This window comes from Tachypleus tridentatus, chromosome 13 (assembly GCF_004210375.1).
Source record: "Tachypleus tridentatus isolate NWPU-2018 chromosome 13, ASM421037v1, whole genome shotgun sequence".
In the NCBI taxonomy this organism is placed as follows: Eukaryota; Metazoa; Arthropoda; class Merostomata; order Xiphosura; family Limulidae; genus Tachypleus; species Tachypleus tridentatus.
Window position 1 is genome coordinate 62,033,834 of NC_134837.1, and position 72,089 is coordinate 62,105,922.

The 72,089-nt window shown below is 33.4% G+C and overlaps 2 protein-coding genes across 2 annotated transcripts; both read left to right on the forward strand.

Annotated features, from left to right (window-relative positions):
* The first annotated feature begins 2,260 nt into the window (after window positions 1-2,260).
* CSN3 (COP9 signalosome subunit 3) lies at window positions 2,261-31,038 on the forward strand. Its single transcript, XM_076475128.1, has 15 exons — window positions 2,261-2,417; window positions 5,411-5,540; window positions 6,071-6,183; window positions 6,527-6,576; window positions 7,022-7,114; window positions 8,931-9,005; window positions 11,037-11,141; window positions 12,222-12,311; window positions 13,958-14,008; window positions 14,962-15,063; window positions 17,397-17,468; window positions 17,808-17,894; window positions 19,194-19,307; window positions 21,088-21,168; window positions 30,520-31,038. The coding sequence occupies exons 1-15, from the start codon at window positions 2,363-2,365 to the stop codon at window positions 30,598-30,600; spliced, it is 1,299 nt and encodes a 432-aa protein (XP_076331243.1). The 5' UTR covers window positions 2,261-2,362; the 3' UTR covers window positions 30,601-31,038.
* Window positions 31,039-44,443: 13,405 nt separating this feature from the next.
* Window positions 44,444-55,139, forward strand: LOC143239195 (uncharacterized). The gene is made up of 4 exons (XM_076480079.1): window positions 44,444-45,176; window positions 46,648-46,785; window positions 50,051-50,127; window positions 51,802-55,139. Exons 1-4 carry the CDS (start codon window positions 45,155-45,157, stop codon window positions 52,981-52,983), a joined length of 1,419 nt encoding a protein of 472 aa, XP_076336194.1. The 5' UTR covers window positions 44,444-45,154; the 3' UTR covers window positions 52,984-55,139.
* The last annotated feature ends 16,950 nt before the right edge of the window (window positions 55,140-72,089 follow it).

The window sequence follows — 72,089 nt, forward strand, 5'->3', positions numbered from 1 at the left end:
GGGCCTTATATATTAAGTAGTAAAGCTTGTAGTTTAGAGAAACGTATATTTAAAATAATTAACTGTTACCTGTACTAAACAAAAAGTTACAGAATGAAATAACATATAGGATACAAAATAAAATAATTAAAATTATAGGCGCTATCCTCTGTCCCTATACATACGTGGTCGTAGTTTTTTGATGAGAGAAACTTCTTTGAATTTTCTGTCAGTGTACTCGGTGGCTTTGGTGGAGACTTGTACAGAAAATTGTGGTTTCAAATTAGTTGTTACTTGTTCACTATTGGTTAAAAATTATCTGCAACTGTGTTTCTTTCATGGTGTCGTTTATAAAGAGCTTTATTATGCTCTCCTATTCTTGTATGTAAGGTTTTTCTTGTTTCCTCTGTGTATATATATTAAACAATATGGAAATCAAGACACTCATCTTTAGATTGCAAACAAGTTCTGTAAGACAGTCGCGCTGAGATTTTGAAATTTGGCTTTTTAAAGTTGATCCGGGTTGTTCTATAACTTTAACTAACAGTTCAATTTACTGATTATAGTTTTTATTTTCTTGGAGATAGCATCGTCAGGTTAAAGGTATTATAAAAGTAACATTTTTATGTTATCTTTGTTTTTCCCTCCTTCTTTATCTATATTTTATCACGTTGTAAATTTGATGCTGATATTTGCACGCCATATTCCTTGAAGTGGATATTTCAGGGCTCAGACGAAGTGATTTTCGTTCAGAGCCTGAATTGTTGTTTGTTTGTTTTTCACTACAGATACTAATTCTCCTTTTACCAGGACTTTCTTTGTAAGCTTTGGAACGATGAAAGTTGAAGTTAAAAAAGAGAGGTTTTCTAACTGGTCGTAGGTTGTATAACATTGTCATTGTCGATCATTCAGGTAACGTCAACAAAATCTGTATTCCTCTTGTCATCTGAATGATTTATGGTAAATTGGATGCTGGAGTCTGGAGAATTTTAAAAAACTAAAACATTGATTAAAGAAGGAAAACCATGGTTCCACAGCCTAAAAACATTATTGATGTATCTAAGCCAGAGATCAGGGACAGTGTTTGTATCTTAATGCCATTTGTCAAGTGCCATTGTTTTAAAAACGTGCATAAATATTACAGAATAAATAACAGCGACTCTATTACCCATTCAGACACCACCGAACTGGAGATATAGTTTGTTATTCAAACGAAGATATCCATAATAAAGGATGAAAGATAAAATTCCTGTGACAGTGTTTATGTTTAATCCGCACATCTCCAAATTGTTTATTTAGTTCAACATGAATTCGCACACTGCACTGACGCCATTTCTTGACTTTATAGATGAACATAGAGCTACAACTTCCAACGTAAATAATATTGTTGTGTTAGTCACTGTGTGAGGTTTATCCTTGATCTGAGATAGCAGTTGTTGTGTATTTTTAAGTGGACTGGAACGTAACTTAGTAACGGCTTCAAAATTGTATTCATAAGCCAAAACAGAGTTTTAGTAGCTCTGCCACATACTGAGACTTCGTGTCTTAGTAACATATTCGGTTGATGTTTCTTTGATAAACTGTATAATTCTAGGATGCGGCTTTTAGAAAACTTAAATTCACCCAATAGTTTTTTATGGAGGTTACTCGTTTTATAGTTCACAGATAATCTCTGTAACTTTCTTTTCAAATGTTTTGGTGAAGTTACTGTTAAATATTTGGAGTTTATTATAATCTTTAAAGCGATCTTCTACACATCGATATGCACTACAGAAATTAAATGTTGAGTTTTGTACTTTTGTGTTAAATGTCTTTATACACACTTCAGTGTTCTCCTTTGTCAAAATATTATTCTTCGCTGACATGGAATCTTATAGTGCTGCTCTTGCGAAGTGCAGTGAAAAGAGTCCTGGTGTAAATTGTTATTACAATAGAAGAAACTGTTTTTAGTATCCGACCTGCAGAGCAAAATCAAATAATATATGCATTATAAGAACAATATTGAATAATTTCAAAATGACAGACTCAAAGCTTTTCATGGACTAATTTAAATTTAAATATTATCTGCGATTAAGTAAGCGATATAATTCTTTGATGACATTTTTATCCGCAGAATAAAGTCTCTTAAATGAAGGGTTTTATTTGTTATTATTTTATATAGGTTGTCGAATTACAAGTAAAGCTGTTTGAATTTGAACAATGTTTTAACAGTTATATTATTTTTGCTGTTTTAGGAGACTAATTAACAAGATACGAAAGAAATAACGGTAAAAATATTTATTTATACCTGTTTATTATTGAATACTAATGAATTGAAAGCTCATCGTATAGATATCGCATATCAAAGCTTATAATCCACTTAGATGTCGTTCCAACTTCAAAAATGGCGACTCCTTTGGAACAATTTGTAGTAAATGTAAGAAACCTTTCTTCTCAAGGTAGGTATATTTCATTCCCAATTTTATTCACATCGTATATGCATATATATAATATAATTGTATACAAAACATGTGGGCAGTTTTACTTTTCCAGTTTAGTGTAATCGATTTTAGTATGATTTAAACATCGTATTCACGATAGAAATGGTCGTTTTAGTATTGGGTTTCACAAATTAATCATACAAACAAATTTGTTTTGTTTTCAGTCATGCTTGTATGCTTAGTGTTTTCATGTTCTGAGTTATGCTCACTACTACATTTACGTCTTTTATCTATTTGTTTTGGCCATTCCAAAACCAGACTAAATGATTTTACTGCCGCATCACATTTAAAGTTTAATCGATTGTTGATGGTTGTTTCATCCTAATGCACGAAGTTACTTTATGTTTGATCTCGCACATAAGTAAATTAATATTTTTATTTCATATGTAAATTATCCTACCAGTGAAAGCCTATATTTCTAACAAATTTATGTATCTTTATATACTCTATAATTAATTTTAATTGTATCATTTATTTCTTAAAGTACTATTATTATTTTATATTTTTGTCTTGTAACATATTATGAAGAAGTACAATGTTAATCATTTCGGTTTGTTTCATTACACATTCAACTTCTTAATGTGTTAAAGCCCAGAATAAATTTGTAAAGTAAATCTCTAACCATCTTCCAGCATTGTTTAAAAAGAAATCACTTGTGAATTAAGGTATCTTACAACTCTATGTTTACAATGATGTATTTACTGCATTGTAATTTAAATTATATACAGTGATTAGTGTACAGCAACTTATTTTCTTCTGTTATATTCTCCAGTGTAATTAATACATTTATTTCAGATAACTGTATCAAAATACAAGTTAGGGTTTTATAAATTGTTCTAATGACAAGTTTTTCTAGGTTGTTGTTTCTGTGTAACATGTTCTACTCATGCTTGTGCATTACATTATTGTCAAGTAACATATACTTCTTAAAGTACAAGAAGTAAATCCTGCTTTGGAGTTATACAATTATATAATTATTCAGAGTATAAGAGGTATTCTGCTAGATATCAGTCTGTCACTCTTTGCCCAACTTTGGTCTTTCTTTAATTTGTGATGGGCAGTTTCTCACTTTCTTTGTTCAAGGCAGGGAATTACATGGCAATTCATATGAAGTAATCGTTCTTTGGTGCAGAGAAGTGAATATCTATGTGAAACTGATCTTCAGATAAGGAAAATGTTAACTTTATGGGAGCATGAGATCATCTAATTAAATGAACTGAGGGACAGTTGTATGATAGAAGGCAGAAGGTTGTTATAAATGAAATGAAATCACAATGGATTAATGTTACAAATGGCAAAGTTTCATATAGAACTTTGGATTGTTTAGTGACTAGGGCTAATATTTTGGAAGCTGTTTCTGAATAAGTATATGGATGTGCATGTTTATGATTGTAACATTGATTATTTATATAGTCCTGCAGGTGAAGTTGATGAGGAAAATAATCTGAGTATACTTATTACAAAGTTTGTAAAGCTAGAAGTAAGACAAACAGGATTTTAGGGTGTATACGTAGAAACATTGATCATAAGTAAAAAAACATCTTATCTGTTCACTGTGTGTGATGCAGGTTGTGTTCAGTTTTAGTCTGGAGAGGATTCAGAGAAGAGCTACAAGGAATGTTCTTGTTTTGGAAGGGCTGATCATATCAGCTGTATTGAAAGTGTTTTATTTTTTTACTGGAGGGTGAAAACAGTATAGTTGAGGTTTAACATTGTAAGTAATGTAGAATATATGAATCAAGATTATGTTTCGAAATAAAGTTATAAGCACCAAGATTAGTGTAATGTGTGATAAAATTTACACATGATTTCAGTTAAGACAGTCTTACTTTCTTAATAGAATAGTTAGTTTTGAGGTGTGATAGAAGCTAGAACATTGACATATAAAAGGTGACGAAATGAGTCTTTTAGAAGTCCGGAATGAATACAAATAATAGCTAATTGTTTAAACTGCATTTTGTTAGACTATTGTATCCTAATGTATGGGTTTCTAATGGACATAGAACAGCTTCCTTGTATATTAGCATTTCATTATAATGTTGGAAGGCATTCATATTCTGTGGGTAACATATTACTCTTAAGTAAAATCTATCAAAACAAAATGAACTAATAAATGTACTTTAGACCATGTGTGTATGTGGTATGTAGATTTCATATTTCTCATTGTCCTGTTGATATATATTTTGTATCTATAATCTTTTAAAGATTTTTCTAAAGTTTTAGTTTGGAGTATGTTAAATCTGGTCAAGGTTGTGTGCTAACTGAAACATGGGTAATAGAGTCCATAGTGGGATTTTGATAAAGGAAGCTAGCTATAGTTTCTTGAGGTAGTTGTATCATACATTACTTTGTATATGTGGGTCTACCTTATAGCTACAGAAAGTATTTGGATTGTGAGAACAGTCTTAGCATTTTCAATGAACTTTGAAACAGTTAATTTTTGCTGTTGAAGCCTTTTCCATCCTTCTGTTGTTTAACTTATGTTTAGATTACTCTAAGTTTACATTTTAACCTCATTAACATTCATTTGCTCTAAATGCAGTCTATTCATTTAATTTCAACCCATAGCAACATAGACAGTCAGCTTATTTTTCTCACCCTTCTGCATCTTAATTCTGAATTATTTCTCTTGTTTTTCCATGTACTAAATTTGTGAACCTCTCATTAAAGGGATCAGGTAATTGCAGATGTAAATATCACAGCTACAGTATACCCATTGTTTACTGAAATACCTAATTGTTCACAGTTAGTATAATACTTTAGTATTGTTGGTATTATAATAAGCTACATGTCAGTAAAATTTAGTCCATAGTTTAATTAGTTTTTAATAATTATTAGGTGTTTTCATCTAAGCACATATTACACTCAGAGTTTTCATGTCACTTTTAACTTTTGTTGTAGGTATAACTTTAATTCAGTTTCATTGGTATGTTTTGATTTTTTTTAACTAGGAAACTTTGAGCAGCTGTGTGATTTTATTAGTAAAAGTACAGATGTACTGTTAAAAAATGGTGCTCATTTAGATGACGTGTTAGCCACTCTGGACCTACAAGAACATTCTTTGGGAATACTTGCTATTTTGTAAGTTAATGTGAATATTATTAAAAAGTTCCTGTCTGTAATTATTCATTTTGTATAAACATAACTTTAGTACATAACATATATAATGAGTAAAGCAAAATGTTAATATTAGACATGATTGGTACGAAGATACAAATTATATGTCTTTGTACTACATTCTATTATTGTATAAATAATATTGGCTTCATGTAAAGAGGATTTTTAAAAAGTAAATCCTCTTTTAAGTTCAAACTGTAACTTATCTGCTTTATTTAATATTCAGATTCTTCTCATTTCTGAGTTTATTCCTTCCAAAAATATGTACATAAATATATATATATATATATATTTTAAATTTTCAACTAATTTTCTTTTATCTTTTTAAAAACTTAAATGTATTTGTCTTTTATTAATTGTAAAATTCTATAAAATAGAATAAGTCTTTCACACTTTAGTTTGACTTATTTTACTATTACTTGTATGCAACAGTGCATAAGTTCTACAATGTTAACTTTCTGTCATCTTCAAATAAAACATTTTTTCTTTTGTAGATGTGTGAAACTTAACCTCCCAACTGTCCCTGAGTTTGAAGTTTTGTTTGCTCAGGTACAAGAGTTCTTGACTAGTTGCCATGGTGAACAAGTGCGTTATGCCCCAAATACTTGTAAGTATACGTTTTATTATACTTGGGTATAAATGAAGTAAGATACTAAATCCGTCTACTTATTATTTTAACGTTTACAAGTAGACCAATTTAAAAGTAAATACAACCAATCTTGTATGTTTTAGTATTGTTTGAAAGTAGTATTGATAGAAATGCTTTTGGGATTTTTGTAAACAGTATTGCAGATAAAGTATCAATAATTTATTTCAATTCTGTTTTTAGTCAGACATGGTAAAGGTAAAACACATGTACATAAGCATCAGATCATTACAATGAAATAAGCATCTCGTGTTTTTTGTGGTATTTCTGTTTCATCACAAGTTGTTTTTTGTTGATCTTATAGTTGCTGATTTATGCCACCTGTTTACTCAGAGTTTAGTTGAAAGACAACAAGTGAGTCACATCTTTAGTTCTAAGGAAAGAATGTTTTCATTGTTCTTTTTGTTTTTAATGGACCTATATTTATGCTAAAACTCATTTACAGTTACAAAGGAAATAAACTTAATCTCAGTAAAGTAAGTAGTATTTCCTACACATCAGATCAGTTTACACTTTCCAAATACATAAAATGATTGGCAAGACTGTTTACTGCTTTGTATTTGTAATTACAGTAAACTAAACATGTGTAGAATGTGAATGGTTACATGCATGATAGTCTTACTTACATGAAACATGGTTACTCTGTAGTTCAAAAGGCTAAAGAATTGTAGTTATGTGATAACATTGCTCTTTTCTTATGCAGATATGGTAAATTATTGTTTTTGAAGTTGGTTTGTTGTGTAAACTAATTGTTTCATTGTAGAAAACGTAAGTTTATTGTGTAATTCTAATTGTCTAGCCAATGAGAGGTATTGATTTGCTGTGTCGAGCAATCAGTAAAATCCAGCTGTTTCCATCTCAGTTGACATCAATACATGCAGATTTATGCCAGGTAAAGTTAATCATTTTTCATTTCAAAATATGATTGCTCTTCAGGCCAAATATTTTATTTTCACTGTTAAATTAAAGTAATTTGGAGGGTGAAGTATCATTAGGACTGTAGCTTTTTCATGTTCTTATTTTTCTTGTGACATAAACCAAAGTGTTAGATACTAGATAATGTTTAAAGAAAAGTCAGAACTTCAATGATAGGTTTTTTTTCCCAAACCAGTAATGGTTATTTTTACTATTAGACTTAGTTAACTCTCTTACTACAGGCTCAGTTCCAGGGACCTAACTTGTAACCATTTTGTGCTTGTTATAGTTTTCGTACTATAACTTGTAATACATTGTGTGTGTCTCTTCACAAAATGTTGTAGATTATCAGTAAATATTACAAGGTTATAGAACACAAAATAGCAGATTTTTAAATCAAGTTTCACATGCTTTAAGTAATAATTTGATTGTACATTTTTCTTGTCAAATGTTGACAATCCAAAAGTGATTTTGATTTTAAGGTAAAAAATACTATTGGACATCAGAAAATTGTCAAATTTAACTTTCAAAATCTTTATAATCTCATAATTATGAAATGTTTTTTAAGTAAAAAAAGCTTTTCTTTTTTATGTTTTATATTTTAATGTTGTTTCTTTATATCGATTTCATGAATTTGAGCAACCTAGTAACCAACGTAAAAGATTAAGAAATAGATGTGTTACATTTTGTATTCCAGACTGACTACAAATCATAACAATAAATTACAAATGTTTAGTCTAAATATGTTAAATCTCATAAAATTGACATTTATAGATATTTTTTTATATGACAGAAACTGCAATGATGGGGTGCATGTCCACTCATTACTGTATCCAGTAATATAAAACTGACCTTTACAAAGTGACCTGTCTAGAATACAGTCACATTTCACTTATGTTACATAGGTGTGTGTGTGTGTGTGTGTGTATATATATATAATATATCTTATTGCTATTTGTAGATAGGTTCTTAAGTTTCAGTTATTTTTTTAAAACATAGAATAGGAAATATAGAAAATAATGATTTTTTGCTACTTATAAACTTTGTCCTTATTTGCCCAAATTTTGCACATGGATGTAAAATAAAATATTTTTTAAACTTTTATATATGAATTTTGAAATAGCCAATTAATTATGCTCAATATTGCAGAATTTCACTGTAATTTATTAGACTTAGTAACTGAACTGTAATTGGGTCTAAACATTTTTGTATGGACAATATTTTCACTTAATGAGTTTGATTCCAGGAAGAAAAAAATTCATAAATCATGAATTCAACATGGAAATTGGCTAACAACACAAGTGTTTTTAATAGTTTGTTTTTAAAACCAATCTGTAAAACTCTTATTTGTGCAGTAGTGAAATGTAAATTTAATTTTAAAATTCTTACAGACTGTTGTAATTGAGAGTTATTTTCAGAACTATTTTAATTTCAGCCCCCCAAAAAACTGAAAATAATTGAGTCAATTATGGGGCTTGGTCAATCAAGTGAAAAGTACTTAGCAAGTTGGTTTTGATGTAAAAGTTCAAAAACAAACGAGGATGTAAATTTAGTTTTTATGTATTATGAAAACAAACTCTTAACTGGAAGATGTGAAAATGTAAAGAAAGGAACTGTTCATGAACTTTGTTTATTTACACAATATTTGACCGATCAGCAACTGAAATACCATACTAAGTATTCTATTCTCTTACTGTAAGTACTTTTAAAAAACATTTGATTAGCAAGTAGACGAATATCACCACTTTTTCAGTCTTGAAACCACTTAATATATAATTATAGTTATTTTCTAGCTTTGTCTGGTTGGCAGATGTTTCAAGCCAGCACTACAGTTTTTGGATACAGATATTACTGATATTAGTAAGGAGGTAAGGAAATATTGTTTCATTTATTTGTGTCTGGGTAATTTAAAATAGCACTAGGAGATATCAGAGTTTTATAGTGTGATTTTGGCTTAAGAAAATGCATTATGCCAGTTGTAATGTTTGATTGTAATTTAATTAGGAATACAAATTAATAGATATTTGAGATGAATATTTTTTAATAATTATTATTAAAAATGTGCTACATAATTTATGAAAAATAGAATATGGTACCATTAGAAAAAAAAAAGCTAACAGCCATAGCTGTATAAAGAATATGCAGTTATTTATTGTGTAAATTTCCATGGAATATTTGTCTAATAGAAATTGTGTAAACTGATTCCTTGGTTTGAATCTATTGGTGGGGCCTGGCATGGTCTTGTTGCTAAGGTATTCAATTCACCATCTGAGTGCCGAAGGTTGAAACCTAATCATATTGAAAGTAATTGCCATTTCAGTTGGATGCCTGTGGGATATTGTGAAAGTCAATTCCATTTTTCATTGGTAAAAAGTTAGCAGTAGGTGGCGTCTTCCCTCTGGTCTATCACTGGTAAATTAGGTGGATGGTTTGTGCAGATAGCTCTTGTGTAGCTTTGTAGAAATTCAAAACAAATCAAACCTATTGATGCCTGAAGGGCAGTAACACCTTACATTGATATGAAAATGGTCTCTAACCTGTAAAGAAATATTCAAAGATAGAGGAAGTCATTAATACATAACAAAGGGACATAAATTTTGATATCTTCCATGTTATGGAGTTTAATCCACTCTTAACTTAAAAATGTTTTGTGGAATTACTTATTTGGCATTATTGCAGACCAAGTATTGCAGTGACTGATTAATGCAAAAATGTAATAAACATCACTGCTTTTTGCTAGCTATGTTTAGAGGGATAGAATTCTTTAAACAATAATTGGATAAAAGAGGTTTCATTATACTGAGGGAACTGAATCAAATACTTAGTGAATTCAGATGATCTTCAGCTTGTGGTTAGAGTGCTGAATCCACAGTCTTAATGTTGGAGTTTTAATCCCTATCACACTGAATGTGATTGCCCTTTCAGCCGTGCATGAGGGGAATATGTGATGTTCAACAGAGCACTTGTTTTTTAGTCCTCACTTCTATATTTTATCAAAATAATGTGTGACGAGCTGAGTGAGGGCATGTTAAAATACAAGCTGATCAATAATAAATTGATATAATAAAATGTTAAATATGCATAACACTGAAGTTTTATAACAAGTCTCAGTAATATGTATAATTTTAGTATATATATGTTATAAGCACATGTGTGATAAGCTTATAAAGATCCAGGAATATTTTATATTGTGGGAAATGTCAACAAACCATTTGAGTTATAGCTTTGGTTCAGATGCATGGGTTGATGATTGTTTTGTTTTATACATAGGGTTTATTAATGTACACATTTACCACTTACAAAATTTGGTATTTTTTGTTTACACAAAGTGCATTGAATGATATCATGCATAGAAACAGTTTTCTGTTTATCAAAACTTGGGGTAAACTACATGAATCACTGAATTATTAAACTTCAAATATTTCCTGTTGGTTTGAAAAAAAACCTGTGCACTTAATTTATATTTTGATGTTAACTTGAAAATAATCTAGTGAATATATTTGAGGGCTGTTATTAATGGGAAGACATTTAACAGTAAATAAAAAAGTTATGTCATAAACTCTGGGTTGTAAAATATTTTTTGTCATGGTCAGTTTAATAACTCTATATGTTTGGTAGTAAGCAATGAAAGTAATCCATAATGAATTAATTAAGAATAATGAAAGAAAAACACCTTCAGTCTGGTGTGAATTTAATACCATACCTACTGGGCTTAATTTTTCTTAAGTTTATTAAACTTAAAACATGGTATATTTGCACAGTGCATCCAGTTACCTAATAGAATTCAAGTCCAAATGTAGAAAGTTTGAAAGTCATTCTTAGCTTCGTTGTTCATGAATCTACACCTGTCTTTAAACATTTTTAAAACAAAACTTGCATGTCTTTGTATCCTTGTTTAGGGTGGTTATTATGATGCTAAGTATTTTCTGCTGTATTTTTACTATGGAGGAATGATCTATGCTGCTGTTAAGAATTACGAAAGAGCTTTATATTTTTTTGAAATTGTAAGTATTGTTCATTCATTTCTTTTTGACACAGTAACTATGGTTACAAGTAGAGTAATGGTTTTGTATAGAATTTTATGTTTATCTAGAAGTTATGTATTTAATTCATGTTTATAGATGTGGAACTTACAAGTATAAAAACTACTTTTGTGGTAACTGACCTAAAGTTATTATTGTGTTACTTCCTTGTTCATAAGTTGTTTTCCAACACTGTTTCAAGTAAATATTTTGTTCATTTTTTTACTTAATTAATTATATTACCTGAATAAAGTTCATATAAGGTCATTTGGAGATAATTTCATTACAGGTATGGATAAAGAGACATAATTCTACATTCCAGTGTATCAGGTTATTGAGTTTATGAAACATTGGTGAAAGTTTGTGTAAACAAGTAATTTAAATTTATAGTTCTGCAGATATATGCACATAACTTTGTATATTTTAATAAATGTACATATTTAGATTTGTAAATAAAAACTGACAGAAAGCTCTTAACTCTTCATGTTATATATCACAGTTTAACCACTCATTGTTGCTACTTTTAGGTTACAATATTTTAGAATTATTGCATCAGAAAGAAAGTGTTGATTAAGACTGAATATTAGCCTACCTGATATAATAGTTCAGTCACCTGGAACTACTTTCTAACGTATTTGAAATAAAGTTTTTGGTGCTTACTGATTATTCAAAATATGTTTGATGTAGTTACAAGTAGTAAATTAATCTATAAAAAATTCCACTCAGTATTTCAAATGCACCTACTAGATCTGTTGTGTTGGTATGTTAATGTACACTCATCTTACATTTCTGTTTTGTTTATAATTATTATAATTGCATTTGTTACAAGAGAATGCTGTGAACAGTAAACACCTCTCACCTTACTCATTCACTGTTGTACACATTGCTTGAATACAAATCTTTATTGCATTTTGCTTTCATTAAGTTTATATTTCTTCATTTAAGATTTTAAACTGGTTGCCAAGAGATGAGGATTTCACAACAGTGCTTGAACTGATTTGTTGAAGTTTCTAAGTGAAATGGAAAGTATTTTATTATTTATTACTTTGGTCTATTTTTAAGGCTGTCACAACACCAAGCATGGCTGTCAGTCACATCATGTTGGAAGCATACAAAAAGTACATTCTCGTTGCTCTGATTCTTCAAGGAAAGGTAAAGTTGTGGAATAATTAACATACAGGAATTACAAAATGATTTATAAACAGTTGTAGCATAATCAGTTTCATCCTTTAACAGTCAGCAATAAATGTATGTGTTCAAATATTTAAAAATATTAAGTATTCAAATATATGAAATATTTCTAAAATATTTTTGTAAACTATATTTTCGATGCTTTAATTTAGTTATTACATATATTTAGTTACTCAGTCAATTAGCCATAAAACTGCACAGCTTGTAAATAAGTTTATTTGTACACTTGTCATATCACCATTAGTGTGCAAGTTTTTGTTAAAAGTGAAGATGGTATTTGTGAACTAGGACCTACAACTGTCTGCAAGTAATTGTATCCTGTAGTGGATATTAAGGAAGAAATAAACTAACTTGTTTACATTACATGGAATTAACTTCATGTTATTTTCACCAAATAACTTAAAAGGATTTACTTGATGAAAAAACACAAAAATACATTCAGTGAAGAGTAAGGTGTGATTAACATTCAATAAATAAAAACTGTTTACATTTTTTTTATAGATTTACTTTTTATGTAAATTAAAATTGTAATTTCAGCATTACATTTTTTGTTTCTTGATAATATTGACCAATTTTTGTCCTTTATTATCTAAATTATTGTCTGTTTTACTTTATTTTTGCTGCTTGTCTACGAATAATGTTTCTAAATTGTATTGGCTCCGAGAAAAAAATTGAAAAGCTTAATAATGAGAGTTATATCTTGTATTTTTCCTGGAAGTGAAAACTTCATTGTATTGCATTTCACTACTAGAAATTCAACTTCCAAGTCTTTAACAAGAGCAGTCTGCCAAAATTAAGCACCATATAGTGAATTTGATAATTTTGACGTTTCATCCTTAATATTTATATGATTCACTTTTAACACAACAAACATTAGTTAATTTACAAATCTTAATAGTTTCATACAAACAAATGTAGTTTATTTTTGACATGTGAAATATTAGCTAAAATAAGAATCTTAACTTGGTAGTTTCATCCTTAACAACTGTAGTTTGTTTATGCCATGTCAAATATTAGTTAAGGTATGAATTTTGCTTTAATAGTTTCTTTTTACAGATGTTTTCTATCTATATGTCAAATATTAAAGTATGAACCTTTACTTAATTTTATAGTTAAAAATGTAGTTTACCTATGATATGTCAAAAACTAGTTAAAATACAATTCTTAACCTAATAGTTTCACCTTAACATATGTTATGTTTACCTTTGCCACATTTTTGACACCAGTGATAAGTCTGAAGACTTGTAATGCTGAAATCTGGGTTTTGATACTGGTGTTGCATAGCTTTGTGCAAGCTTCAAAACAAACCTTTGCCATTTGGAATAGCTGTTAAAATATGTATTTTTAATTAATAGTTTCTTCCTTAACAATATAGGATTCAGTTTGGCCATATTCAACTTTCTGCAATAGTAAAGTATTCTAATGATCATGGTGTTTTTTTTTCTAATTGATTAGTTGGTGTACAAAAAAAGCAATTGTTTTAAAGACCTAGTTAATAGCAAGAGTATTATTTCTATAACTCTAATATTTATTTTTAAATTTTATTATTATTATTGGCATTATTCTAAAAACTAATGGATTACATATCTTGTTTCCATACATTGTAGGTTGCAAATTTACCTAAGTATGCATCTCAGGTTGTAGGGAGATTTATTAAGGTGAGCTTTTTATATTTTGTAACTGATAGAAATAAAACTGGACAACTCATAAACAAAAAGCTTGATCCTTATCAGATTCAAATAGGTGCAGTATATCTTGTTTCAATGATAATGTGTTCAAAATCAGTTGTTGTGATGTTGGTCTATCTGTCTAGGCTGTATCAGACTAGAGTTTGTAGGTGAGTGATGTTTGTGCTAAGTCTTTACCTGATATGTCAGTGTTCTGAATATGTTTTAATATATGGTGTTAATTGTGGAATAAAATATTTCATGAAACTAGCCTTAACTACTACAAAGCATTACCTCCCAGAAATGGAGAAAATGTCCACACTTCCTAAATTTCATTACTTACCAAAGGGAGAGTTAAAACACATTTTTAGGAGGTTATTTGTCTGGATAATATCATCTGCATGTATGTGTGATAAATTTTTTTTTTGTGTGGTTTATGAACTTAGTTTGGTCATCAACGATAGGATAAATTTCAGCATGTGTCATATTATATACATCACTGAGACTCGGTTACATGCTTCACAAAGCTGGTCTGAAATAATTGAATTTTTAAAAATCATCCAGATCATCTCATATAACTGAAACTAAGGGTTGAATTGTAAGGATGTTCATCACCATCTTTAACTAAGACTTGAATTCTAAGGTATCTCATCATTATCTAAAGGTTTGAATTCTAGGGTTACTCATCACCGTCATTAGCTAAGGTTTGAATTCTAGGGTTACCCATCACCATCGTTAACTGAGGTTGGAATTCTAGGGTTACTCATCAACTTCATTAACTGAGATTCAAATTCTAGGGTTACTCATCACCGTCATTGACTAAAGTTTGAATTCTAAGGACACTGATCACCATCTTTAACTAAGATTTGAAATTTGTGGTCACTTATCACCATTTGTAACTGAGGTTTCAACTGTAGGATAATAAACTTTTGTATGATTTCTAGCCACTGAGTCAAGCTTATCATGACCTTGCTACTGCATATACGACAAACAACCCAGATGAAATTAGAACTGTGATCAACAAGCATACTGACACATTTACAAGGGTAAGGTCTCTGCTGTACCTGTTTTTTTCTACCTCATGTTAGAAGTAAGTGAAAGCTATATTGTTGTAATTTTTTTGTAGATCAAAAACTAACTTATTCTTCAACAAAACTTTCATGTTATGGTAATATTGACTGTAAGGATGTTTAAAAAACAAAATAGTGAACACAAACATTGAACTGCCAACTTCATGTGATTGTTTAAGTCGTAAAAACCTTTTATCTTTGACGAAAAAAATAACTTCAAGTTTACACTAAATGTAAATTAATGTAGCAATTGCAAAAGTGTGGATACCTCAATTGAAGTATCTTTTTGGGAGAGGACAAACATTTAGGATAGAATCAACAGAGTAATAATGCAATATGAAAATTTAATATAGTTTTCATCAATGAATATAATAAATAATTACTACAACACACAGCTTTTAATGTGCATCTGTGTATTTTATTTTGTCACTCTGACTCATTTAAAAAAGAAATGAGGTATGCATGAACCATATTTATTTAAAGGTGGTGATGGTGGGTGACAAAAAGTTAGGACATGGTGAATTAATGAAAGTAGTCGATGTATTTCATTTCATTCTTCTTTTGAGAATTTTGAAAATGTGACAAGAATAAACAACTTCACTGAATCTGAAATAATGACACTCTTTAGTAGTTTAGTGTAAAAGTGAAATAATTTATATACATCCCTAAAGCTTGTGACTTTTGTGTGTTAAATGAATTATCCTTCCTTCAATAGTTATTGGATAAACTTACTATTACCTATGGGGTTTTGAGTCCTTTTAACAAATATATATGGTTTGTTATTTTTATTAATAGCATCAAAGTACTCATGTTCACAGTGGGGAATTAACAGTCCTTTATGATTCATAGAGGCCTCAGTATACCAAACAAACTTCTCCATTATTACCAGATCCTTTAATAGCTAACTGTTTATAAGATACCTGAAAACATGTGCCACTTTTGGTTTTGCTAACTTATGAGTGAGGGTACAAACACAGTTTCACACATAGGTCTCCACTGATTGTTAGAGAACAAGGAACACAGAAACTAATTTCACATTCATATTCAATATCAATAAAAATCTGTTTTTAGACCCACCATCATGTCTGAGTTTCAACCCTTATTTTTATTCCTGTGGTAAGGGAATTATGTCATATATATATATATATATATATAAAAGGATTCCCTAGTCCGCCTGCTGTGTTTGGTCCTGCTAGCTCCAAAACTGTAGGATGAATTTATAGACAAGCTTCTTTGCCGGTCATCTCTAAATACGTCGTGTTTAGAATGAGATGTTATCCACAAAAAGCTGTAATTTTTAGTTTAGGATATACTGGAAGTTTTATCTGAAACTTAATTATGAAATATATTTGCATAAAATATCCCATATCTTCATTGTTGCATAATATTAATAATGTATTAAAAATGGTTTTAATAACTAAGAATAACTTAGTTATCTTGTCACATAGTCACTTTTCAAACAGTTCTGTGTATTCAGTCTGTTAATTATTTCTTTATTTATAAGTGTCCTTTCCATGATTACCTTCTCTTTGCACCAGTGTTTGTAGGACTATAACATTTCACTAGTTGCACTTGCTGGTGATGCTTGAATTTTTTATTAAGCCCTTAATAATCTCATAAGGCCATAGATATTCTTACTAAATCCTTCATAATATTACCAAACCCTGTTAAGTTTAATTAAACCTGGATAGTCTTACTAAATCCTTGATAACTTTACTAAACTCTGGTAAATTTAATTAAACCTGCATAGTCTCACTAGATTCTTGTTAATCTCTCTTAACTTTGGTAAATTTAGTTAAACCTGCATAGTCTCACTAAATCCTTAATGATTTTACTGAACTCTGGTAAATTTTATTAAACCTGCATAGTCTCAATAAATCCTTGATAACTTTATTAGACTGTGATTAATATCAAAAAACCTGTAAAACCTCTGGGTGATTTCAGTTAATGTTAATATGTTTCTAAATTATGGGTAATTTTACTTGTAATAAATTTTACTTCAGCCTCGATAATCTTATTAAATTGTAGTTAAAGATTTATCTACATAATCAAATCTCATTAATTTCTGAGCTGTGATTGGCTGTATGTTTGCAGAATTATTGGTAAGTTTCAGTTATTTAATTACAAAAATAGTATTTTCTATTTTATTATATGTACATAATGTAACTTTGTTGGACTAGTAAAAGGTATGAATCTTCAATTAACGATTTTGTAGCACTGCATTATTGTGTAAAGTTTAAAGAATGTAGATCAAGCATAAGTTTGACTAATATATAATATATACAAATAAACTTGTGTGTTTTTATCAGGACAGTAACATGGGCTTGGTTAAGCAGTGTTTATCCTCCCTTTATAAAAAGAACATTCAACGTCTTACAAAGGTGAGTTTAAAATACATTAAAACCTGCTGTTAAAGTTAAATTTGTATCTTTCTTTTACTGGCAATTTCTTTTTGTATGAGTTTAAAAATTCATTTTATTATCATAGTAAAATTAAATTGCTTTGCCATTAATTGTTGCAGAAATTGCAATGCAAACCAGGTATTTTTTAGTTTGACTGTAATAAGAAGGCATATATTGACATAAGGATCTTCTTACTTTTTTAATTATTATTAGTTTTTGATAATATCCTCAATTAATAAGACATTATTGAATATTACTAATATCAAGATAAAGAGACCATGAAGAGTAAATGTTTAATCTATTTTCTTTTTATCACAGACTTTTCTGACACTTTCCTTAACAGACATGGCAAATAGAGTGCAGCTCTCAGGACCTAAAGAAGCAGAAAAATACATTTTACACATGGTAATAACAGTTAGTATAATTCTATGTATACAATCAGTAAACTCTTGAATATAAGGTATGTAATATATAATAATTAAACTATTAATAAACAGGAGTAGGATTATGTTTAATATATAAACAGGAGTAGGATTATGTTTAATATATAAACAGGAGTAGGATTATGTTTAATATATAAACAGGAGTAGGATTATGTTTAATATATAAACAGGAGTAGGATTATGTTTAATATATAAACAGGAGTAGGATTATGTTTAATATATCAACAGGAGTAGGATTATGTTTAATATACCAACAGGAGTAGGATTATGTTTAATATACACTATGTCAATATGCTATTTCTAAATGCCTACTACATTTTTCCAATTCAGTGGTAGAAGAAGACATTTGTTACCTGATATTAACTTGTTCAATACTGAAATGTATTTCATTACATACCATCTATAAATTTCTTCTTACATTACACCAAAAGTTAAAATTTTGATGTGTTGAAGATAATATTGGCATTTTGTTATTTAAACCTACTTTCTTTTTTAGAAGTTTGTATCCTTAAAGAACACAAGTTGTAACCATTTTATTCTTTACAAGCTTACACATGCCACTACTCTACTCAGAAATCTTTGTTTTATTCACACAGTTCTCACTTTCTTAATATTATTTTATTTTTGGCAAATATATTTGTTGTTTTACATTTGTCTTTTTCTTATAATTTTTTGTATGCCATAACTAGTGACCTATTTTGGTAATTTCAGGCTACACTTCTATATAAGTTGTATACTTTGGAAATAAATACTGCTTTTTAATATGAGCATGGAAAGTTTTTATTGGTAAAAAGGAAAATGTTAAGATTTCCCAATTACAAAGGTATTTTTTAATTCTAAGAACTTGTAAGAGAAAGCAGAGAAGATTATATAATAATGTTTCACTATGTCAACTGTCTCTATCTTTTGTATCAAATGTTGACAAGGTCTTTTAATTGGTTGGGCCATGACAAAAATAGTAGTGCTCAAGGTACATTAAGTGAAATATAACATAGACCTAAAATTCACCTACTTGGATTAGGGGAAGTTTATTCCTAATGCTGGAGAGAACTCAAAACTTTCCATGAATGTGAATGTATTGCACATTACAGTACAGTGTTTATTTGACTTGTCACGCTTATCTCAAGCATACACTTTTTTCCTTTGTAAACTGAAAACAAAACTAAAAACATATTATGACACATAATCATATTTAATAGTGCATATCATAATACTTCTTTCTTGAATTATTTACAACATGGAATAATTCTTTTCTTCTCAGATCGAAGATGGAGAAATCTTTGCTTCAATTAATCAGAAGGATGGAATGGTTGTGTTTCTGGACAGCCCTGAGAAGTACAACAGCCCGAGTATGTTTAAACGACTGGAAGAAGAGGTAAAAGACAGCACTAAAATTGTTTTATTAAAGTGCTATATACATTGTAAATAAATATTTAATGTCTGTTTTGTGTAACAGAAAGTATGTTCAGCAAGTTTGTGAGATATGTTAACCCTTTTTAGACCACCTTCCTAGTTATTAAAACAAAGCTTGCATATGTTAAATGTTAGGCTTCACTAAATAAAAGCTAACAAATGAGAAGTTCTTGCAGATTAAAAGTTCATTGTGTTCTTATAAAAATCTTTACAGGAAATACATTTAGGAAAGGAACAGGATTTTTTTATTTATTAACTGAATGTATTGCTTGAACATTTATCAGGGATTTTTTTTATATCGTACGAGTTATGTAGTAAATAGTCTTGACTAACAGATTTAAGATTCCTAGCCTTGACGTTTTTGTTTTTTACACTGTAATCATCTTCTGTTAAATAATCATTTAATGTGTTTCATGGAAGACCAGTTTCCAAACCACAACAAATTTCTAAGTGATATTGTTGATAGAAAATTATATAGAATTTATAGTATACATAAAGTACTTATAGTTTTAAAAGTTAGCATATAATACATTATAAAATCATTTTATATTTTTGCAAATTTTTAAAAATTATTTATAAATTCACCTCAACTCATTAGTTTTATTATATTTAATACATTTTAGAAGTATATAAATGCATGACATTATGCATTATAATACAAGACATGGAAAAGGTCTAAAATTAGAATAATTTGTGTTTTACTGAACCAATCTCAAATATGTGATGAAAATACCAATTACATTTTTATATTTTCTTAAAGAGAGATTGTATTTTTAACAAGAATAATGCAGGATTTTTTTTCTTTCAAAATAGTATATGACTGTTATTATAGTAAATGCTTAAAAGATATTTTTTTACAATCATATCAAAATGAATTGATCTCTGTAGTGGTTATAGTATATGCAAAACAAGGAGTCATGATTTATGTGTTACATCACATTTGTTACATTGAAACAAAGCTCTAAATATCTTCCATGTATGTTATAATCATTACTTAAGAAATAAAAAGTGATTTCTCATTGTTTTATGGTAGTTCAAATTAAAGCTAAGTGTGACTTTCGTAGTTCATGATGTTATAAAAACACATAGTTTCAAGAAGTCTTGATAGAAATGAATTAGAAAGATGGAACTTTTGAAAGCACTCAGGTTATAGGGTTTGTACTTTTTCTTTCATAGTTTACATGTTTTTAACAAATTTTAAAAATTTATGGCTAAGGGGATGTTCGAGCCTTGCCATGCTCTCCCCCTTTGTTTCACACATCTTTGCATTGTGTTTTTTTTTTTTCCAACCTGTTTCTCCAGTGTAGTAGTAAAATAAATAAATGCAAGGAACATGAAAAAAAAATCAAATGCAAATGAACATGTAATTAAACAACCACCCAAATATATAAAGGTTGTAAAAATATTGTAAGTAGACAAAACCTGAACAAAATAAACACTGAATTATTAAAAATAAAACAAAAACATTTTGTAAATAATACAAAATTAAATTTGTATTAAACTGTTTATATAAAAAATAGAGATGGAGCTAGTATTAACTTCAGGTTATTTGTTTGCATAATTTGAATGTTGAGTGATCATGTTTAACTGTTACCACACAATGTTTTGTTGCCAAATAAATCTACTACTACAAAAAACAACAGCTGTTTCAAAAACTGTATACATCATTGATAATCAAATGAATACCTTTTTTGAAGAAAGTGTGTTGGAAGGTTAATTATTGTATATCATGTTTTGTATAGATGAAGAAATGCATTCAGCTGGATGAAAAGTTAAAACAGATGGATCAAGATATTGCTGTCAACCGTAAATATGTGCAAAAGGTATAGACAACTTCTCTGTACTAATGCTTGATGTATAAATATTTTTTCAATATATTTTCTGTGATTGAAATTCCCTGATTCACTCAAATAATAATTGTCTGAACAAAAATAAAAATGCAGGTTCCCTCAGTAGCTCAGCAGTAATCTGCAAATGTATACACCAAAAATAAGGTTTTGATACCTCTTGTGGGCACAACATAGATAGCCCATTGTGTAGTTTTGTGCTTAGCTATGGACAAATGAACAAATCTGAATGTATTTTCAGTATGTTACTATTATTAAAAACTCAGAAAATTTTGTGAAAAGAATTTCAATTTCTATCCTTGTATAAATGGGGAAAAAACAACTGTTATTAGATTTCATGTAACTTGAACAAAAACATGGTTATGAAAGTCAAACATTCAAATTATGATCATTTCAAGATCCCCTTGGTGTGGATTCCTGTACGTGGTGAGGGGACCTCCCAGGGAAGGTTCTGGTCTTTCAGTTTATCTCCTCTGGGATCTAAACATCTACCAATGTGTTTGCCGTGCATGGTGACCTGTGAAGGGGAGGAGAGGATCCTGGTGATTGAGGGGTCCAACCCTAACACACCACTTTAGCCTTGTATTCCTGTAGATGGGTGGCCTCCCCAGAGTCATTCATCTTGTCCATTTGAGCTAGGGTCAACCAAGTACCAGTGTTTGATGCTCTCAACAAGTGTTGTGAACATTGTATCTGATGTTGGTATTTGGGTATAGTGCTCACGAAACCCTGGTATTGCTGCAGTGTTCTTGTTTGACATTGTAGTGCATCCCCTCGTTGGGCTCCATGGTGGGTGGACTCAGTAGGCACCGAAATTTTCTTTTTTTATTATGGATCCTCCAAATAAAAAATTAAATAAAATAGTGAAAAAACAGTCCATAGTTAAATGACCGCATCTTGAAAACTGAGCAGCAATATTCAACATCTGTAACACATGTTGTACTTCATTTTCTTGTACCACAGTTCTCTTTCACACAAATTTTTGGGCAGATGTCTCCCTTTTTCATTCAGAAGGGACTAGAGAGACTTACTGACTCTCCAAAGTCAATCAGAAAGCTTTACTCTGGTGACATATTGGTGGAAACATCCACACCTCAACACAGCGAACTTCTCTTACATTGAAAGGCAATTAGGAATATATCTATTGAGGTTACGCCTCATGATACTTTGAATTTGTCATGAAGAGTTATTGTTGAGAGCGATTTGAAGAACATCCCCGAGTGAGAGATTCTCTCTGGTTTTTCCACCCAAGGAGTTTCTGCAGTAAGGCATATCTCCACTCGCAAAGATGGAATTATGATGCCGACCAGTATCCTCATTCTGACATTTACATATCTGCCACCATCAAGGCAGGGTATCTTAATTGCAGGGTGCGGCCATACATTCCAAACCCTCTCCGATGTTTCCAGTGTCACCAGTTCAGTCACCCAAAGACGTCATGTCATGGTTCCCTAACGTGTGCTTGTTGTGGCGGCAAGGACCACGATACCTGTGAGTGTGACACGGACCCTCATTGCATCATTGCAATGGCTCTTACTCGTCCTACTTTCATTGTTGCCCTAAATGGTTGGAAGAAAAGGAGGTGCAGCATTTGAAAACGATTCAAAACATTACTTACCCTGAGGCTCGGAAGTTGCTGTCCACAACTTCATCTCAGGCATATGCTGCTGCAGTTCGTTCCAATACTACAGTGGGAGTGCAGACAGATCTATCTGTGCCTTCAAAAGAATTGTTCTCAAAACAAATGAAAAGTCTTTTGACCTCCATGGTTTAAAAAGTTGATGAATCAACTTCAACACCCATCTCTGTTCCTTTACATACATTCCAACAAATCCCAAGATCCACTTCCTTTAGTTCCAGGTACAGGCATTTCCTCGAATACATCTTCTTCTCCTACCACAAGATGCAAAACAATCATTCGTTCATGTCCTCAGTCACTGGAATCCACTTTCAACAGCAAAGACTTGCGCAATCAACCCAGGGCAGGATCCATGGTGGTTGATAGATCTTCCTCGAATAAAAACAGTAACGAAAAAGATGTAGTCGTAAACAGAAGGGTTTTTCACCCAATTTGCCTACACATAAGTAAAAATGGCCACCTTGATACAATGGAACTGTCGAGGTTTATGTTCTAATCTGGCTGACATCAAAACACTGATTGCTTCCTACCATCCTGTATGCCTTTCTTTACAGGAAACATTTCTGAAACCTGCCAATACAGTCACCTTTCAGTGGTTTTCTTTGTACAGAAATGACAGGCCTTATGATGGACGAGTGCTTGGAGGGGGTGGCACTATTGACTGATCAGCATATGCCTACCCTGTCTTTGCCACTTGGCACACCCTTGGAGGCCATAGCCATCTGTGTTTCCTTGGGTCATACCATCACTATTTGTTCTCTCTCCCTGTTGCCTAGAAAGACATTATTAATCAGACCTTGATGCTCTCACTGAACAGTTGCTGTCTCCCTTTTCAATCCTGGAAGACTTTAATGGACATCATCCCCTCTGGGAAAGTGCTGATATTGATAGGAGGGGATGCTCTGTAGAGTGTATGCTCTCTGATCACAACCTTTCTCTTTTCAATATTGGTTCTTCTTCTTATTTTCATGCACCTAGACCAGGGGTTCCCAACCAGTGGGTCACGACCCCCCAGGGGGTCGCAAAGCCTTGGCAGGGGAGTCACGAAGCCTTGGCAGGGGAGTCGCGTAGCCTTGTTAGAAGTAGCGTGGGATAACATTAATTTTATTTCATCAATTACATTTTCATGCTCTTACATTTTTTTGTTTCGGTGCAAAGCAAAACGTGTGCTACGTTAGTTCAGTGTCATTAGGTGATATTATGGTTGTATGTATGCATGCCTGTGTGAATGTGTATGTGTCTGCAACTGTATGTATGTGTGTACTAGTGAGTAGCGAGTATGTGAGTGCACACACATGCACGTATGCTTGTGTATCTGTTTAGCTGTGATTAAGTGTGTGTGTGTTCGCTGTCGACACGTGAGTCACATGTCCGTTGCTGATTGGTGGATGACGAATCGCGCGCGCGACTGGCCACGCTCCCTTCCCTCCCAATACTTACCCCATCATTACTCTACCTACACCCCCCACAAGTAGTCAGTGTAAGATCTACAGTTGCCAAAGCGTTCATTATTCAACATTTTTATTTTATTTTAACAAGGAGATAAGTAAGCAGTAGAGGTGAGTTGTGTCCATGGCTAAACGGCGCAGATACTCAGAATGATGCCTCAACATTGGCTTCACCACTGTGCTCGCCAACGACAGCATCGAGAAACCACAGTGTGTTTTGTGCCATACTGTCCTGAGTGCAGAGTCAATGAAACCATCAAAACTCAAGTGTCATGTCGAGACAAAACATCCAGAACACGCAAAGAAGGGTTTGGATTTCTTCAAACGGCATGAACGGTGTCTTAAAAGCCAAAGAATTGATAGAAGTGGGTCGTTTCAGCAGCAGAGTGCAGCCGTAGTGGAAGCTTCATATGAGATTGCATTCAAAATTGCTAAACAAAAAAAGCCTCACACGATTGGAGAAACACTTCTTAAACCCTGCATGATGAAAGCAGTAAATCTTATTCTTGGAGAAGCCAGTGCAAAGAAGATGCAGCAAGTATCCCTGTCAAATAATACTATACAGAGGGCGCATTTCTAAAATGTCTATGGATGTGAAGGAACAGGTTTTGACTGAAATCAAGGGTTCCCCTTTGTTCTCCTTTCAGCTCGACGAGTCAACAGATGTAAGTTCATGTTCTCAGTTGCTTGTCTTCGTGAGATACATTAATTCAGGTGACATCAAAGACGAATTCTTATTCTGCAGTGTACTTGAAACCACAACAAAAGCTGATGATGTCATGGAAAAAGTTTCAACTTTTTTTCAAGACGAAGATCTTCAATGGGAAAACGTGTGTGGGGTTTTTACGGATGGGGCACTGGCTATGCTGGGATCGAAATCAGGATTCCAGTCGAGAGTGAAGAAGCTAGCATCTCAAGCAAAGGGCATCCACTGCATGATTGACCGATATGCTCTCGCCAGTAAGACTCTCCCTGCCTCTCTGCAGGAAGTGCTTTAATCTGTAATCAAAATTGTAAATTATGTGAAGACTCAAGCACTCAACACTCGCCTATTCAAAGAACTATGCAAAGACATGAATGCTGACCACGAAGTCCTTCTCTTCTACACAGCAGTACGTTGGTTGTCGCAAGGAAACGTTATTAATCGTGTCTTTGAAATGAAAGATGAAATAAAGCTATTCCTGAAGACTCAAGAAAGGAAAGATCTTGTAGCTCACTTCGAAGATGAAGCATGGAATAAAATGGTTTGCACCTAGCCGACATTTTTGACCAGCTGAACAAGCTCAATTTGAAGCTTCAAGGAAGGGAAACACATGTTCTCCTTTTCAAGATAGTCTTCGAGCCTTTGTTTCCAAACTGCAGAACTGGCGTCGGAAAACCAATCTTGGAAACATCGCTATGTTTGAAAAACTTTGTGGAGTGATGGATGAGTCTCAGATCCAACTGGATCAGTTCCTCAAGGATGAGATTACCGAACATCTTCAGTCTCTAGAAAAGAAGTCGAGTGTTACTTCCCTGAGCTATCACAGGAACAGGAGGCCCTGGTAAGGAACCCATTTTGTACTGAACTTGATGTATCCAGCATCCCAGATGATATCCGAGATGAATTTCTGGATCTAAGGAACGACTCTTCAGCTCGTGATCTCTTCAAGGTGAAATCCGTGACTCAGTTCTGGTGCGCTATGTATCAGTCATACTCCAAAGTCAGCATGATAGCTTTACGTGTCCTTGTTCCATTTGCTTCTACTTACTTGTGTGAGGCAAGATTTTCCACTCTTGTCAATATAAAAACAAAGAATAGGAACAGATTGGATGTTGGAGATGACATGAGACTGGCTCTAACAAACGCTCGGCCACAAATTTCAAAGCTTGCTGCTGAAATGCAACATCAGGCATCTCACTAGCTGGGTTGGATAGCTGTTCAAACCTAAGTTAATATTATTTTAAGAAATATATGTTCTTTTTGTGAATTCAGGTTGGACCAATGTGATTTAATTTGCTAATAAATAATTACAGAATTTTTAAATATTTTTTTTAGACGTTTCTTTCCCTCTCCTTCACAGAAAATAAAAGAAAAATTAAGCTGCTGATAGTAAGCCCTAAGTAGGGGGTCACATGGGTTTCAAACTTTTAGGTAAGGGGTCGCGAGTGCCAAAAGGTTGGGAACCCCTGACCTAGACAGTTCTTTACTGCTATTGATCTCTCAGTTTGCTCTCCTTCACTATTCTCCCAATTTTCATGGAGGGTTAACAATAATCCATGAGACAGCAATCATGTTCCTACAATTTTGAGAGACTGACCATAGTCAATGCCACCCGACCCATGTGCCCTGGTGGAATCTGGATCACACAAACTGGCCCTCTTTCATTACTCTCACAGAACTTGATCTTGCCATTAAGCCATCAGTAGACGACTATGTGGCAGCAGTAACTGTCTGTATTATACAAGCAGCTGCTCAATGTATTCCTAAAACCTCGACAAGTTTTCCACGATATCCTCGTCCGTGGTGGAATCCTGCCTGCCACATGGCATGGAAGGCTCAAAAATAGGCCTGGGATACTTTCTGTAGATATCCCACACTCTTGAACTGCATAGATTTCCAGCAGACCCATGCATGTGCTCAGTGGGTAAGACGTCAAAGTCAGAAGGAATCTTGGATTAAGTTCACAACTAGCATATCTTTTACCACCAGTTCAAAAGTCATATGGGACAAGATTTGAAAGGTCAGTGGGCGATATAATTCTGTCCCCCTCTCGATCTTGCTCTCTGATGGCCAAGAAGTAGCTGATACCTGGAACATCACCAATATCCTAAGTGAAAGTTTTTGGCAGGTATCTAGCATTTCTGCTTCTTCCTCCACCTTCTTTGCCATCAAGACTTAGGCAGAGCAATCACCTCTTTCCTTTCGAGTTGATTGTCTCTTTGAGTATAATTGTCCCTTTACACTGGTAGAACTCAAACTGGCCTTTCATTGATCTGGCAGTACATCAGTTGGACCTGATGATATACACTATGAAATGCTGTGCTATCTATCTCCTGCTTCTCTTGCTATTATTCTGATTTTTTTTGACAGGATCTGGCAGGAGAATTTTTTTCCAGATGCCTGGCATCATGCTATTTTCCTACCTTTCTCTCAGCCTGTGAATCTGCCAGAACCTCAGCCTTAAAGATGCTGGACCCCATTCATCATCAAGGACTTCGGCTCTGCACTGGGGCTTTCCATGCTTCCCCAGCTCAGAGCTTATACATAGAATCTCATGAGCCTTCTTTGCACTTCTGCTATTTGCAACTGTCTTTACTACTTTGTTCCTTACCAAAGCATCCCACCTGGGGTTGTGTTTTTCTTCCTCGGTTGGCTATACTTTTCAGAACAGACGATCTGCCGTTGTTCCTTTTGGCCTTCATATCCAGGCACAATTGGATGAATTGGGTCTGTCCTTGGATAACACTGCTGTATCCACTGGTGAGCTCATCCCACCATGATTTCTTACAGTCCCCAAATGTTACCTATCTAAAGCAGACACTCGTAATTGGTAATATTTATTTGCTGTTATTTGCTGAACATCTTTCAAACCATCCTTCCATTCCTATTTATACGGATGGTTCAAAATCAGGTGACTGTGTGGGTTCTGCCATGGTTTGTCGTGGTTTGGTGGTTGTGCACAGAATCCTCTCTTCAGCTTCTGTGTTCACTGCTGAACTGTATGCCATTTTTCTTGCCCTGGATCACTTAGAAGCTAAGCAGTACTCAAACTGCACTATTTATTCTGACTCACTTAGTTCTCTGGAATTGCTTCATGTTAGTTCACACCCTGTTCTTGCCAATATTCAAAACTGTCTGGCCCATTTCTTTTTAACATCTACTTCTATCCAGTTTTTATGGATACTGGGCCACGCTGGTATTTGAGGTAACAAGCTTGCTGACACCACAGCTAAGTCTATCTACTCTGGCACTATCATTGCTGTGCCTGTTCCATAAATGGACTATGGTCCTGTATTCAAGGCTTGGCTTCATGCCAGCTGGCAGTCGACTTGGAGTGAGCAACATGAAAACAAGCTTTTTCCAATTTAAACCCTATACTGGACTTTGGCCGTCTTGCTTCCGTGAGGATCGGAAAGAGGAAGTTATTCTAACTAGACTACACATTGGTCACAGTTTTCTAACTCTTCGTTTTCTTTTATCCAGAACTGATACACCAATGTGTTGTCTGTGTAACACTCAGGTCACAATAAGCCACATTTTACTTTCTTGTCATTGTTACAATTCACAATGATGGCACCATTTTAAACATGTCCTGTCCCAAGATTTGTCCATAATGTTAGACAGTATTATTGGTGATGGTGACGCTGTCCACCTTGGAAATGTTTTTAGTTTTTTAAAGGCCATTAATCTTTTTAATGTCATTTAAGTTTTTTTAATTTATACATTAGACCTTTTTTAATGTGATTCCCTTTTAAGAATCACAGTCCATCTAGTTTGATTTGAAATTAGAAAATGGCCATAACATCAAATAACTTGGAACCAGGACTGGAAAGGCCAACTTCAGGTAACTGATGGTTTTTGTACTTACCTGTTAGTCTTCCTGGCGAGTTATGCTACAGAAGTCCTTTACAACTTGAATTACTGTAGTTTTTCTCTTGATGTTGTAGACTAGATATAAACATTGGTTTTATGCTGTTTATTTATTTTTTTAACTTTGTTTTGTTTTACCTTAATTTCCTTTTATGAATTTTACTGAATTTACTTTTACCTTTTTATGGGACGTTTGGTACAGATAGCCTAGCTGCTTTGTGCCATAAAACATCAAATCAACCAACCAACCAATCATTTCAAGATTATTTAAGTATTTCAAATACCAGGTTTAGTATTTGCAACAGTATAATACAGGGTGAATCAAAATGGATTTGTCTTTCAGTTAAATATCTTCTATGTTGATAACATTTAATTTTCAGCATTGAAGTTAATTTATGTATTTATGTACTTTCAACCCTGCATCAGAGAAGTGTCTTTAATCCTTAAATGGTGGCCATCATCAACTGATACTGATACCTACAATATTCCTGCTGTTTAAGGGATAAAATTTATTCATTTCTTTAAATGCATTGTTTGTTCTCCACAACCTGTTAGGTGTAGTTTTGATAAAATATTTAAAAAAAATACTTCACATTATGAAAGATAAAAGCATTAATTCACTTTATGAGTATATTAAGATCCTCTTAATGTTACATTATACCATTAAAATTATACATTATTACTTCAGTGATCATCTCTTATACAGGCTTGTTTATAATAAAGAAAGTAAGGAGTATATTAGCAGTGTACAAGGTTTATTTAGAATGATCATTGTAAAATGCACCAAATAAAACAAATGGAAGATTCTGGTAATTTGACTCATCAGTATGTTCTTGCTTGATTTGAAATTTTTCAATTGTTTGTCTTCTATATAGATAGATACAAGGTGTATTCAACTTACACAGTTCAGAAAAAGCTTAAAATTTTTTTGAGATTCTTAACCTCTGTATCTCAGAACAGCTGATATGGGTATTAACACTATTTTTGATAAGGAGAAAACAACGTTTCAACCTTCCTAGGTCATCTTCGGATTAAGAAAGAGTTTGCAAGTGACCATTGCCAGACACGTCTTAAATATGTTATTTTTTTCTAAATAATAATAATGCCATATTGTTACCTCTTAAACTTTGCACAATGTGCAATATTTCACTGGGAAAGTTTTAGGTTAAGTCTTAAATGATAATAACAACTTGAATATAGTTTAGTGAAGACTGCTGTTAGTTAGTATTACATTAGTCTAACCCATGGTTGGTTTATCTCAAGTGAAGATTTGATGTGCTCATAGAGAAGCATATGATAATGAAAACAAACTCAGAATTGTATTGTATATTTGCTAGTGTTTTTGTAGATTGTTATAAATAGGTAGTAACAATTGAAACAATTAACCACTTGCATGAGTGGTCTGCCCCCTTCTTTGTTAAGAGCCTGAAAGAAATAAAAGATTACACTTTGAAAGCACTAAAACCTATGGCTTTTTTTTTTCTTTCTAATAAATCTCTTTCAGACAGGTTTCAAAAGAGATATTGTGTTTCAGTGTTAACAAATAATTTTAGTTACTTCTGAGGTAGGAAAAGTGTTGAATGAAATGTACTTACTGATCTCCACTAGTTATTTTAATATTAAACAGTTTTCAAAGAAGAAATGTACTAATGAAAAACTATTTCCAGAGTTCTGGAGTTCAAGAAGATGACTTACCTGGCACCTCCACACCTGTGGGTAGCAGTAAAGTTCCAACATATTCCATGTAATCAGAATCCACTTTCACGTGTTTCATCAGGTTGAAACTAACACAAAGCTTGTTTAACATGTGCTTTCAAAGTGTAGAATATGCATGAACTGTCATGAAAATGTAGTTATGCAGAACATACACTTTACAATAACACTTGTTGTTTTTTGTTTTCTGATAAGAAAACATGATTGAAAGAAGAGAATTTAAAAATAATCTAACTTATAAAATCCTGGAGTGTACATTTGATTCCTTTTTTTATTTTCAAGATTTCTTCTATCTCGTGAAATTTATTCAAATATATATCCAGCAACCTATTTTTTTGATGCTGTTTGTTCATAGTGTTGTTGATATGCAATGATGAATACAGCTCGAGCATTCCTCACCTAAGTTTATTTCCAACGTCTTTTATGATAAATCTGTAAAATAAAAATAAACATTCAAGGCGTGTCAAAGGAAAGGATCTTTTTATTAGAATTTTCCATGAAAACATATCTAAGTTGTTTTACAGAAAAAAAAAAAGGATAGGAAACATGGATAAGTGTAGTCTATCTACACTGTAGAATGATTGTTTTCATTGCACAAATATGACATTAAATTATTATTTATTAAATATAGTAAATGTGCAATATATCAAATCATAAACTAAGCAGTTTCTAGACTTGGAATTTATTTATGTTGCTTTTGTTAGATATCTAACCTGCACAATATTTGTGGCTTTGTTCTGTAGATAAAAAGTCCCCCCCCAAGGGCTTTTCTACAGAATATTTTTGAATGTCCACTCTTTAATTGGACAAGATTCATTTTACCTACCTTCTCATTAGTCTAATACTTCTGTCATGACTGTTATTGAATACAACAATTTTACATGAATTAGTTACATAATTATTCCTATACACAGGAATTATAACAAACATTAGTTTTGATTTATAGTATTCAAAGTTAGTTCAACTTAACAAAATTAGAAGTAAATATTGTGGAATATTGTCTTCTGTTTATAGTTCGATGTTCAAGAACCCTGATAATTTTCCCAGTCTGTATAAAAGAATTTAGTATGATGTTAATGTATTTTCATTTCTTGCTACTGTAAATTCACTGGCGTGTTTAAAATTTTATTGGGTATGGACATTGTATCAGTATCTCTTCAAGATAAAAAAAAAAAAAAAGTCACAAGATAATTATTTTCTACATCCTTATATATTTATTTGCTGATTTCGTTTCTTCATCAAAATGTCAACTTTAGTGAATAAGAGATGAAGCAGTAGCCTAACTTATTATTTGGTTCAGTACTCTGACCATTTCACTAAATTCATTGCTCATCAATGCTGACTGGAGAGTCCAGCAAATAAATAAAGTAAGCCTCGTATATAGTGGCATAATGTAAGCAGGTTTGTTTGGTTTAAATCTATAGTTCTTTACTGGTCACTAACCAAAGATATTTTAACATAAGACATACCATTACACTTCATTGTGATAACACATGAACTTGTACATCTTAACCAAAGAACTTTATATATTATTAATATATTCAGTTGCAATCACTTTAAGTATTCACCGGAAAACGTTATTTCTGATCAGGGTACATGGGATACTAGAAACAGCAAAAATGTGTCTATAAAAATTCATAAAGAGTGTAGTTGATGAATTACAAACAGAACACGTACTACAGTGTAACGTTTGATATTACTAATGCTATCTAACTAACATGGATATTTCTTTTATCATATGTATTGAACTGTTTACAAGTTTACATTAGTAACAATATAACAGTTTATTCTACTTCATCAGACACTGTTTTTCAGTGAACTTGATATTGCAAGCAGGAAAAGTAGAACTTTAAACTTTGGATAAATTTATCTATATGTGGAAATATTTTAAGTAAAATTCATAAATTTCATTTGATAATATGTTAATATTAAGAATGTATGCTACCAGTATTAATTAGTGCACTATCTGGTAAAATGCTTTAGTAACTCTTTTGTTCTGTAGAAAAATAAGTTTACTCCAGGCATTGGTTCATTAAGAATGTTAGCAGAGCATTTTTAAATATAGAATACCTGTTGTAAACGTTGGAGCTATAAAAGATAATATAAAAAAAGTGTTACAGACGTTAGTCAAAAAATGCCACAAGAAACTTTTAATCCTGGACCAGACCTGGTGGAAGCATTTGATCAATTAAATATTTAAAGAATACTTTGGAACCTTGAGAAACATTCACTTATAAAGAACAATGGCAGTATCAGACATGAAAAAAAAAACAATAGCAATCATTAAACCTTTAGAGCCATTATTAATTTTGAAAGTGGAGAAAGTGTGTTCCAAAATTTGGAAAAAAAATTTCTTTGATTTTTTTTTTTTTTTTTAATTTTGTGCAAAGCTACTTGAGGGCTATCAGCACTAGCTGTCCCTAATTTAGCAGTGTAAGGCTAGAGGGAAGGCAGATCATGACCATCCACTGCCAACTCTTGGGCTACTCTTTTACCAATAAACAGCCGGATTGACCGTCACCCCCACGGCCGAAAGGGTGAGCATGTTTGGTGTGACGGGTATTCGAACCCACAACCCTTGGATTACGGGCCGAGTTCCTTAAACATCTGGTCATGCCAGGTGGATGAATGCATTGAACCTAGAGAATATTTTATACAAGCATTGCGTATAAAAGAATGGTGTCAAAATATTTTGGACTTATCAAATCTGTTGCAAGCTTTGGAAGAAGATTAGTTTGTAGGCACTTAATGTAAAATCTATCATCAAAATACTGAAGAAACTGTTGGCCAGATATTGTATTCAGGACACAATAATCTTTGGATTACAGAAGTCACCGAGGTAGATGAAAACCAGTAATAGATTTTCAACCATGAAGAAAGCCATCTAATAACCATTATTGAAGAGAATGTAGAAATTGTTGCAGGCATTGGATCAAGGACATGCTGACAGAACAGCTTATAGAAGTCATTGAGCTAGATGACAACCAGTAACCTGAGGGTTACAGGTCTGAATCCCTGTCACACCAAACATGCTCGCCCTTTCAGCAGTGAGGGCGTTATAAAGTGACGGTCAGTCCCAGTATTTGTTGATAAAAGAGTAGCCCAAGAGTTGACAATGGGTAGTGATGACTAGCTGCCTTCCCTTTGGTCTTACACTGCTAAATTAGGGATCGCTAGTGTAGATAGCCCTCGTGTAGCTTTGCGTAAAAAAAAAAAAAAAAAAGAGACCAAACAATCAGTAATAGACTGAACCATAAAATAGCCATCTGTTAACCATTAATCAAGAGAAGGCCAGAAGTAGATACAGAACCTGGAGGAAAACATATTTCAGAAAGCTTTTAGAATACATAAGACTCTTTGAAAGCAAACTGAAAATCGCAAAGAAAGCTGGTATATAGCTTTGGACTTTGAAGCATTTAGTATTAGACATTTAACACGAGTCCTTCGCGAAACCAAATATGCATTGGAAGGATTTAGTTTCAAGCATTGATAAGATATATAATATTTCAATAAATTGTTTGTAACATTCTAAAAAGGCAATGATTTTGTTTGAAACGTGTAGGTGAGAAAGTAATTTGATCAAAGTTCTGGGCAAGTTTTCCACATGGAAAGCTTATTGTCAGGTTATAATACAATATCATGGCTGAGAAACGTGATTGTGTGATACCGAAAGTGCTGTTTAGAGGTAACTGATATTTAACAACTATATTTTAAGCTATTACTCAAGTATTGTTTGTTTTTGAATTTCGCACAAAGCTACTCGAGGGCTATCTGTGCTAGCCGTCCCTAATTTAGCAGTGTAAGACTAGAGGGAAGGCAGCTAGTCATCACCACCCACAGCCAACTCTTGGGCTACTCTTTTACTAGCGAATAGTGGGATTGACCGTCACATTATGACGCCCCCACGGCTGAAAGGGCGAGCATTTTTGGCGCGACGGGGACTAGAACCCGCGACCCTCAGATTACGAGTCGCACGCCTTAACATGCTTGGCCATGCCGGGCCCTTATAACGTTTCATTTATTTTTTTGCGTATCCGAGTTCAACATGTACTTTGTCTACGAACACTTTTTCTATGTGTATGCAGAGTGTAATGCTGGTGCTGTGTGTAATATGAACATAGGTTTCGGTTTTGATTTATTTTTGTAGTAAACGTGTAGGCCTGGCATGGCCAAGCGCGTAAGGCGTGCGACTCGTAATCTGAGGGTCGCGGGTTCGCGCCCGCGTCGCGCTAAACATGCTCGCCCTCCCAGCCGTGGGGGCGTATAATGTTACGGTCAATCCCACTATTCGTTGGTAAAAGAGTAGCCCAAGAGTTGGCGGTGGGTGGTGATGACTAGCTGCCTTCCCTCTAGTCTTACACTGCAAAATTAGGGATGGCTAGCACAGATAGCCCTCGAGTAGCTTTGTGCGAAATTCCAAAACAAACAAACAAACAAATAGTAAACGTGTAACTTCAGGTCGTATCTGAAATATGTTGAACCTTTATAACAATCTCAGAATAAGATATATACCGAGTCGGTAGACAGCAAATACAATATTATAAAATCAACTGTCGTCCATCCAGATTAGGTACGTATAGATAAATTAAAGTTCAATGCCTTCTAATCTACGCATTTCCAAGATATAGTTTCACATAGATTTTAACTTCTTGGAAATCATGAAGTTGATCAGAGTTAATGAGCTATTTCAAAACAATACTAGTCTTCGCTTTTACCCATAAGTTCTTAAATTAGACATTTTTTTCCTTTTTTTTTTTTAAAGTATTTTAAGGTGAATACTATATACCTGTTTACGACAATATTTCATGTTGAGTAACGTGGCATAAATAAAATTGTCGTACACGAAATTTCAAGAAGAAAAAAACGGTTCAACCAGAAGTCGGGAGTCAGATTTGAGAAAACTGTCGTAATGTTTAAAACGTATTACCCTTTAGGATTATTACTAGAAACATGTCTGTTATCACTGGCGGATTTAAGGTTGCGTGGGCCTTATATCCCATCTAATTTTACATAAAATTATCAATGGGTCTCCATTAAAACCATGGCCCGTGGGGCTATGCCCCTACCTAAATACGCCACTGTATGTTACTAGGGTATGTTTCATCTTAAGCCTTAATTACCTAAGGAACTAAAGTTAAGTAAGTGATATTCCTGCTCAGGAAGTAATAAATGGGGCGTAGTCGTTGAACTCGTACTCCATTGTTTCGTTGTACGAGTTACTTAATTATGTTAGGCTTAAATTATTATTTTTTCATATACTGCACATTTACAGAATCTCGAGGTTTTACGTGTTGTACCACAAAGTAAATTGCTCAATAACACCAGGTAACTTCTAGCCCTTCCCGTGAAAAAAACAAACAAACAAAAATCAACAACAACAAAAGAAACCTTTAATAACGCGTATATTTTGCTTGCAAAGAGGACGGATAACATATAGCTGAACGAGTTTTAAAGGACTGAACAAGATAAAATCAAGACATCCTATGTTAGTGTGCACGTGGCTCAAATACGTCGTATCATCACTGGAAGTAGTAGCTTAAACCCGTACTTTTTAAGACGTTTGGTTTTTGGAATTTCGCACAAAGCTACTCGAGGGCTATCTGTGCTAGCCGCCCCTAATTTAGCAGTGTAAGACTAGAGGGAAGGCAGCTAGTCATCACCACCCACCGCCAACTCTCGGGCTACTCTTTTACCAGGGAATAGTGGGATTGACCGTCACATTATAATGCCCCCACGGCTGGGAGGGCGGGCAAGTTTGGCGCGACTCGGGCGCGAACCCGCGACCCTCAGATTATGAAGCGCGCGCCTTAACGCGCTAGGCCATGCCAGGCCCACACTTTTTAAGACACTGCTTATTTTGTAACAAGATTATTTTTATAATCAATTTCACGTGGCCAAGAATTGTGTTTAATGTTATTATAGAGAGGCAAGAAATTAACGAATGAATATAAATTCAAGATATACAAAATTTAATATATTTTTTATCATTTTAAAATGAATGGCTTTGAATGTTTAGGATCTCGATCTGCACAATTCGCTTATTTCAAGGTTCTATACACACTAGTTTTCAAGTTGCAGATATAAATATTATTATTGTAACATACTGTGTTGTTGGGCAGGTTCTTTCGCACTGCTTAATAAAAATAACGTCAAGTCCAGGTCGCATAACAATGACAAATGCATTTATTTCTTCAATAAACATGTGCTACAAGTACATTCATTTGTACTATTGGTCAAATTTCATATATAACTTTTCAACATAAATTAAAACTAATATAGGCTTGCCTTCAGAAACTATTTCCTTACATAGCTAATCGATCGATAAACAAATTCATAACTCAGTAACACGATAGCTTACAGAATATGTTTTATGACATAATACTTTCTTTGAATAGTCACTGAACACTTTACTCCTTTTATATCATAACCTACCTATTTCCAAATACCACGCGATACTTTCAGATTATTATCATATGTAGCAGCTCTCTCTAGAAAGCATATAAATGGAAACATTAAAAATATACCTTACAGTTTTATTTCTGATTTAAAGGCATGGATGGAATTTCAAACCATAATGTAGAAGGGGGAAGCCTGATTTCACTGTATATATTATTATTTCTCACTGAAGAAGAAAGTAGGGATAAACACCTTTATCCTCGTAATCCTACTTATAGCTAAAAGTATAGTAAAACTCTGATAAAATGGGGACTTGTACCACTCTTTAAAGCTCTATCAGTCGAAGAATCCAGGGTAAGCGAAAATAAATTGGTGTAGTTAGTATATATTTGGTACTTTTAAGATTACCAGTTCTTTCTTTGTCAGTTATGGACCAAAGGACCAGGTCAGAGATTACAAAAGTTCATATATAGTCATACATAATTCAGAACTGCTGACCACAGAAAGACAACTTTCCAATAGACTATTTTTAAATACACAGCAGGATTTCCTATGAGGAATAGAATGCCTTGACAGCTTTAAAAGTGCAGAATATGTTTGGTGATAAATATAGAGCTGAAGACAGAGACTATGAGCATATGTACTACATTCAAGTTGCTGATTTATGCAATAGTGAAAACGCAATAAGAAAGGAAGGCAAAGTTTTTTTGTCAAATGAAGGAGTATGTTAATAACAGTGAAACTTATACATTCATGTAGTTTAATGTATTTAATTATTTGTACAATTTCATTCTTTAGGAAATGTGTTACGCTGTTGGGTAGATTATTTTGATTTACTTGGTATAAGCAATGTCACTTCCAATCTAGGTAACGACAATTAATTTATTTCTTCAGTAAGTGAATAACGGTTATATAGGCTATGTTTATTTGTAGGTCTAACTTAAAACAAAATGGTTCAAATAATCTTCAACAAATCTTCCAAAACTTAGCATGCCCCTACCTTACTAACAACTAAACTTACTTGTATAATTTCAGTCACAGAAACACTAACCTTCATTGCAGAACTTGCACCAAACTGAATCAATAATTATTCATTAATTCAATTATTCGTTTTTTTTTTTAATTTCGTGCAAAGCTACACGAGGGTTATCTGTACTAGCCGTCCCTAATTTAATGGTGTAAGACTAGAGGGAAGGTAGCTAGTCATCACCACCCACCGTCAATTTTTGGGCTACTCTTTTACCAATGAATAGTTGGATTGACCATCACATTATAACGCCCACATGGCTGAAAGGGCGAGCATGTTTGGTGCGACGGGGATTTGAACCCGCGACCCTTAGATCACGAGTCGAACGCCTTAACCCACCTGGCCATGCCGGGCCCTCTTATTCATAAATCTATTATTATTTGTACATACTACACGAAATGTCATCATCATTACGTAACGACATTCGCCCTCTGTCACACAATTACCTAAATTAAAATTATAGCTTTCAACAAGATGTAAAGAAACTCTAATGGGCGAATGGTTATAAAACTAATTACATTTTTATAGTAGTTGGAGATTTAAAAATTTCACTTCAGAAATTATTAAGAGTGCCAAAACTTGCAAACAAATTTTTGTTTTGTAATTGACCTTATAGTTATTAAACATTGGTTAATTTCGTTTTTTAACTTAGATGAAATTTTGTGCATAAGATGGGAGAAACACTCCAAAAGTTTAAAATATCTTAAAACGGTTTTGACACCATCCAGTTGTTACTAAATTACACTATGTGACACAAATATTGTTCCTGGATCGTATGTGTTATTTCTTAGTGCTTATGTTGTAAAAGTACAGAAAATAGCCATTATTCCTGTCAAACTTTGCTTTTGTGACCTGGATAACGAAATTTAGAAATGAACCTATTTTCTATGTAAAAACGGGCACATTTGAACATTTTCATTCACATAAGGACTGAATAAAACAACATATGAATCAAGATTTACATGTATTTATACTAAAGTTATATGAAAATGAACAAAAATGTTTAGAAGTGAGTAGTTTTTCAAGATTTGCGACTGTAATGTAAATCACTTTCACGTATCAACCCCCAAATATCGTCTCCCATCATATTTTCGTTATACGCTCCAAGGTCACAAAAGCAAAGTTTGAAGAGAAAAATAGGTTTTTTCCATTTACTTTGGGCATAAGCAATTGGGGAATAATACTTTCTGCCCAGGAACAAGAAAAAGTAAAAATTTCGTTACATAGTGTTATCTGTGTGCCTTTAGATATTACGAAGTGGCAGTGTTATGCTTGTGTGGTTAGGTTTATACCGCAAAACCGTGCGTCTACTGAGAAATAAAACAAAACAATTAAAACATAATTATATAAAATGCAAGTAATTAATTTTTTTTAGCCATATCCGTTAGAAAACAATAGTTTTCTTTAAATGAAACAAGTTTCTGTACTTTGGTTATGGAATTGAGTGGTTTTCATTTTATCTGTAACTTCTTGTTTGTTTGTTTTGAATTCAACATTAAGCTACACAATGAGCTATTGGTGTTCTCTTCACCACGAATATCGAAACGCGGACCATCGCGATGGAAGCTCGAAGACACACCGTTGTGCCACTGGAGTGATTTGTAACATTTTCTTTGGAAAGTATAAACAGTAATGGTATTGTATCTCAGGATGGCTGGTGTGGGTATTATCACTTTTACTAATAAAGCAGAGAACAACGTTTCAACCTTCTTAAGTTATCATGTTAATTAGACAGTTTTTAAGTAAGTTTCAACCATCTTAAGTTATCATGTTAATTAGACAGTTTTTAAGTAAGTTTCAACCATCTTAAGTTATCATGTTAATTAGACAGTTTTTAACTAAAAAAAGTGTTTACTGAATTTGTCTTCGCAAATTAAAAAAGTACTTTCTGTTTATCTAATCAATAATTTATTTCAAAGCATAGAATACCAAGGCGTCTCCAACCAATTAAAAAGATGTCTGGATGGTGCCTAGGCACGTTATGCGTCAACGCTCTCCATTGAGTTTTTTGTCTGTTTCTGTAACAGGTTGACTACCAATAGATTCCATCAATGAGCATAAACGATCGACCTTTAGGTAATTTTAAAATCAATCAAAGAACTTAAAATATACTGTTTTACTGTACACAGTTAAAATGGCCGTCAACTGTGTTCATTATGTTTTTTTTTCAGGAGTAACTTAACGCGACTAAGTTTAAACATTTCATTAGTTTTTGTCCAGTACGTGACTTCAAGCCTCCGTAGGCCGGGCATGACCACGTGGTTAAGGTGCTTGGCTCGTAATCTGAGGATCGCGGGTTCGAGTTCCCATGGTATCAAGTATGCTCGCCCTTTCAGCCGTGAGGGCGTTATAATGTGACGTTCAATCCCACTATTCGTTGGTAAACGAGTAGATCAAGAGTTGGCGATGAGTGGTAATGACTCGCTGCCTTCCCTCCCATCTTACACTGTTAAATTGGGGACGGGTAACACAGATATACCTCATGTTACTTATGCTTTGCGCGAAATTCAGAACAAACAAACATACCACCATACGACACTCTACCCTTTTTTTTCAATCTTCATGCTCCTCGCTGATACAGCGGTAAGGCTACGGAATTAAAACTCAGCAGACAGCACTATGTGGCCTTCTATAAGAAAATACACACACACCCTCGATCTTCAGTGTGTAAGGCAGATTTTCAAACCCGATTCAAAAGGCGGTTTCAAAGCTTTTTTTTTTTTGCGGGCGGTGGAGAGTGTGAGATAATAAACAATAATATGATAACGAATATTTCAGACTATGTACAGTAGTTTGTTATCTTGTGTGTGTGTAAGGAGTAAGTCGTCAAAGCTTGAATTATTTTCAAAGGTGGCACAGCACAAAAAAAAAAGTTAGAGAACCCTAGTGATGATAACCATCACGAAAGAAATACTTTGATAAATCTGTTATTTATTTAACTGTAAATAATTTGAAATAACGTAATGAATTTAAAGTTTTTGGATCTTCGTTTGTTTTTTGAATTTCGCGAAAAGCTACACGAGGGCTATCTGCGCTAGCCTTCCCTAATTTAGCAGTGTAAGACTGGAGTGAAGGCAGCTAGTCATCACCACCCACTGCCAACTCTTGGGCTACGCTTTTACCAACGAATAGTGGGACTGACCATAACATTATAATACCCTAACGGTTGAAAGGGCGAGCATATTTGGTGTGACGGGGATTCGAACCCGCCATCCTTAGATTACGAGTCGAACGCCTTAACCCACCCGGCCATGCCGAACCTTTTTTGGATCTTGAGGCAAATAACGTTCCTCTCATGAAATAAAATTAATACCATCTATATTTATTCATTTATTTTAATTAAAGGAACGTACTTATGTCACACCACTTATTTTGACTTTATCCCGTGGAACAAATAATAAAATACGGTTAAGATTTGAATGACAAAGTTAAAAATGCGCTGTTTTACAAATACAATGATAAGTGACACGAACAAAGAAATGCGCTAACCAATATCGAGTTTAAAAATTGGAAAGATTTGGTGAATGGGTTTAATTACTCTCGCCATTTGTGATCACTTGTTATTAACTACAATATCTAAAGTCATGTTTTTATGTTTTTTGCGTGTTATATTTGGATGTATACAAAGTTTTCCACATTTCAACATATCTACTTTGGGTTCGTTTTTTGTGAATTTCGCGCAAAGTTTCTCGAGGGCCAGCTGTCCCTAATTTAGCAATGATAGACTAAAAGAAAGTAGATAATAAATTCCACTCTCCGACAATTCTTGGGCTACTCTTTTACCAACGAACAGTGGGTTCACTGTCAGATTATAACGACTGAAAAAGCCAGAGTGTTCACTAGTGAGAATTCGAACTAGCGGCCTGCATATTGTGCAACTTGAGAGTTCCAGATTCCGACCATAATAATACGTATAAATACATTCGTTATACAAAGTGATACATCTGTTGTGTTCCGTTGACAGAAAAGTGACTGCTCACCGTTCCACTAACTTGACAGACTATTATATTTAACAAGACATACCTCTACCGCAATAATATTTATATTTCACAGTATACAGTCAGTTAATTTTGTGAAGTGCAATATTACAATTGTTCCTAATTTCTATATTAACGTTAAATTATTTAAAAATACACAGCAATACACTTATATCAATAAAATTAGTGTTAGTGTTTTAAGAGTCCTTCGATTTACTACTACCTTGTTAAGGTTGAATTAATAAGTTTTTTTTATAGATTATTCGATAAGGAATTGGATTGAACTTCGAAGTCCATTTACTTTGCTTTAAACCGGTATAACCGGTTTGAGACCACTTAATGTTTTTAAAAATGTGTGCGTGATGACAAAATAAACCCAAAATAGGACGGTGTGACATTGCATCAAAATGTTTATCGTTCGGTTATACAGACAGAACTTCAGAAGGCATTGGCTAATCTTTTTGGTTATCACATAAGATTCCTTGAAATATAATACCGAATACTTCAAGGCTACGCTATGACCACGTGTTAAAAACAAACAAATAGTTGTCCTGGTTTACTTCTCTCACTACGTGTTATCTCGAGCAAGTAAAAATCATGTTTCTATACAAAATCATTTCTGGTTTCAATTGTTCCGTGATACTAGTACGTTAGTCATTAGTAAATTTATTCCGGCGGTTATGTGTTTACGAATAAAACTATACTTATGATGATTTCAACAGCTTATTGTAAATTATGTCTTCTTTCTTCGATGTCATCCCTAAAATAGTCATGCAAATGAACGAGCCCTTTAACACAAGATACTGAATTAGAAAATAAGAACCTCATGAACTCTGAGTAATATGTCTTCACGTACTGTACTTCCATTTTATATTCCTTTTGCTTCCCAGTGGAACAGCGGCATGTCTGTGGACTTATATCACTCGAATCCGGGTTTCGATACTTTTACTGGCTAGAGCACAGATAGCCCATTGTGCTGCTTTGTGCTTAACTTCAAACAGATTCCTTTTGTATTTATACTCCAAAGCAAAAGCTTTTTTCCCACTGATACGAAGAGATAAACTTAATTCTTACACTGATGAAAAAAGAAATTTAAAACTTTTAACAGGTAATAATCGGTGGAGAGTAGTGGTGGTTCTATATATGAAATAATTCACACATGAATATTCTAGGTTATTACCTGTTACACCATGCAGTGTTAGTGTGCCAGACTGCGAAATGGACGTTCCAAGGTTTGAACTATAGTATGCCACTCAACACGCTGTGTGTTGCGGGCTCATAACTGTGATAGGCAATTCTATTATTCAGTTAAGAATAACCAAATAGGCGGAGGGTACCTCACACCTTTCTCCTTCTCTCTGCTTCTTAGTTTTTAATTAAGGATAGCTATGTATGAATTTTAACTGAGCGTTTCGTCATGTATGGTATGAGGTTCACCTCAGTTTGAAAACACCAAATGTGAGTACCAAACATTACATCAGTAGCCCAAAGCAATACTGTTACTCGTGGTTAAATGTTTGAGAGCAAAGCCATATTGGGCTATCTGCAGTGTCCACCGCGGGAAATCGAATTTTATCGTTAGAAGTCCATAAACTTACCGCTGTCTCATCGGGGGGATAGCCATGGTTAAAGAAAACGTTTTTGAAATTTTGTCATTATCTAAAGTAAAACAGAAATATCCTAACGTATCACAGTGTCAAAATATAAATAACAAAAATATAATCGTTCCTATTGACATGAAAATCTGTATTTTTTACTAATAAAACACAACTGAGTATGTGAAAAATGCGGCACAATAATACCCAAGTCTACTAATTTACTAAATAAATATTTTTGAAAAAATCGAATCAATGAGAAAAAAAGGCCTAAGTATGAAGTCCCGTAAAAGTTCATCAAAACTTATTTTGTTTGGAACTAAGCTACACAATGGGATATCCATGTTTTGCCCACCATGGCTATCGAAACCCGATTCATAGTGACGTACGTCCGCAGACATGCCGCTGTGCTACTGGGGTCTCTGATGGAAACCCCATATTTTTTAATGTTTATTGTTGAACGAATAAAATGCGTTTGTTTTTTGCAGTCTAAGACTAGATAGAGGGAAGGGAGCCAGTCATCACTACCAACCGTCATCTCTTGGGCTGCTCTTTTACCAACGAAAAGTGGGATTAATAGTAACATTATAACACCCCCACGGCTGAAAGAGCGAGCATGGTTGGTGTGAAGAGGATTCGAACCTGCAACCCTCAAGTTACAAATCAAGCGCCCTAATCACCTGGCCATGCCACCATTAACATAAACACGTGTTTAAAGAAATTTGATATTTGTCTTAAGACTAAATAACAAGTTTCTAGCCGTTTAGAGACCTTCAACAACTACCATAATTGGCAAAAGCAACCGTTTGGATTTATATAAATATTGCGAATCTTCTTGAGCTCCAAATTAACAAATTAATTAGATTTCGTTCGTTAACCCATCTGGTCAAGGACCCAAAATAATTTTGCTGAACAAATCGAAGAATGAAGATTCGACGACCGCGCTTTGCTGGTACTTCAAGTTTGAAATGTAGGTTAGGAGAGCTTTCGAAGAATAGGATGAAACACGTTCAAGTTCAAGTTCTTTACCAGACGTTGTGCTGTTTACGTCTCGTCTTTTCTTTAGAAGCGTACCAGCCCGTTATGGTCTGCGAGTTTGTGAGAAGCTTCGCAAGGCCACTGCACAACACGTGAACTTTTTTATATAAGTATTTAAATTTTCTATCCTCTATGTAGGTGGTTCATGCACTTGAATATAAATTTAGGACAAGCTGATTTTACCTGCTTCCTTCGTTTGTTTTGTTTGGTTCTTAGTTTTCTGATCTCAGAATTATTTTAAGCGTCTAGTTGATGTATAAGATTGTTTGGACATAAAAATTCAACCAGATTTTAAGGAAAAAAACGTACATATATTTGGATGAAACCCGCCTCTTTAAGAGAAGCTAGCCCTAAGTATCACAGCAGAATAAATTTGGTACTACAACACTTCAGGTGTTTCAATTATAACGTATACTTGTGAGCACTACTGTGTGTATTATATTTCACTCAGAATTATCGAATTCACCGAAACTAAAGCTAACAAAGAGTTTGAAATAAGTCATTTTACACTTCCAATTTAACTTTTGTGATAGCACCAGTTCCTAAGAAGTGAGAGATGACTCGATATTCTGAGCTAGGTAAGTTGTTATTTCTAACCCTCTATAATGAAGTGGTGACTTGAACTGTTATATCAAATATTATTGAGAAATTCATTACAGAAACACAAGAAATCATATTCTATAAAACTAATTGTAAATAACGATGAAATATAAAACTGCTAATAATTTATGGAATTATCCCAACATATTAAAAGAAATTAAAACAACAACAAAATAAAGTATCATTCTAACATCTTGTAACTGTGAAAACTAACAAAATTGTTCATGAATAATTACCAATTAAAATGCCTAGTTTTAAACTTAATTTCATGAAACATTTTACTTATTGTCAAATTGCATAAATACTCCCACTTATAAGCAATTTTCAGAATTCTTGAAAACTAAGATACAGAGTTATTTGTTAAGTGCTCACAACGCGAGAGAACAGTCAATTTTCTCTTAGTTTGTCGCTGTTGTTGTTCGCTTAGGTTTTCATTTTGCTTTATCATCGCGGAAACAACATGCGTTTACAAACGTTGTTAAAAGCAGCTCTTTACTAAAAGTAACTGTAGTTAAAGATAATGCTACAAAATTGAACAGATAATATGTTAACAGTAGTGAAGTGGAAGAAGGATTTGATATAAGTGTTTAAAGTTATTTATACCTCAATAAGTGCTGATATAGCTATTGTTACTTTACACCTCAAACACACACTCTTTTGGAAAATATGAAAATATCGTGTTATTTTACACGAATTTAATTCCAAAAGCACCGCTTATGCAAGTTATTGTGCATTTTCTAATACACACATTGAGATATTAAAGTTCTCACATCGTATTTTTGTTTGTTATTAAACATAAAGCTACAGCATAGGCTATACCTGTATTGTGCTCACCTTAGGTATCAAAACCCAGATTTTAAAGCTATAAGCTGAACCACTGGGGAGTCAGTATTTGACACTATTTCTACTAAGCAGTGGTCAGTTTTTTAGTCGGTGGTTATTGAATCACATTCGTAGTTTTCTATTTAACACTGCCCCTCCCCACTCTCCACTGATATAACTTCGAGATTTTGTTTAAGATTATAAGTTTCCACCTCCGCGCCACACTTACAGTTCGGATTGCTTATTATGCAAATACGCGCTAGAACAAAAACAATTCAGTACAGTTTTTGAGGGCCAGGTAGTGGTTTATGCTGAAACCGATCCACCTCTGGTCCGAAACATGGACCCAATCTCTACGAAGATGAAATATCTTTATATTATGTTTTCATGTATAGGTTCTGTTTTCACCGTACAGAGTTTTTCCCTTCACAGCATGCTTTCGTGTATTTATTTTTTCTTTTCACCATACAGAAACGACATTTTTACCCTTTAACTTGTTCGTTATCCATATTGAATGTTAAAACACTGTCGAGGTTTCTGTTTACCAGTGTACTCTATTTAGTTTCATTGTTACTGTTTTTATTCCACCTTATTATTTCCCATGTTTCGATAATCTCGTTTCTCTAGAAAAGGCTAGTGGTGATGCTCGAGTGGGATCAACTCCTGTCTCTGAAGATCCTATCGATAAAGCAAAACACGCTAACTGGAAGGCAAGAATTCTCATAGCTCTCGGGTTAATCCTTCCTATAGTTGCTGGAGTGATAGGTAAAGAATTTACTTAACTTTTACTAACTAATGAGCCCGGCATGGCCAGGTGGGTTAAGGCGTTCGACTCGTAATCTGAGGGTCGCGGGTTCGAATCCCCGTCGCACCGAACATACTCGCCCTTTCAGTCGTGGGGGTATTATAATGTCATGATCAGTCCCACTATTCGTTGGTAAAAGAGTAGCCCAAGAGTTGGCGGTGGGTGGTGATGACTAGCTGCCTTCCCTCTATTCTTACACTGCTAAATTAGGGACGGCTAGCGCAGATAGCTCTCGTGTAGCTTTGCGCGAAATTCAAAAAACAAACAAACTAATATGTATGCAGTGTGAATTCATTAGATAGTAGTACACACGCAATTTGTTTTCGTTCGGCTTAAAACAGACTATTCTGGGTTTTAATGTGATTTTCTTATAACAGACTATTCTGGGTTTTAATGTGATTTTCTTATAACAGACTATTCTGGGTTTTAATGTATTTTCTTATAACAGACTATTCTGGGTTTTAATGTATTTTCTTATAACAGACTATTCTGGGTTTTAATGTATTTTCTTATAACAGACTATTCTGAGTTTTAATGTATTTTCTTATAACAGACTATTCTGAGTTTTAATGTGATTTTCTCGCTAATCACTTGAGTGTATTCACACAGTCTACATAAATCAGTTTTTGGTTGAGTAACATAAACATGTAATGGATCTACTGGCTATTAATAGTTTAATAAGCAAGTAATCTGTGAGTTGTTATATTATTGACACCAGGAGATATTATTTACATTAAAAATACTATATTTATATTTTCTTGTTTTTTTCTTGTGTATTTTTTTGTAATTAAGCACTATGCTACACAAAGGGCTATCTGTGTTTTGCCCACCACGGATATCGAAACTTGGTTTCTAATGGTGTGAGTCCGCAGATATACTGGGAGCTTCCTGGTTTAACAAACACAACGGTTCTGTATACACTGAGGCAGAAATTCATTTTATATTATCAGAATTAGTCCTTGTAGTCAACGTGCCAGACTATGTATGTGAGAAAACAAGGTTCGAGTCAAATTATCACAAAAATCAGGTTCTACACTTTAGGGCCGCGAGTGGGTTATAAGATAAATAGTCAAACTTAATTACACAGCCAATTACATCTCTTCCTCAGAATAAATGCAGTAAGCCAAAAGTTCGCACTTCAAGAGTAATGAGTTTGGTTCGTTTTTTAATTTGGCGCAAAGTTACAGTAGGGCTATCTGCGCTAGTCGTTTCTAATGTAACGGTGATAGACTAGAGAAAACACTACCTACCGCTTACCCTTTGGTTGACTTTCAGCGGCGAATAGTGTAATTGACCATCACATTATAACGTCCCCACGGCTGAAAGGATAAGCATGTTTGTAGACGGAGATTAGAACTCACGACCCGCTGATTGCGAGTCGAGCGCCCTAACCTAGGCCTAAATAAGTCAGTAATTATACTCTGTTAAAGTAGTAAAAACTACTGAAAGTGATTCAAAATAATATATTTTTTATAAGAAAAACGTTTAAAATATCAAGCGATTTGGAGTTCAAGAATGAAACTTTGATGTGCAATACGCTTACGAGAACACAGTGCTAGATTAGGATATCAGCAACAAAAAAACTTTTAAGCAGAGATTCAATTCTTATTAATACAGCGAGAATAAAATTATCTCTTCAAAAATAATTCTGTTGATGACTCCTGGCGTTTTGTAAGTTTTTAAGAACGTTGGCTATCAAAACAAAACCCAAAAAAACATTAATACAAAAATTCCGGAATAATTAAGCAATGTGAGTAGTTTGTATTCTAACCTCAATGCTGTTATTGGTGCTGTCGAATAGGACCTATAATTTTTCTGATCTGAAACACGTCAAAGATGTATTTATTAACTAGCGAAAAAAGCACATATGAATATTTTTTCTTTTGAAGGATTAATACTCTATATATGTCGTTTTCAATTTTTGTGGTCATTTTCAATAATTCTCAATGTCTCTTTTAATAGTGTTTGGAACATTGTAAACAATGTGCAATGGGATTAAATAATATTTATTAGGGCACTTGGATGAAATAATTGGTTAAAACATGACCCAACGTAGTTCAATAATGGACTGCAACAAGAATTAGTTGGGCAGAACAATTTAATAACATGCACAATAGGACAGCATATTTCATTAATGGGCTTAAGCAATCAACAGGACATCACAGTTCAGTAATGGGCTAAAACAAAAACAAGTATGACATCGTAATTCAATAACAGTCTAACCTAGATTTAAAAGCTTATGAATTGGATATTTAAGTAAATAAATGACATAGGTTTAGCCCAAGAGTTGGCGGTGGGTGGTGATGACTAGCTGCCTTCCCTCTAGTCTTACCCTGCTAAATTAGGGACGGCTAGCACAGCTAGCCCTCGAGTAGCTTTGTGCGAAATTCCAAAACAAACAAACAAGCTTCTTTTACGCTACATACTACGCGTTTTCAGTAATTCTTCAGATTTCATCTTCAAACATCATAAAAATGTGGCGCGAAGATCGGCAGTAATGAAATTACTGACAAAGAAAAAATAAAACAATAAACACATGAAGAATAAATCATTATACTTTCCCTTTGCTTCAGTTAATTTAATTTTTGCTAAGCTTTCTTAATTTCGTCGTGCCATCCATATTCTTGTTAAATGACGTTTTCTTTCCTGTATTGTTTTTGAACTATTTTTAGTATTATTCAGCACCCCGCTAGTACAGCGGTATGTCTACGGATTTACAACACTAAAATCAGGGGTTAGATTTCCCTCGTTGGGCTCAGCAGATAGCTCAGTGTGGCTTTGCTGTAAGAAAACACACACACACACACAGTATTATTCAGAATTACTAAAGCGTAAATTTCTTGAGTTACCAGCAGCTTTCGACATATTTTATTATTTTAGCTTGGGGTGTCAAATCATCATTATTATAGCTTCATATTAAATTCGATATTGAAATGGATTAAGACAATTTATTTCAAGTAGATTCAGGAGAAAACAGTGAAACACAATGCTTAGCTTATATTATTGTGAACGTCATACATTTACTAAACATGAATCAAAAATAGCATCTAAAATAACTTCTAGTTCTGAGAAGTATTTAAATAAAACTCTTAGATTTCTCAATTTTATTAATATTCAATTACATTTATCTTTTAATCTGAAAGGGCTGATTTAAAAGAAAAGTTACGTAATGCAAGTGTTAGTTTATGTAAAAATGCATAACACAAAATTCGAATTCCTTTACAGGTGTTGTTGCCTGGGCGGTAAATGCTGACACGATGATGGGAAGAAGCAAAGTAAACACATCATTTAAGCCTAATCAGGTAAATATTGTGAAAAACAACAACAAACTTTCACACGCAAGTTCAAAATAACTACTATGAATATAGATGGTACAATTATTTATTACTTGGTTTTAAATAATTGGACTTAGATTGTCAAATATATTAATAATTTTAGGCCATAGAAAAACAATATATTTTAAAAATATTCTAAATTTATAAATTATTGTAATAAAGTATTACGTATGAATTATAGAATTACAGAGATGCCAACTATTTCAAATGACTGAACGTAATGAGCGTAGACAGAGACCTTTATCATTTGCGGCTACTAGGCCTGATCGATGTCTCTAATTTGTTTATTATTATATTATTATTATTATAACTATTATTATTTATTACTGCTATAGATTGCTCATTTATGACTGTGTTTTGTGTATTTAAACAGTAAACACTGTTAATAAGTATGCTTGAAATCATTTTGTCATTTTCACAACCCAACATTTGTACAATGGCTGTAGTTTTGGTTCTAGCACAACCATATTTTTTCGCTATATCAGAGTCTGGGAACATTTTTCTGAATAGATGTCCTGCATGATCGGCTACAGCTAGAGGTAAATTATGAACAACGACGAATTGCGTGAACATCACTTCTGCATTTATGGTTTCATATTCTGAATTATTACTCATAAATGTCGTTATCTGCATCGTTTTTGCTTCGACTCAGCCTTTTGTCGGTGAGATGCCGATTTTGTATGTCTGGAACAATCGTTTATCTCGCCATGCGCCACAGAAAAATCGATGTGACAAACTGTACAAAACGCATGACTGTCACTGATTTTTGATGCAATGACCGGATATTTTGCACCATACTCTTTCCTAAATTTTTGATTCACAGTTTTAGTCCTTTTAGATTTGCCAGAAACAAGACAATCTGGTAAATGAGGCCCCTATTCCAGCTTGTGAACGATCGCATTGTTGTTTCTATGCCGCTTAGAAAACGAGAAATACCCATCTACGCGAGCGCTGATTGACTGACAAGCATTGATGACGTAACTATGGATTTCACCACGTACCCAGTATGAAGCACCGCACTCAAACTATTGGTAGACGTCGGAGATACAAATATTTTTTATTATTTCAAGCACAAACGTGATTATCGCAAGTAGCCATTTGGACTATGTCTTTTATTTATTATAAAAATTTATTTGTATCTCACTAGAAATTTTCTTTACACCCCTTTCAAGCCTTAGGGGAACAATTTATATAATTTAATATATAATACTTTGGGAGTTGCAACAAGTCGTAATATTTGTCTGTATGAGCGTACAGGCGTATGTATACACCAAAATCGTAATTATTACGCTCAAATCATAATGGTTGGCATCTCTGGAATTATAGTTTTGTTGTATATGTTGATAAAATTTAAGTTATTTCTATTCAATAAGCATTTTATGAATTAATTTTTGAGAATTTTGTAAAGAAAAGAACAGTGTATAGGTAACTGTATAAAAATTAAAGTTTTAGTAAAATAGTTAACGTATTACCAAGGGATGTGAAAGTTACTTTAGCATTCTAGAATATTGAAGAATAGAATATAAAAAAAATTACTATTAGATTATATCTGTGATCATATTTTAGTTCCAACTTATGCCATTAATACACATTTTTGGTATTCCTTTTTACTGTTAATCTAATGTGTTTATCCAAATCTAGATCAATAGTGGAACTATTGGTAGAACAAAAGGTCATAGTTTGTCATTTCTGGAAAACAGAGTAGACGAAAGTTTTGGTACAAACCGTGTTCTAAGCAGGCCCGTGAGCAAGTTTCCAGCCGTTACTATGAGAAGTGGTATTACAAGAGATTTCTCCAATCCTAATAAAGACGTCATTTCTAGTAGTTCAGGCCAGTCAAAAATGAAAAATGATGATGTGTTTTTTGTCCAATACGTACCAAATGGTAAAAAGAAGTACAATCCAACAACGGAAGAAGAAATGTTTGTTCAAAGTCCGATTGACAATCAAGGATCATCAACAAAAGTGACGATAAAGAAAAGCGATGAGATCAGTGACTTACTGACGAAACTTATTAAAGAATCCAAAGACAAGGGCAAAATCTCACAGCATTCTCTTGTTTTTTCGCCTTCAACGATTAAATCTACAAAGATTTCGCGATTGGCAAATAATCCAAACTACAAAGTTCAGTTCGATGACGATTTTGATTATATTAGTCCTTTGGATGGCTTACAAGATGATACAACATTAAAGAGTTATCTCACGAGATCTGAAAACAGTGAAAAATCATCCCAGACCTTGGGCCCTAACAGGTCTGGTGAACAACCGCTTGTACCTATTAAGCAATCAACCGTACCAAATGATGGCGGTTACTCTGGCGGATCATCACAGAATTATGGAGAATATGCTCCTTCAGCTCCCTCCCCTTCTTCTAGTTACCCATCACCTGTTGAGAGCTATTCATCTGACAACTATGGACAACATCCTCCTGCTTCTGATTATCCTCCTTCCAGTTATCCAGCACCTGTTGAGAGCTATTCATCTAACAACTACGGACAACATCCTCCTGCTTCTGATTATCCTCCTCCAAATTCTCCAAAAATAGACTACAAAAATGATGGAAGTTACGATAATGATTATCAGGAAAGTAGCTACGTTCAGGGGTACAACGACTACGTTCCCTCTAAGGGAGTATCATTACACATAGATGGGGGTGGCGGCCATGGACTAATTAATCCTATCAGCTCTCTCTCAAGCCTTTTGCTTCCTAGCTTGGGGAAACCCAAAGTCAACCTCAATGGACGAGTAGTGCTTGGAGTTGTTCTGGATAAAGGAATCGGACTGGGGGGTCACAAAGGGCTACAGGGGGGTTATATCGGTTAAAGGGAGAATCATCAGTGTCAGTGTTCTTCAGACTAAGAACAAACTCAAATGAACAAAATTTTCCTAATTTCATTATGTTGGACTTTACTGCCCGAGTTGAATCGAATTACGTAACCTTACTGTGTTCAGAAATAATGGACAGCATGCAGCAATGAATGTTGAATATTAAAATCATGTAAAACATATGATAACGAAGAAACATGTCTGTGTATATATGTACTATTAGATAATTTGAAATAAGACGTTTTATGACAAAAAATATAATTCCAACTTTATGTTAATTTGTTTTAATAAAATAACACTATTATAATAATAAGTCCGAAATGAAACGAACGATAAGTTACATTAGACATATGGTTTTAGGCTTAGCGCGGTGGCGAGTTGAGAGCGTTTCAATGATTTTTTTTATGAAGTAAGATGGTTTAATATAATGCTGTGATGACCATAATCCAACCACCTATATAATCTATCAATGTAGGAATTCATTTTGTACTCGACTTCTTTTATCTCGTCTTTAAAAACGTTTGTATTTGATATTATGTCACATAAATCAAGATCCCCTTTTTTCTAGGAGTAGTAGTACATGCTTACTGAAGTGTCATATAAGATAAAGGATCCATTTCAGAGGTCTGTTTAGAGCTAATTAATCTGAGGCTAATGAATGTAATTTGTGTTTGATCGGAAAGAAAAGAAAATAATGTCATTTTTATTTGGCTTCCAAATACAGACTTTAGGCTGCAAGAGACAAAAGCTTTACTGATAGAAAAAGTGTGAATGATGATAAATATATATATATCAGTGAAGTACACTTCAAGTTCTTCTTCCAATAGTACTTTATACTTACACATAAATATTATACAGTTATTAAAATCGCGTGAGCACGTTGTGTCAGTTTCTTCACAAAAATGTGAACAAAATTGTACTTTTGAAAAAAAAATCGAGTTTCCTAAGCCTAATGAGATACTATAGAATAGCCAAAAAGCAAAGAAGTCAACAGGATTTCATCGAACACGTTTTTATAGTGTCGTGATCATTTTTAATCTTCTATTACCGGACGCCTGAAATAGACTGTATGTGTGTTTATGTACTATTTCTAACAGCCATAATTGTGGACCCATCACTGTGAATTTTTATGAATTAGTATTTTATTCAACAGGAAATAGTCTAAACACATATGATCTTTATTAATATCGAAACAAATAACGAAATATGTGCAGTACTTATACCTGTCTACGCGGATAAGACTTGCCATTAAATACCCATTTGAGTGTTACCTTGAATTCGATAAAAAACTTATTAAGGTACCAAAATTTAATAATTAATTAATTACTATTGTGATAACTATATTTTAAGTATTTAACTAATGTCCCCCACTGATGGCTTTGCGGTAAATCTGAACGTTTATAATGCTGAAAAATCATGTTTCGATACCCGCAGTGAACACAGCACAAAACGATAGCTATCATGTAGCTCTGTGCTTAATGACACATAAAAAACTTTTTTAATATTTTAACCAGCAATTATAATTATGTAATTTCAGTTTAATTGACATTTTTCCTTATATTGATGATTATTTTTCTATTGTAAACACTACAGGTTTTTAATTAAGCTTAAGGCGTATTATTTTTAAAAGCGTAAATTACACTGAATATAAGTTTTATGGTCACGCAATACTAGTGATGAGAAAAACTATTCTAAGTTTGATATCATGTGCTGTAGTAAAACATTTTTACTTTAGTCGGCAAAATAAATTACGTACCTTTGTTTCTGTTGAAGCTATAAATTAAATGTAACGCATTTTCTTACTTTTCATATATATGTGGCCCCAGGGAAATGTAATAAAACCATTTCAAGATAATTTTACATCTTAACTGTCAAAGGAATTTCTAAAATTTGAGATATTTGTTGTTTTATCTAAGTAACTGAAATTCCAAAGTGTTTTGTTTTATAGAATATACTTTGTATATTAGTATGTGTGTTCGATTCGTACAAGAAGAAATAATTGGTGTTTCTTACTTTGAAACAGTGGATTCTTTACTTGAAACATTTTTATAGTTATTATATGATAAATGTATGAAATGATTTAATCAAAAATGAATACATTTAATGTAATTAAGATGTTGTATTTGTATGAAATAAAAGAGGCAGGCACCTCCTATAAAGTTTTCTGTTTTCTTTCATTCATCTTAAAAGAATATAAAACATGAGTGGAAGAACCAGATCTGAGCAGAAAACATTTCTCTTCTACTCTTGCACGATGTGGTGTCGCTTTTCCATAACTTCTAAAAGTTTTTACTGTTTAAATTTTGCATTGAACTAACATACGTTTAATTGTAAGACTAATTATCAGTCATCTTTTATTCTCGTGGTCTGTTGATTAAGATATTCGACTCATACTGTGTTATCTTTACGTAGAATGATATTATTTGCGATATATTTATCAAACAATCCAAAATCGAACCCAGTCAACGACTGAGCACGTAACTACAGAATGGACTAGTTCATGCACAATCAGTTCGTTTTTCACTGTAATACAAAAGTTACGTTTTTTGTTTGAAAAATGTTTCCACCTTATTCAATTTTTTATCAAGTACGAAACTAATTTATAAAATGGGTTGATATAATTTTTATGGTTTTTCTGCTGTTTTATAAAATATGTTTTTGAAATATACAATGCCATTCATTGTATTAAATCTGTTACGTGAACTTAAGCTTTTAATCTTGTTTTACAACTTTTTCAAAGAATAAAAGAATATACGTTTTACACAACGCTGAAAAAATATACGCGTACAAATAAAATAGTGATTACTTCTATACGTATTACAGTTTAAGATGAATAAATCAGATGTGATATAATCATAAAATCTGCAAAACCTAGTTCTGGTTTTCTCCCGTTTCAACTTCAAGAATTATAGTGGACACGGCCTTTGCTGATCACAGTTCAATAGAAATGAAAAGAAGTCATCACTTACTAACTACCATAGCCTAATTAGTATCTCATTCATTTCACTACGTTCACTTGGGTACCATATATCAAATCGTAACAAATAAACTAGCAACAGTACATTACAAAGTTCCTTAGATAGAGCCTCAGGTCGGCTAGAAGTACGTGCGCCATGGAGGGGCAACAACTTGTTTGGAATTAGAGGAGGGTTTTGGTTTATTTGGAATTTCGCGCAAAGTTACACGAGGATTATCTGAGCTAGCCGTCCCTAGTGTAGCAGGTAGAGACCAGAGGGAAGGCAACCAGTCATCGTCACTCACCACCAACTCTTTTGGGGCACTCATTTTACCAATGAAACATAACGTTCCCACAGCTGAAAGCGCGATCATGTTTGGTGGGAAATCAGACTCTCAGATTGCGAGTGAAGCGCCCTAACAACTTGGCCATGCCAAGTAAATGAGGACGATCATATTTTGGAAAAGTCTGATTGGTTGTTTGGAATTAATAACAAAGCTATATAACTGGCTAGTCGTACTATGCCCAAGATGTGTATCGAAACTCGATTTCTAGCGGTTTGAGTCCGCAAACATACCGCTGTACCACTGGGGAAGGGGAAGAGAAAAATGTTAATCCATGTCACTTTCATTTCAGTGTAGTTGCAATAAACAACAACATAAATAAATCCTATGAAAATAAAACATTATAAAATAGCCGTGCATTACGAATTGTAAAATTATATTTTTTCTCGAAAACTTTTACTTTTATTATATACAGTTTTAATTATTACACAGGCCTGCAAATTTAAACTTCATAGAAGTTATTTCGGTTTTAATAATGGATTTTCCATAATTCAGTTACGCAGTTCACCGCTGGGACAACCTTTGAGTATACAATGCTAAAATCAGGGATTCGATTCCCCTCGGTGGACACGACTGATATCCCCATTTGTAAGAAAAACACAAAGCACAAAAATCAGTTTCGCAAATAATATTGATTTTTTATGGCGTAAGATTTTTTTTTTTTTTTTTTTTACAAATCAGAGAGAAAGAAAAATTCATACTTAGATTATTCCCTTTACCACAATGACCATTTTTATGAATGTTATGAGTTAACAAAAATACAAACAAACTGAAGAAAAGAGAAGAACATTGATAACTAACGAATATGTATCCTCATTCTTCGTGATTCTTTGTGAAATCTATGTTTTTAGTCTCAAAAACTAACTCTTGTAATCATCTATTTTGTGCATTGCGTCTGGAGCATCTCGTTTCAATGACCAGCAGTAATCAGCCATCATGGTGGTGTTCCATCTTCCTGATACCTCTTCTAAATTTTCCTTGATGTCTCGATGTAATATTTCCCTTTGTTCTTTGCTGACAGCACCGAGATTTTCAGAGAAATAGTCAATATGTGAATGTAAAAAATTGACTTTGAAGCTCATATTACAACCATACTCTCTGAATTTATCAAGCATGTTATTGACGATAATTTCTTAATATGGATCCTTGTTGCTTCCTAAAAATTGTCAACAACATCTTTAAAGGTGATCCATGCTTCTTTTTCAACTTTCCTCATTGTCTTTCTGAACTGTTTATCCAAAATCAATTTCCTAATCTGAGGTCCAACAAAATCCCTTCTTTACGTCTTGCTTCTGAAATAGAAGGAAACTTGTCATACAAGTACTTGAAACAGTCACCATCTTTGATTAAGGCCTTTAGAAACTGCTTCATCAAGCTGAATGGTATGTGAAGTGAAAATAACAGGACTATATTTGTGTCAACCAAACCCTCATGTTCAATGTTTTTCGATCCATTGCTTCTTTATCCAGTGCTAATTTCGTGCTCTGCTGTCCCATTCACACCAAAAACTCGGAAACTTTGTATAATCGGATTGTCAACTTAACAAAATTAAAATGACTTTTAAGTCTCCACAAAGTAATCAACAATGTTTTTTTTTTCTATTTGACCTTACTTATTAAGAAGAAGTTCCAGATTTTCGTATCTTTCCTTCAAGTGAACCGAATGACAATAAGAACAGATACATATATGTTACCATTGTGAAGGTGAATACCTATTATACTTCTTTTGAAGGAATCAATGAACGATCACCACTCACTTGGTTCATATACTACAACTTCTAACGTTGGTATTAATTCAGCAATTTTGTTCAGTAAACCAGTGAATCTTCTTGTGAAAAGTATGGTATAAATTCTTTATCATGATTTCTGTACCAGTAAAATGATATCCCTGAAAACAAGTTTTTAGCCCGGTGTGTAGACCTCAAAATCTCCGATGAATCCTCTGGAAGGCTGAATCTCTTAGCAAAATATGAAGTTCATTTTGTATGAAAAGTTCTTGTTCACTAAACGTTTCAGGTTGAAAACAATCCCCCATCATCATTTCTGTTCACATCAGACTCAGAATAAGATGAAACTGTATAACAGTCTCCAGTGGAGAAGGTACAGGTACATCAGGTCTATGAGCAGAAGGTCTTATAGCAGATTAAAGGTTGGATATGAAATTTTCTTTTTATTTCGAGTGTTGGAACCTTGCACGTTTCATAAGCAAAAATATCTGTCATTTCTGTGTTTCACACCAGTCTATTTGAGTTCCAAAAAGCTAAAACTTTTTCTTACATTTTGACCATTGTCTCAACTCGTCGACGTAAACGGTGCAAACTTTGTGTGGAGCCCAAGATTTTCTTTGTGTCCAAAATTTATTCTAAAATACGCATAATTCGTTGTTTTTTTGGTTTCTTTTACGAACACTGTAATATTTTGCCTTTGTTTCTCTAAAGTAAATTTACTACATATATAACAGAATACATTTGGGTGTGCTTCTGTTGGATTCTTAAACGATCAAGAAGATTCTCATGTCGCGATTGGTCGAGATAAATCTATAGCCAGTGGCTGTAAACATCTTAAGCATAACAAAATGTGACTCCGTTTAAATGAAAATGACTCATTTATGTAAAAGTACACATGACGTTTTGTAAAAAATCTGTATGTGATGGAGAAAAATGAATATCATATTCGGATTTAGCCCACACGAATTACCGTAGAACATATAAAAACTTCAAGACAATAAAACCATCAGAGGACTTTATAACGTTGTCAACGTATTAGCGACATCTACCTCTGAGCAAATTAAAATTAATACCATGAAATAATGACCACAGATAAAAGTGCTAGCATGTTTGGTGTGACCTTCAGATTAGAAATCGAGTGCCTGAACCACCTGGCCGTCTCACGTCTGACATTTTATTAATTAGTATTTTAGTTAACAGGAAATAGTCGAAACGTTTAGTTTTTATTACTATTGCAACAAATATGAACAATACTTATTCCTATTTTTGCGGATATGATTTGTAATTAAATACTTATTAAAACGCTAAATAATTTATGATTGGCTACTTTGAAAAGCTTTTTTTTTTATATTTAGGCCAATAACGCATCTTATCATGGGACACTCTCGAGTCTTCTCTCTCTTTCGGTTAATCACGTTGTGCTCACTGCTCACTGGTATCAAACTGAGATATTTGGAACCTTAATTTCTTTGTCCCTATATCTTATCACACAGAAAGAAATGATAAAAATTACTCAAATTATACAATTTTCTAATTAATGTATAACTTTTGGAAATGTGAAACTTATAAAGTTAATTTATTTCTATGTGTGCAAAGTTAACATAGACATAATAATAATCAGAACTGTCCAAAAAAGATTAGGCATTTATGTGCGTGTATCTGTTTACAAGCTGACCAACGAAATGCATTTTCATCCAAGTGCTTGTTTGTTTTGAATTTCGCACAAAACTGCACGAGGGCTATCTACGTTGGTCGTCCCTAATTCATTAGTGTATGACTAGAGACAAGGCAGCTAGTCATCACCACTCACTACCAAGTCTTTGGCTACTCTTTTACCAACGAATAGTGGGATTGACCACACATTATAACGCCCATACGAATGTAAGGGCGATCATGTTTTGGTGTGACGGAGATTCGAACCTGCGTCCCTCAGATTGCAGTCCCCTGCTGGTACAGCGGGAAATCTACTGATTTAAAACGCTAAAATCAGGGGTTCGATACATTTCAGTGGACTCAGCGGATAGCCCGATGTGGCTTTGCTATAAGAAAACACACTCCTTCAGATTACGAGTCGAGTACCCTAACCACCTGGCCATTCACTCAAGTACATTATTCAGCAGCAAAACAAGGCAGCGTCAGTGATGAGAATTTTTGTCCAATATTTTCGGAGCTCTCAGCCAAACATAAAAACAAAACAAACTTTAACTGACAGATATAAAGTCTACTTAGAGCATTTGCTACTAGAATCCATTATGACTAAAATATCAACTTCTGGTAAATAACGATCAATAAACCAAGAACTTAAGGATAAGGAAAAAAGTATAATTAGCTATTACAATGATATATACAGATTCTCGAATGCTACGGATTAGTATTGAGATGTGCAGACATACCAAACGTTTTCTTGCTGCTTTAGTAATATACCTGTTTCTAAACCTCTTTCGATTACGTAGATTCCATGATGTAACAGTGAAAACACGGTAAAAAAACGTCGTTATGATTACCTTGTTATTCCAGTTATTTCATTGTCATCTACGGTAGATTATGTCTATTCTGCAAGAAAGGACATTGCAGAAGTATATAGTGTCAGGGTTGAAAGAGTTGGCACTTTATATTCTTTGCTGGGCAGTTATGATGTTTAAAAATAACAGCCAACCAGTGCTGTGAGGGAATAAAGGTCACGAGATGAAGCTATCGAATGGGCAAAGAAAGTGAGTCTACCTGTTGAGATCTGGCATGTCTCCTTTAGCCAGTTCTACCAGGTGATTAAAGTGTAGACTTAAGAACTTTGTGTTCAATTTGATGGAAGTCTATCATGGCAGATAAACAGATGACGAAACACGTCCTAGCAGAACAAAATTAGTGCCCTGCATCGTTTTCGTCAATTTTAAAGTAAGTATAATTCTTTACTTTTACCAGCTTTGTCAATCTTAACATTTTAAATGAACAAGGGAGACTCAATTAAGTTAATTGATCAAAACATTTATTTATTTATTTTTAGTCAAATCTACTGTTATTTCTAGGTTTGCCTGTCTCACACTTGGAGGGAAGTTAGTTTTGCCGGTACGTACAACAGTACCAAAAATGGATGTCTGAATATATCACAGAAATTAAAAAAAAAGAAAAGACGGCTAACTGTATGCTATAGCCTTCTGAAATGTTTCCTAAAAAAGGCCTAGATTTGACATGATTATTGATACGTGACTGAAATGAATCAATGATGTTACTGTGCATAGAATATGAGGGGTGTGGAGCAGACGTATCGTATGAAAAAATTCTCAAGTACTAAAGAGCTAGAGGTGTATTCTGTAGTGAATAATGTATGGTGTGAAACATAGTTTTCTTGTGAAGAAATTCTCATGTAACAAACAGCTGTAGGTACAACTGTGTAGTGAATAATGTATGGTGTCAAACAGAGGTATCTTTTAAAGAAATTCTGAACAAACAGTTAGAGGTGCTACTATGTAGTGAATAATGTACGGTGTGAAACAGAGGTGTTTTGTGAATACTTAACAAGCAAAATGTCATCGAACTTATATTAAAAGTGAATTTCAGTTGGTATGTACCAGTACACAACATTGGGAAGTGATTTTAAAGAAGATATTAAGTACTGGCAAAAAATGCATTGTACCATAACATAAATGTAGTTATATTATATAACATTTGTAATATTTACTCTGCTATTGCATTAGAAAACATAAATTAAATCACAGATATATTGGTATAACATTTTAAAAGGAATCCATCTTTACTTTAGACCACATACAAAACGTATATCAGATTTAGAATAATGATATTTAGAGAAATAGCTTAAGTTCTTGTAGTTTTAAATGTACCTGAGAGAAAAGAATATTAATAAATAAAAGTTGATTTCGAAATCGCAAAATCCGTTTGAGAATCCCTTATCTCCGTTTATACACTTTGCAGTTGATGGTTGTACTATCCACACATTATTAGAATGCACCTAGGTTTCTTAGGTAGCCCTATGTTTCCACAGTACAAAACACTTAAATACTCACATTAGTTTGACTATAGTTCATATTCTCAAAGACTAATCGTAGTTTGACTCTAGGTCATCTTCTTAAAGCATAATCGAGAATAATATACGGTAATAAAATATGGAACATTTACTGCAATGGTCTCGTTCTGGTTGGGCTAATTTTAGGGTTAAAATGTCAACACAATGTGACAAACCACATATTTTATTGCAAAATAAAACACTTCGTATAACTGTCAAGTTGTTTGTCAAAAACAGATCACTTTTAGCATTATAGTGTTAAGGTTGTGAAGATTTATTTAGTTCTTATGGTGCTTGCTAGAAAGTGTTAAAGGCGAATAGGGCCTTCAACTGAATGTTATTTATTAGCTCTGTATAATTAGTATCGGTAAGTCTTGTAAAAAAATTAGTGAGGATGAAGTTGTATCATGTTAAGATTATTAACTACGTGAATTTTTCATAGAATAGCATTTTTTCTAAGATTTGACAGTTATATATTAGAATTATATATATATATATCGATTATCCTGTCCCAAGATTTACCCTATTACCCTAAATTATGGCGTCTAGGCGTTATAAAACAAGCAAAACGTGTATTATAATAAAACTACTAACTGTAGTTCAAAACGTAATTTGACGGTTATTGACTGACAAGGTCACTGTAATGCCTCTCAGTGATGTTGAAATAGTTGCTAAGTTATAAATACACTTTAACAAACTTACCTCATAGTACAAGGAAATTATTACGAACTACACAAGCCCCTAATTTTCGTAATCAATGAAGCGTGACTTCGTAATATTAAAGAAAAAGAAACACAAGGCTGGTTATTGTGGAAACCCTCCAAATTAGGCCAATTTTACCGCTGTTAGTGTTTATGGCGTGTACGAAATAAGTTGAAGTTCATTTGGATTTTAAAAAAATTGTATATAAATAGAAAAAAAAAGATATGTTGATTAGAAGTTACCAACCTACATTATATGTTTTCAAAGTTATTTAAGATATATTGAGCAAACGCGCTATGTTATCTTTTAAAAAATATCTAGCCTAAATATTATTGTTTTGTTCATGGTCAAATCTTTGATTGAACTAAATATGTGTATAAACTCTTATGTCCAATTAAATAAGTTTTATATTTTTTAAAACATGAAGAAGAAAACCATCTAAAGGACTGTTTGTTTGTTTTTTTAATTTCGCGGAAGGCTACACGAGGGCTATCTGCATTAGCCGTCCCTAATGTAGCACTGTAAGACTAGAGGGAATGTAGTTAGTCGTCACAACCCACGGCCAACTCTTGGGCTACTTTTTTACCAATGAATTGACCATAACATTATAACGCCTCCACGGGTGAAATGGTGAACATTTTTGGTGTAAGGAAGATTCGAACCTGCGACCGTTGGACTGCGAGTCGAGCGCCCTAACCAGCCGACCATTTCGAGCTATCTAGAAGACACCGCATGCGTTAGTTTTTACCTTTTGATGTCAAATTATTTACTTGTTTTCCATCTTGCTTTGAATAAGAAGACACCTGGTGACTCAGCTGTAATCGGAGGGCTTATAACGCTATAAATTGGGTTTCGACATCATCGGTGGGAAGAGCATAGGTAACCCATTGTGTAGTTTTTTGCTTTCCACAATAAATCTTGATTAAAAGATTGTCTTTATTTTGAATGAGTTTCATTCACGTTGCCATAACAATAACACGTACTACAACATCATCTATATACAGAGTAATGAAATAAATCAAAATGCGGAAATAAAATTCTCATAACTCTGAATGATTATAATATTTTGAAGTTGGGTCACAGCCAACTAAACAAGAATATCCATTCCCAAAACATACAAACTACAACATTACGATAGTATGTTTCTAAATTCATGCACACTGCATATGTACTGATGATCATAATAGCCAATTAGACTATCAATTTCATTGTTTGTTGGTAAAAGAGTAGCCCAAGAGTTGGCGGTGAGCGGTGATGACCAGCTACTTTACCAGTAGTCTTACACTACTAAATTAGGGACGAGTGTGTTTTCTTATAGCAAAGCCACAACGGGCTATCTACTGTATCCACCGAGGGAAATCGAATCTCTGATTTTAACATTATAAATCCGTAGACTTACCGCTGTCCCAGCCTGGGACAATTAGGAACGGCTAGTGCAGTTGGAGCTCGTGCAGATTTGCGCAAAGTTCCAAACAAACCAGTTTATGTCAACCGCCGCCACTGGTCACAGCTCATCTAATTGTTCAGGATATGTCTAAATATGTCGTTTTACGAAGGTTTTATTTATTTTTTCTATCTTTAGGATTCGAGAGAAGCTGAAAGCAAAGTATTTCAAATTCTTGTTTATGCTAAAACTGGACAAGTTTATTTTTCTTGTTCTTGTATTTTTGACAGACTTACTATGATACTTTTATTCTAATATCGATGTTTGTTTAAGTTAAATATATATTTAGAAATTTAAATAACTTTTGTAAATGTATTGTGAAATTCGCGCCTATTCAGTAAAATTGTAGAAGATTTCCAAATATAAGGATCGACCACAATGTGTATACGTAATCTCTGGTTTATCGTCAGTATTGTTGTGGAGGCTGAAATTTATAGAAACTCTCCTGACGCCTATAAAGTTTGTCAGCGCGACGCGTCAAGAGCCAGTATATATTATTGGTTTGCTACTGTTGGTATACTCTAGACCTCGAAAGCTATAACTGTAATTAACGTTTATTAATCTGGAACTTCAGATATTTGACCAGGAATGTTAACAATTTTCGAACATTACAAACCATTGAACTTCAACGAATTCACATCCGACATAAACAGTTTTATAAAGACGTTATATAACTTCAACGGTGAAAAACTCTACGTGTGGACGGCGAAATAAGACTAACATAGAGCTAGATAGCTCCCTGTTTAGTGAATTGTACATTTATGCATAATACTGTATGAGCACATTGCAATGTATTTAATTGTAGTTAACATCCTTTCAACACACACATACGGTACAAAATTAAGAAACCTGTCTTATCTATCTAGAAATATCCTTTTTTTTTATTCAGATGCTTTTAATATATTTATTGAAGCGTGATACTTTACCTTTTAATTACTTTTGTTATAAACTCATCAAAAACGTTTGGGTGCATCCCATTTCGATAAAAATCGTGAGACACTCTCAAACCAAGGACTATTTCAGATATGTTGTAACTGATGTGGACTTTGCAGGAAACTCTTTTCAGCAGATAAAAAAATCACTGGAGTTGTGAGAACTGCCAACAGAGCAGTGTGCACATTGATATGTATTCAATGGTTAAATTGAAGTGGGCCAGGGAGTGCTTAGTTGAAAGAAGAGGCCAAGGGGAGCTGAAGCAATATTAACATTTGTGGAGGAACAATAAAGAGTAGAACAAAATATATGCAAACTTATCTTCACCAAGCAAGATTACCTAATTAGGTGTTTGTGGGAAGTTTGGGCATCGTGAATCCTTTAGCTTGTCATTTATGTCATCTAAAGACATTCGAGTTCTTATGATCCTAGTTGTCGGCAAATCTGATGGTGACTTTTTCCTTTCTGATCCATATTTTATATACTTAAAAATATTGTATTGGATAGTTGAGTTGTGAAACTTTTCTAAGAGAAATGAGCTAACGGATTAGGAATTAGGCCTACTCAGCACAAATTTCCATTTTAATCATTGAATATACTGCTGATGAATCGTTTCTGTAAATAAAGCACAACGTTCCAAGAGTATTAAATGTATTATAGCTAGACTTTGATGTTCAATTACAAAAATAAATCTCGCTATTGAATTATAATAATGCCACGCAGGAACCCCAAAACTGACATGTAGTCACGAAGAAATACAAATCTGCGTGCCAGTGTAATTAACGTACAGTCGAAAAACAATGCAAAAGAAACAGTCCTGAAACATCGATGTACAGTGATGACTGATTTAGCCTCATATTCATGGTTAGCAATGAACGTCTTTCACAAGATACAAGACTCCAGTAATTCTAAAAGCAAAACAAAAACAACAACGACAACCAAAACTATCAATTCCTCTGTCAGTTCTAAATTACCAGCAACATCAATACTCAGACATGAGCTCTGCACTTGCTGGCTAGATGGATTTATTTGTTAAATCACACCATATTGAACTATTAAAGAAATCAGATGTCTTTGTGACATTAACTTAACTGTTAGATTAGCTATAGATTAAACTGCAGTATCCATTATAATTTCCTTCAGTTTCATTGATACTTCCAGTACAATACATTATCTTGTTGGTTTTACAATCTCAATTTTACTTTCCCATCTAACATTAGATATAAGGGTTTGAACGTAATGTTGATAAAGGACTTCGAAATAGCCCTATGCTAGTTAATTCCGTGAATATAACATATATTATTTGAAGCAAATCCCATAAACGTTTCGACCAGTCGTAAAAATTTAAAGCAATATTAGATTCAACGAATGAGAACCACAAGGAATGAAATATTCCACTGTAATAAACTGAAACAATCTATATTGCACAGTGTTGTGTTAACCTATGTGCTATCATACTCTTGACCTCAGCTACAGCGGTATTTATGCGGACTTACAGTGCTATAAACCGGGATTTGATACCCATGGTGGGCAGAGCATAGATAGCCCATTGTATAGCTTTATGCGTAACTACAATCAAACAAACAGACCTGTTCAGATATTCTTTCGATATGGCTCTTGAACATGTCACCATTTGTTCAACGTATGACGTAATTTACTTGCTTCTTCAAAAAATGGCTTGTAACAATAGCTACAAGTACATTACGAGGGCTTTCAAGTACTTATACAGAACAAATTAATCATTGGTTATTTTATACATGAAAGATAAAAGCTTTTAACTTAAACCTTCCTGTTGCTCTGAATTAATACGATAAATTAAACAGATTAGTGCTATAAGTATTTTGTATTAAGTATATCTGTTTATGAATGAAACAAAATTACTCAACTACTTTGTTGAAATGCTCGTTAGCTCCCCTACCCTCTGGAAGATGTAAAAACACTAATAACGACCCTGAGCGTGTGATCTAAAAGTTAGGATGTCGTCTCAGGAACCACTAATTGTCCATCCATACCTTTATATAACGAGCTGCCTCACCAACAGTGTTTAGTACATGTGTACATACCGACTAAGACATTTGTATCGTTTACACTATTTTTGTCTGTTTATTAATTTTTAAACTAATCAACAAATATGTTTATTTGAGTTGCTTTGTCTTGTCATTATTAGGTGCTAAAGGGTTATATGTGGAGTTATTTTTGACATTCCTTAATTTGGCCAAAAGAAAATGTGTTTTAGCATTTCTTTTTCGACGTTAGACTAATGGCGGCGAATAATTGCATGCATAGTGTTTTCAGCAGTATTTCTATCATACAAGAACAGTTTTAAACGAACTATACTAAATAATGCACTAAAATTCAGCTTCGGCTGATGTAACTATGCACGGCTCAATGGTAATGATCGCAGAGTCGAAGTTTCTTGGTTCGCGTCCCGTTGACACACACACAAAACTATTCTACGTACTTTGCAGCCGTAGATGAATTATTAGAGTGAAGGTCAAATTCCATTATTTGGTCTAACAAGAGCGGCCTAAGGTTTGGCGACGGATGGTGTTGATTAGATGCCTTCCCTTTAGTCTACCATCGCTAAGTTAAGGACAGCTAGCGTAGATAGCTCTCGTGTAGTTTTGCGTGAAATGCAACAAACATACACGCATGGCCTTACAAAAAGAAATGCACTTCCCACGAGCAATGATCAAATTAAGTCGTATCATTCAACTGTTGTTAGTTTACAGCTCCTGATGTTGTCCGACTTATGTGATGACGTTTTATATGCCTCTATCTACAAGAACAATAACCCTAAGAAAAAAAAGTAATTTAAACTTGTTAGTTATACCTGGTTATATATCTAATTTTGTTAGTTATATCTTGTTATGTATCTGGTTTTGTTAGTTATATCTTGTTATATATCTAATTTTGTTAGTTATATCTTGTTATATATCTAATTTTGTTAGTTATATCTTGTTATATATCTTATTTTGTTAGTTATATCTTGTTATATATCTGGTTTTGTTAGTTATATCTTGTTATATACCTGGTTTTGTTAGTTATATCTGGTTATATATCTGGTTTTGTTAATTATATCTGGTTTTGTTAGTTATACCTGGTTATATATCTGATTTTGTTTGAACTGCACTCCGACCAGAACTTGTCACCCGTGTTGATACCGAACTATTGTATTAGACTGCTCTCCGACTCTCGCTTCGACTGCAGGTAACAACTGAGAGGTAACTAGAACGTTAACCGTTAATTCCACTCAATGCCAAGGTAAAGATAAGCCAAATCAATGTTAGTGACAATAACTTAACTCGAATCACGTTACAGATCATTGGACTGGAAAATATATCGTTTTTGTTGTAGCTTGTAACAAATGGTAAGGGTAAATTATTACGACATGATATTAAACAGGTTAACCCAGAGGAAGGTTTCTGGTATTTTATTATTATTATCGCATTAAATAACTGTTTAATTCATTGGTCACGAAAATGCTGGAGTAGGACCATACATAATTTAACAAATTATCATTGTGCGCGTACTGTCATATTTTTAGTTTACCAAATTATTTGTGCACGTGCTTTGCCTTATTATTCAACACAGCTGGCTCGAGGGTCGCATCAAACATGCTCGCCCTTTCAGCCGTGGGGGCGTATAATGTGACGGTCAATCCCACTATTCGTTGGTAAAATTCAATACAAAGAAATCAACACAGCTTTATGTCCTCAACTGGGACAGTGATAAGCTTATAGACGTATAATGCTAAAATCCGAGGTTTGATTTTTCCGACGTTGACACAGCAGATAGTCCAACGTGACTTTGCTCTAAAACATATAAACAAATCACAGCCTAACTCTGTCATTTGTCCATTAGAAGTTTTGTATTGATTGTATTTTGAAGTGGGGAGGGAAGGTAGATTATTAATTTCGTGTTACGATATTAAACGCCTAAAGCTGTCGAGGTAATGGTAATAGGTAAACCTAATATTCGTCATAAAAAGCATACTTTCTGTCGTTTTTAACTTATACATAAGCAGCACTTTCGATGTATTATCGGTTCCCCAAGTTTAACCCAAACTACGAGTTATGACATTGAATGACAGACTTCATGGGCAGTAACTTGTGGCAGACTAAAGATACATTTTTTTGTTTTACAGAGCGTTGGTTTAACGTCTCTGAAACGGAATAATTACTAGGAAAACGAAACCAAAAACAAACAAAAACAAACAAAAACGTGCCGTCAAGCGTACACTATCCATCTCTGTCTGTACATACACATACATGAATAAATAATAGTCACTTATCTAAATTTAGTTTCGTAGCTACTACAAACCCTTTTGTTCATCCTGAGTTCTCTTTCTTTCTGCTGTATATGTAGATTTAGGGTTTCGATGTGTTTTGAAATCTGATCTTCTACTGATCCTTTTATATACTTATTTCGAAACACAGTTTGTCTTTTTCAAAGAATGAAATAAAACTAAATGAAAGTTAATTTGACAAAATTGACGTAGTTATTCCAAGTCTGTTACTTTTCATTATTTCAGTTTGGCAATGAACGAGCAATTATTAGTGAATCTGGGCCTCGTATTTCAGTTTCGTGGAATATCTGTAATCAAAGTAAAACCTGAAGTTTTGACCTATTTTAATAATATGGAAATCTACGTTCGTTTGTGGTTAAACCTTTAATGAAAACCATTGTTCACATATATAATCATTATTTCTCAGTAACCTCTTAAACGTCTGCCAGATTTATTTACACGACAATTATTTTAATTTTGGTTTGAAAGGTTTAGCATTACAGTATTTTTACATTTTTTATTACAAATACACACTAACCGTCAGCGTGAAACAACGTGTAGGTTCTTCATTTTCCTCCAAGGAACCCTCAAGGATAGAACGCTAGTTCACGACAATAAATTGATAAATGTATTCCTTTTTTGTGAGAGAAATTACAAATATTTAATAAAATGTAATTTAAAGTAAATCCAAAAACTGTATCGATTGAACAACAGAGAAATCATTATTTAGTAATCTAAAAATGAAAACACGTTTATTAGTCAACATTTTGGGCCATATGTCTAATGATTAATTAAATATAGCCCACTCAGTCGCATGTCTGCGTACTTATATTGTTAGAAACCGATATCCGATACCGGTGTTGAGAGGACATAGCTATTTGTGTAGCTCTGTGTTTAATAACAAATCAAGAACCTTTATGTGTCATGTTTCTTGTTTTATATCAAAGTGTTTTAATAGATCCTGTAAGAAGAATATATTGTATAATTTTGTCCTTGGCTTTGAATGTTAAAATTCACGATAAAAATGAATTTGTTCCATCTATTTATTGTTCACTTTGGCAGGCATGAACTTGTTTGAAGATACGTAACATTGGAATTCCGTTTTACAAATCTGAAGAATGATCAGATAAGATCGTTCTTACTTGTCTTATATTGAGAAGTTTCACAGCGTAGGTAATGGTGTTCTTGTTGGAGAATATTATTAGTTTAGCTATATTTAAGCCTAATAGTAATTTTATGTGTGCATACCTCGACGAATATTGCTACTGGTGATATAATAATAGTTCATCGCGATAGATAAAAAATAATATCATTTATACCCCGAACCACCTGATTTTATCATTACTATTATTTTTATCCACAGAGGTATCTATACACGATTCTGCCCTTTCCTTTTCATAATTATTGAACCTCTCCATGGAATCACCTTAAAGGAGCTGCCATCCATGGATTAAGCTTTTATTAAAAGCGCAGATGTGAATAATGGACTATCAACAAGGAATCTAGACTAAAATATTAGCGTTATTGGTCCGTGAACTCACTCCTGACTCACCGGAGGACCTATTGGTTAAGAACCACCTGTCCTATGCAACAGCATAAAAAAACAATAAAGAAGGATTTCAAATTGAGAAAAAGTACAAATTGCTTCCTCAACATATTCATTTAGCCATTGCATATCTCAAGCAACTGGAAAATGAAAAGGGTATTAATGCTATTTTATACGAAAACATACTAGTCCTGTAGCCAATCATAATGTCTGTGGATTACAGTGTGGTTAAAATATTGAACGTGTATTAAGGATCTGGGACCCTCCTACTATGGATGGCTTGGGGAAAGTATGGTGTGCTTTGGAAAGGACAGTCTTAAAAAGAGATCTTTTGCAATTTAATCTACGCTCCACGGTTATATTGCCAAGATTGAATCCATCCTATAGAGTATGATTAGGCGTGGCGACATGAACTGTTACGACGTGCTGAGGCTCTAAAATAATTTTTATATAACATTTCAATTGTCTGTATTTTATTTATTCTTGGCTTACAAGAAGCAATTATCCTACATGCCAGATTTGTTTAATGTTTGAAAATAAACACAAATCAGAACAATACTTTGTTTAGAAATCTGATCTCGTTAAAGTCGTGCCATATAATCTTTTATATCTAAACTTGCATTTACCAGAACACGTGTAACGTATTAACACGTTTTTATTACTACTGCTTGGTCTGTCACTTCGAAATAGCGTGTTTGACCACTTGCATTTCCACTAAGAAAAAGTTTGTTTATAAACTTAAATCAGTAAACATGTTCTGAAATAAAACAGCTCTCTTTCATGTGTGATAGAGATTTAAAAGCTATTATTTAATTATTTTATTTAATGGAAAATCAATTTGGAAAATAATGTTTACAGAGAAATACAAAATACATTTTATTTCCTATTAATGTAATATAAATTAAACAAACGTATTTATGTATATTTTCTAATTGAACATTGAATTTTTCATGTTCTTACAGCGAAATTGATGAACACGATGTAAAACATATTGAAATTGTTTGTAATTAGTATTTTGAAAGAACGGACGTACTTTGCGTGAACACAAAGAATGTGCAGTTAAGTAATTGACTATTAGAGGACGAAGACAATCAGCTTGTTCGTGAGTTCGAAGAAGTCTATCGTTGTTATGACACTGTTTTAATC

Coding starts and splice junctions, on each gene's coding strand:
- CSN3 (XM_076475128.1), top strand. CDS start 2,363: ATGGCGACTCCTTTGGAACAATTTGTAGTAAATGTAAGAAACCTTTCT. Junction 15,064..17,396: donor ATACTGACACATTTACAAGG/GTAAGGTCTCTG, acceptor TGTTTTTATCAG/GACAGTAACATGGGCTTGGT. Junction 17,469..17,807: donor ACATTCAACGTCTTACAAAG/GTGAGTTTAAAA, acceptor TTTTTATCACAG/ACTTTTCTGACACTTTCCTT.
- LOC143239195 (XM_076480079.1), top strand. CDS start 45,155: ATGACTCGATATTCTGAGCTAG. Junction 45,177..46,647: donor GACTCGATATTCTGAGCTAG/GTAAGTTGTTAT, acceptor TCGTTTCTCTAG/AAAAGGCTAGTGGTGATGCT. Junction 50,128..51,801: donor CATCATTTAAGCCTAATCAG/GTAAATATTGTG, acceptor ATCCAAATCTAG/ATCAATAGTGGAACTATTGG.